Raw genomic sequence first — 62,858 nt, 5'->3', positions numbered from 1 at the left:
CCCTCTGCACCCTGCTCTCACCATTTTTCCTCAGGCAGGATGGCTATGCAGTAAAACCTGGGCATTTATAATCTATAATGAGGAACTGTAATCTGTAAATCAGCCTGCTTTATCACTTTTCAGCCCCTTTCTCTTCAACTGGGACCAATGGTCTGTTATTTTCTCCCATTTCTCTTCCCTCCCTACCTGAATAAATTGCTAGCCTAACTCACCCGATGTGCTCTTGAAGTTCATTTCTGCAGCATAGTCAAGAACCTAGACAAAATCCGGTAACACTAGGAATTGAGATAGTCCCTTGACATGGATCAACAATTTATTCTTTACAACAACCCTGAGAGACAGGAGCAATTATTTTATACTTATGGCTCAAATGATAAAATTGAGCCATGAAGATGGGAAGGTACATACAGGTAGGAAAAAGTGAAGGCAGGCATTGGACACATGCAGACAATTGCAGGAACTGCAATACAGCCTCCTACAAATGAAGAATTATGTTGAGCACAGAGCGTCAAATGTAATAAAGATATGCACTGGGGTTAAGGGGAGGAAGTCTCAGGGATGGTTTCAAAGGGGAGTAGGGTGGTTATTCAGATTTGAGGGCTGGGGGAGACCCAGAACTGTAAATTTAAAGGTCAGAGGTGACCACCAAAACACTAAAAGTGACAAAGATTTTTCTTCTCAATTTGGCATTCTCCCAGGGAAGAGTATAAAGATGTTAGGGACACTAGAAGCTGACCTAGAAAGAGGAGGCAGCTCACAAAATGCAGGAAGAGAAAGGAGAGGAAAAAGTAGTAAGAATTCTCAGGAGAAAAATCAGAGGGAGAGAATTTGCAGGGCCTATTGAATTTTGCAATTCAGTCTTCATCATTAATCATAAAAGCTATTGTGTTCTTTATGCCAGGCAAATGACATACATGATCTCATTTAATACTCATAACCACCCTTGAAGTATATATTATTATCTGCAGAACAGTTCTAGGGGTGGCTAAGGGCAAAATTCAAACTGCAATGGGTTGAAAAGTGACTGAGTGGGGAGCATGTAGCCTGCATTCAGGATAAATTTGGGGATAAGGGATTGAGTCTTTATTAAAGACTAGATTTGCATCAGTCACTTTAGGAGTTGTCTAATTGAATCCAAATAAAACTCTAAAAGGGATGTGGTGTTACTCACTTTCAAAGAAGAAATTGTAGCCCCAAGGTAAGCCCCACCACCCTGCAGAGCGACAGACAGCTGCAATAGACATTTATGGAGCACTTTCCTGGGCCAGACCAGGCACTGTGCTAAGTACCTTCCCACAAATGGTCACATTGAAATGCCAGTGTAAACACTAATTTCATTATTAGTGGAGTGGTGATTAAGGGCCTAGGTCCAGATGTCAAACAACACAAGTTTAGAGCTGAATTCTGCAACATCCTCTGTGTCCCTTTGCCTCAGTTTCCTCATCTGTAAAATGGGGTTTGATGTGAAAATGCTTTCAAGATAATATATGTGAAACATAAAGAACATGTGCCTAGGGCATGAGGTGTGGGATAAACGTAGGCTAGTAGTTTAATCTCTATTTCACAGCCAAGACAAAAAGAGAGTTGTAAAGGATCTCAGAGCTGGCATCCCAAGAGTCTGCTCTAGACTCAGGCATCTAAGGCTCAGAAGCCTGATGTTTTACCACACTGCATCATCTTGCAGGGAAACCTCTGGAGGTGCGATGAGGACACCAGAGAGAAAGAGATGTCTATGGTGTGTTTCCTTGATTGTGTTTAAGGTGGGGGCTTTTTTTTCCTCGGTGAAGATGACTAGGGGCAAGTGGAATTTGGGGGGGAGAGGGAAACTGATGGGGCAAGCTCTCAGAGAAACAGGAAGGAATGGAAACAGGTTACAGGTGCAGGAATCCACAGCCTGGGTCAAGAGAGGCCCCAGAAAAGGAAGAAAGGATGGGATTCACATTGTAATTTTGTAATAGGGAAGGAGGCAAGGAGCAAAGAAAGAAGACAGGAAGAAGCTCTTTCTTTCCTCTGCCCACTGCTAGCCAGGACACAGCCACTGTTCTTGAAGGAATTACAGAGAGAGAGAGAGAGAGAGAGAGAGAGAGAGAGAATCTCTCAGACCCTTTCTTTCTTCCATGACCCTTTCCCCTCCTCTTCCAACCACCCCATCCCCTACTTTCTCTTCTCTCCCTCCCCCTGCTTGTTCTCTGGTTACTTCCCCCTTCGCTTATCTCCCTGCCAAAGGCTGGTCTGAGCTGCCGGCGAGGAACCAGGCGGGAGCAAGATTGGTTGCTAACTGTACAGATCAGCCAAAGAACTAAGTCTCTCTCACACAGATGCGCGCGCGCGCATACACACGCACGCATACACACACGCATACTCTCAAAACTGACCGACTGCGCCGAGGCTCCTCCAATTTCTAGAAAAGGAGAGTCAGCGAGCGCCTCTCCGACCACTGAGCGCACCCGGCTCCGGAACTGCGCCCGACGCAGCACTAGACCGGATCCCCGGTGCTGCCGCTTTGGCCGGGAGTTCCCGAAAATAAAACTGGGCGGGAGGGTAAAGACAGATCCTGAAAACACCCGGGCCACACACGCCGAAACCTTCAGTTCTTCCTCAGCGTCCAAGTGGAGAGGACCCTGCAGCGCCCTGAGCGGGTGAGGTCGGCGCAGCTGCCAGGGAAGAGCCCACCTGCGGGTCCGCGCTCAGCCAGCGCCAAAAGTGGGGCTTGTCGCTGTCCTGCCCGGGACGTGTCCGGAGCTCTTGGCGCTCTCTCCCTAACTGATTCGGGGTTCAGCCTTTGGTTTTGCTGCCGGCCGGTCAGGCCTCCAGAGTGCCGTTCCCCCACCCACCCCCCGCGACGCCGGAGCGGGAGCGCGGCGTCGGGACCTCGCCATGGCCGCGGCGCGCAGGCTGCTCTACTTGTGGCTGGGCTGCTTCTGCGTGAGCCTGGCTGAGCGAGAGGGACTGAAGCAGCACCTCCCGCAGCTCGGCAAGGCTGCGCCAGGCGACCGCCAGGCAGGTGGCGACCCCGGCCCCGAGCTGCCGCCGCGCGACAAGGTGTCGGAACATATGCTGCAGCTCTATGACAGGTACAGCGGCGGAGGCAGGGCCGAGGTGGCGCGGACGCCGGACTCCGCCGAGCAGGGCTCCGAGCCCCCGCGCCCCCAGCCCCTGCGCGAAGGCAACACGGTTCGCAGCTTTCGGGCCAGAGCAGCAGGTGAGTGTGGAGCCGGCCCCTTCCCGCCCTCCCGCCCTCGCGTTCTCCTGGGACCCCTCACGGCTTCCCTGGCAGCGCTCTGCTCGTCGGTGCTTCCCGGAGACCTTTAAAGCCCCACCATCCGCAGCTGCCCTCTTGTGCCCTCCGTGCCCCTCTGTCACGCACGCATTTGCCAGCTGAGTCCCCGAGGAAGAAGTGAAGAGGAGAAGGGCACGGAGCAGTGGAGGGGGTCGGCTGGAGGACCTGTGTGGAGAAAGGGAAGGGGTCATATCTCGTTGCCAGTGGAGCCCCCTGCCCTGGGTGTTCTCCAGCACCCTTGTAGTACCTTATGCTGATGATTCCTAAATCGGTCAATGGAAATTCCCTTGGGACTGGGCTTTAGCCATGTTTATGAAGAAGGAGATGCCATTTTATGGCAACCTGGGGCCACGGAGAGAGAAGTCACACTTGAACTAGTAGTCATCACCTCACCTTTTAGGTAGTCCCTGCTCCAGATCTTACAGCACTCTTAACTCTTTAGCTCCCTCCGTGTTACTAAGTGTCCTTGACACTTTCTACTTGATAGCCCCTTGCTGGAAAACACACATACACAAACAAAGCCAGGTGCTTGGGTGTTTTAATGATCCAAAATCCATCTGGGCAAAGAGGGGTTGTATCCAGCCTGGGAAGAGTTGGAAGGGGGAGGGAGCAGTGGTGGAAATAAACACCTCTTGGAATCCATCGATGAAAATCTGCTCATCCCATTTTTCAACACTGATCATCACAGACTGAAATTCATGGCTTAACAAGGTTTCTTCTAGCCCCTGTGGTGAGGCATAAAACTTATGCCAGCAGCCTCCCTTCCCTATGCTAAGAGCTCCAAGGAAAATTTTCTGGATACTAACTCTGTATGCTTGAGGATACACCAGATTTTTTTGTTCTCTACATTCATGATAAAGGAAAATGTAACTGCAAAGCCTGTTTTCAGTGAAAGGTTGAAAAGTAGCCAGGAATCTTCAAGTAAGGAGGTCATCCCTTTTTGCTCTATCAATTCTGTCAGAACCACTAGAAAGAGATCTCCCAAAGCTTTGATATGTAGAACTCCTGGAAAAAAGAAAACTCAGGCATCCATCACGAAAAGCCCTGGTTTGACACTGTAAATGCACTCTAGAGCCCATAGGCACGATGACATTTACAATAAATGTGAGTTATGCTTTCTAATGCAGAAGTCTTTGACTAGAGTCTGAGCTGAACCAGATTTCATTTTCTACGTAAAACCTTGAGCACAATCTGTGAGGAACTGGCCTCGGCTAAGGAAACAGAAGGCTGCTATGGGTTATCCCCAACATCCCAGCTACTTGCTGAGGCTATCCTGATGGCTGACCACACCAGTAGATACTCTGCTTACCTTAGTGCAACTCTGAGGGCAGAGCGCAATGAAGGAGCACTGTGGAAGCAATGCAGGTTGGAAGGAAGTTGTACAGGCAAACCAGGTGGCAATAATAAAGATACTCAAATCACTCTTTCCTTAATATTCATTTTCTTGGTAATATTCCTAGGAAGTAACTGAGGCACCCAAGAAATGAACAGTATTTTTTTTGTATCAAGTTTTGTTTTTAGTTTGAATCACACAGTTTGGAGGTAGAATTTGGGCTTGTTTCATTCGTATACATTGTACAGTTTTTGGTTTGTGTTGGACTTAGGGGAACTATGAGTGGTTGAGTGATAAGAATTTGAATAACTTGGGTGACATATCCGCTTTGGGTTTGACTCACTCAGTGCATTATGATTTCAGAGAGTCCCTTTTCATCTACCCCATTGTCTTATACCATCACATGTTAAACTCTGATACTGAAGCCAGATGTCTTCTTGAAATGATGAATTGCAGTTTGAAACAGCTATACAAGGCTCTGTTCCTTGATAAGAGAAGTAATCCCTTTAGCATCCTACAGACTACCCTAATTGGCAAAGAGAAAAGCAAATAGTAAGATGTGCCCTCAAATTCCATTGTTTTATTTTCTGTATTTTTCAAAGACTTAATGACTTATTCATCAAACATAGATACTGGTTTTTATGGAAGCTCAAGTGTCATGTTACCACACTGGAGACTCCTGGAGAGGTGGTTCATGTTGGATCCCTTCCAAGAGTGTTTAGTTACTAACATACTAAAAAGATCTCATTATAAGGCAGTTCTCCCTCTAATAAGGCAGGACTCTAGGAAGGTGCTAAGGCTTTCATGTGTTTCTCTAGCTTCATCCATATCAGCGTTTCCATAACACCTTTCACCTTATGACATATGTTCAGATGTAGGTGAAGGATGCTGTCTGCATTAATGAATTAGACATGTTTTCTAGCCCAAGGTGTTTAGGTTTCACAACATATGGACTTCTCTTTGCCAAAGATGTTATAGATTTTAATGGAAAGTCAGGTGGTAGTGCTTTGTATCTGGGGTGGCTGCTGATCTGGCAGACTTTTGGAGTGCTTATTCAGGTTGAGTTATAGCCTTAGAGCCCTATTTGCTCCTTGGAACATACCTGATGAAAATTATTTATTGTTCTAAACCAAGAATATCTTTGGTTGAATTTTAGCTGCTGTGGTCTCCCTCTGATTACTTTCTACTTAAACCATTACTTGATGGTGGGTGGCATTCATCCTAAATACACTGTTTGCTAACCCCTCTTCCCCTCCCTCAACGCTACTCAGCCGGTGTGCCAAAACCGTAAGTTTGGAACACTTATGAGTTTTTTGTGTGTATGATCTGTAAGGGTTTATGTAAAGATAGGTTTTATCTTTCCCTTTGTAAGAGATAATTTATAAAGCTATTGATGAAACACAAAGAAGTTCAACTTTATGAAAATTCACCATCTTGGAGGAAGAATAGAGAAAGAAATAAGAAATCAGCTTTTATTTTAGCCTTGGTTAAATGAAATGTAGTGAAAGAAGAATATTTTACTTGACCTTTCTCCTGCCTTGTTCCCTCAAGGTAGATGGTATATGTTCATTACCTTCTCATCATTCCCATAATAACTTAATCTTATTTTTTCTTAGTAATACATTTAACTTCTTTAGGAACTTTGATTAAGGACATGTCTTCCTATAAGAAAACTATTGCTACTTTAATATAATTACAAAAGATTATAGTTCAGTGGATATTTGATGCCTTAAAAAAAAATAACAGATTTCATAAGCAAAAGAAAAAAAATTGAGGTAATCCGGATCTACAAGTGAGCATTTTCCTTCAGTAAGAATAGGGAGAGTCTTTCCTACCATGACTAAAGAAAGACTTTGCAAGTAAAGAATTATGATTTTGTATATATTTCTGAATTGCATGGTTAACATATAAGGCTTTGGGAAAAATAATATGTAATTAACGGCAAAATGATCACGCAATAGGAACCATTCCTGTAAAATACATGGAACACTGGGAAAACATTGTTTTTGATGGGTTTGATGGCAAGGGGGTATAATAAATTTATTAAAATATAGTTACCTTGAAATGCATGGTATCTAGAAACTATGCCTGAAATTTAAAGAGTACTTGGATTATCTGATGTTTTCATTTAAAGGACAATAGTGCATCTGGAGAGGGAGAGCTGGATGAGCAGCTGCTTTGAATTATACACTACTTTGAATATATGATAGCCCTTAATGAAGTTTTTACTGTAGTAGGCAAGACAGCTTTACAATCTCTGACATTTAAAATCCATAATGCTATGAATTCTTGATTATCCATGCTAATGGAAAGGAGAAAGAGAATGAATTAAATAAAAAAGTAATTTAAATTTATCTTTGTAGTAAAGCTAGACACACTCAGCGAGACCAAAGACCATGGGGGTCAATGAAAAAAATCCCCTAGACAGATAATTCATTCAGGAAATAATGCAAATATTTAAAAAAATAATATGTTTAAAAATAAGAGATTTACATCTAAGGAGTGGAACTTCATAAGCACTTGATTGACCAGGTTCTGATTTTCCTAAAAATTAAATAGGGGCATGAATGCCAAATTTGCTTTTAGGCATTTTAGCAATATAAAAATTTTATTTAGCAGATATTTTTGAGAAAGCAAGTCCAATCTCTTCCTTTTATGGAAGAAGAAATGGATATTATGACGTATTCACCAGACTATTTTTCAAAACTACTACTTTCATCTCAAAACTTTTACTTCTAATCACCTGATATAAATTTCTGTGAGAAAATTTCACCAAAAAAAAGGGTCTTTAAAAATGAAGACAGATGTTACATAAAATTGAGTTCCATGGTCAAATAAATTTGGAAATTCTGGACTAAAGAAATGACCACTTGTTGCTGTGTGACCTTTCAGGGAGTTTACATGTTTTATAAATTCCCTTAGGAAGAGAACCTAAGTCCCTGAAAGAGCATTTTAGAGAATGTGGGTTCATATCTACTTAAGGAAACTCAGGTTCAGGGCTTTCCTAATTTAGCAAGAAAGAAGATGATGCAAAATCCATAGTGAATGTTTGTGTGTCTTCACAATATGATGTTTTTGTGTCTTAGAACGTTGGAAGGAAGCCAGTGTTCCACCAATTTGAGAACTATACAATCTAGTTACTGACTAGGTGATTTTTTAAAAAAAGGTTATGAAAATGATTGGTGGTCTTGAATCTTAATACTAAATATACAGCTAAATATTTTCAAATTTCTCATTTTCCATTTAGGACTTACCTAAAAATGTTTATTTATATTGTTGCTTGTTGGAATTGGTTCCAGTTTGCATTGTTCCTGCTTTCATGTTTTAAACTTCTCTAAATGTACTCCTAGAGCCTCTCTGTCATTAAATTTTATTTTCTAAGTTTCTTTACCTGTTCTCCTCCATTGTTATCTTCTACAAAATTACTCTATTTTTCTGCCATAGTTATTATTTTTTAAGCTACCTTATTTGTGGAAAAGTTCATTAGAGATGATATACAATACTTTATTAATGTTTTCTCACCATTAATATTTTAATGAAAGACACATTTACTTATCTATCAAATCTCTTTACATAATCCCTATTTGTTGTATTTTCTAACTGTAATACAAACGTTATCTATCAAACCACCTAGATAGATAACCAAAGAACTTCTTCTCTAACTTTTGATGGTTTCCCATCTATTAAATTTGTATAAACTAGTAATTACTATGGTATCTTAACTTTATTTTTGGTGGTGGTAATGGTAAGAGGTTGACATCACAAAAAGCTTCAGTTTGAATTTTCCTATGCCATGTTTGAACTCAAAGTGAATTTTTATGATTGTGTTATAAACCCATGAAAATAGATTTTTATAATGGAAATATTGGTATAGCATAAATCAAGTGACACAAGTATACCAATTTACATAATAAATTGTGACAATGTAATGAAAGAACCCTCATTTCTGTATCTTTATTTTGAACCCATGGAATACTTTTAGCAGTCCAAAAAAACACTTCACTCAGTAATAGCTGTGTCCTAGCATATTGGTACATAAAGCAATTCCTGGTAACACACATCCTCAAGGATATTTTTAAAGGGATGTTGTCTCTTTATCTAAAACATCAGCACAGAGGGCATGAAGTCAATTGACCTCTGTATTTATTGTCTCCTTCCATGATCTACCTTCATTTAAGCTCCACCTGCTCCGGGCAACAATGATGCAATGCATGCCTCGATTGCCTTTGGGCATGCTCTGAGTAAAAGTGTTTGGGCAAACTGGTCCTAGTGTATTTACAGCTTCAATTAGTTCTTCTTTACCAAGTGAGCTTCTGTTAAACATTCTTTTTATAAAATGATTGCATCCAATAATTTTAGAAATTTGAAGCTCTTTGCCCAGACCTCTCATTTTATAGTTAAAGCAGCTGAGGCCCAAAATGCTCTTGTTTGCTTTTCCTTCAAAGAATCTTAATTTATTTGCATGAAATATATCTAATGATGGTTTGACTTGTAATTACTGAACTTATGTGTGGTTAAGATGAATGGTTTTCAGGTAGAGAATTTTGATTTTTCTATTACCTGAGGTTAGGACATCTAAATTCTAATCCGGGATGGACTGCTAATTTTAAAAATCACCCAATATTGCTATTCTCAGTTCCTTCATCTATCAGATGGGTTTAGTCCTACCTGCTGTTCCTGATTCACAGCAGGATAGCGTAATTCAAATAAGAAAATGAATGTGAAAATGCATTGAAAGTTTTGAAGCCCTATGTAAGTGAAGTAGTCTTAATATATTGTTAATATTTTCAGAGATTGTCTCTCTATAGCTTCCCACAAAGCCTGAAACATGTAAAATGTTGATAGCATGCACTTGTTTATAGCACAAAGGATATATCTGAGTGACAGTGCAAGCACTCCTAAGTGATAGTCCTCTAGGAATACAATCTGTGAGATCCCAAACCTACATTCAAGAAGTTACTATTTTTGTCCTGAACCTGGTGGCTGGAATAGGGTGAAAGTTTTTATAGTGATTTCCCAAATTTAGTTGCTCTCAAAGTCTAGCCCTTGTATTAATAGCATCAGCATCGGTATTACCTGGGAACTTGTGAGAAATGAAAATTATTTGCCCCACCTACTGACTCATACTGTGGGGGATGAGACCCAGAAATCTGTCTTTAACAAACCCTGTAGGTGATTCTGACACATGCTGAAGATGGAGAAACACTGCCAAAGGTTTGTGACCCTACAGTTTTGGGTATTCTATCTCATAACCAGTGTCTGAAGTCTACGATCGTTTAGCAAAGCTATGCCTGGTCTTATCGGGCCCTTGTAGTAGACCTTTCCATGAACAAATGATTGATTAACTTATATCATGGTATGTGTCTTTTGCTTTGGAAGGTATATTACCGTCTTTATGATGGTTTTTGCCCTGGGGAAGGCTTCAAAGTCAGCAGATCAAGATGTTTTACCCTTCCCTCACAGCTGCAAAAGTCTGAGTTACAATAGATTTGCTAAAAGGAAGATGACTGGAGCAGGGGCCTATAAAGCAAATCTCTGCGGAGCAGGGAGTGTTTCTGGTTCATCTTTGTATTACAAGATGCAAAGGGCCTGGCATAGTTCGCTACATAATAGATGCTCAGTAAATATTTCAGTTGAATTGAACTCAAGGATCAAGGTGCTATCATCAGAAGAGAGAGCAGAAAAGCTATTAGCCAGGCAAAGGGTCCTTTTAAAAATAAACTTGCCATGAAAGAATATCCCATTGGGCATTTTACCATTTGTATTTTGAATAACAATACTATTCTACTTTATATAGAACTGTTCTAATGATATTTTCTCTCCCCTAATGAAATGGAAGGAAACTACATATGGTATTTATACCTGAAAAGTGTTTTTGCTGACTTTGGGAACTTAAACATACTTGAAAGTTGTTTTTTATTTGTTTATTTGTTTTCACTTTGTTTGAATGTAGTAACTTTATGCAGCTGTTCTTTCAACAAATTTAACAAATTTTTTTAGGATGTAAATGTTCCAGACTGTGGGAGGTACTGGGAATACAAAGATTTGCAGGACATGGACCTGCCCTCTGAGGGCTCACAGTCCAGGAATGCCTCGGGTGGTGGCTGAGAGTAAATAAACAGAGCAATGAACATCTTGGTATTCTAGAAGATCATGCGCATACCATCTTTGGCCATGTGTTAGACTTTGGACATAGAGAATGGTTGTTTTGAGATCCTATAAAACTCAGTGATTTGACTGGGACTCTGCAAGAAAACCAGGATTCTATGCTTTTCGTTCTATTCAGAAACCATTCATCATGCATTGACCTGAAAGCTGAATGTGCCATAGAGAACCTGCAGTCTTGTCTCCATAATCTGCCGCAGTTCGTCAGCCAGTGACTACGGATGTCTGTGGCCCTGTGCTAGGCACCCTGGCATTCCTAGCAGCTGTCATTTGTTTGGCGAAAGAAGTGGGAAAAATTTGTTCTTAGCTACATATTTCCTGTATGATTAATATGTTTTCCCTGCTTCCTGGGGATTTAACTAATCATCAAGATTTCATTTAGTCTATTTGCTTTAAAATCAGACTTTACATAGAAAGCTTTCCATTGTATGCTCTAATTCCCTTTGCAAACGTTCTGTGTGGGCCAGCCCGAAGGTGCACTTGTACTTCCTGCCAGGTACCGCCTCGGCTACTCCTCGAGAGTAGCCTAGAGTAGCCTACCTGCCTCCCCAGTGTGGCTGGTCCTACGCTGGAGCCGCAGCTCCTGAGTCAGCCGTCTGGTTTCAGCAGCCGCAGGTGCTTGTTTGCTGATGAACACAGAAATAAATTATTTAACAATCAAACTCCTACATGAGCAGTGTAGGTAATAGAAGACCTGGGTTCTTCTCTAAAATCAGTTACTAACTACCTGAGGGATCCTATGGCCCTTCATTTCAACATTCTAAACCTGAGAAGTTGGGACTAAATGTAAAAGAAGCATTTATTGAATACTACTTCAGTGTCAAGTGCGACACTAGGGCTGAAGATTCTGATATAACGCAGGGCCTTCACTTTAAGGAGTTTATGGTCTTACAAAAGGAGCTAGAGTGTGGTGAAAATTGTAATAGAGGCAGGGTCCTATCCAAAGATGTGGGTGGGCAGGACAAACTTGCCTCGAGGCGTGGTGCCTCTGCTATACCTTTGAAAACAAATCTGAGTTATCAAGGAGAAAGAGGGTGGGTGAGGGCTTTCCAGGGAGAAGCAACAACAGGTGCAAAGTCCTAACAGGTGTATAAAAGGCAGTATAGTTTGTTCAGAAACTCACCTGACTTCTAAACCTCTTTTCAGTTCTCAGATAATATAACTCTGGAAAATTCAAAAAAAAAAGATGATAATGCCAATGGCAAACACTAACTAGAATGCAATGGATATTTTCTGGGCAAGAAAAATCCAAACTTGTGCTATTGCCAGCAAACAGTAAGAAAATAGCACCACCTATTGGTAGTTATGTTTTGGCATCTAAAATAGTTCTTGTGAAGAGTTGAAAATTAAGTATGTGTAGTTATGGGCAAGAGATCTGGGAGGTTATCCAATCCACGTTTCACACCCTTCCCTACCATAAAGGACTTCTCTTGTAACAGTCTTGAATTATGACCTTCTATCTTCCGTTTGCCCAGTCCCACCGATGGGTCTCGATAAGCAGGTAAGACAACAGATAGTTAGATAATCACCATTTTTATTGGCTTGGAATCTCCTTCCATTCAACTATCACCTTTAGACTTCCTTCTCATCTTTAACACTGGAAAGAAAACCCCTCCTCCCACTGCAGCAACTCAGGTATTTGAAAACAATTCTCATACCATTGCTAATCTTTTTTTTTCTTCCTCCAGACCATGTAGTCTGTATTTATACAACTCAGACTTTTAAGAGACAGTTCCCAGGCTCTTCAGCATCTATTTTATTCTCTTAGTTACTCTCTTTTGCCGTATCAGTAATATGCCTAAAATGAGGGCATTCAAAATTACGCATGAACTCGAAATATAATTGGATTGGTGCGGCATCTAGTTCATATATCATAGTACCTGAATACTATCTGCACCCTAAAAATGTATATATATATTTTTGATAACTGATAAAATGAACTACTTTTTTAAAGATTTTATTTACTTATTCCCATTCCCCCCTCGTTGTTTGTGCTTGCTTTCTGCTTTCTGTGTCCATTCACTGTGTGCTCTCTGTGTCTGCTTGTCTTCTCTTTAGGAGGCACTGGGAAGCAAACCTGGAACCTCTCATGTGGGAAAGAGGCTCTCAGTCACATGAGCCACCTCCTTTCCCTGCTTTGTTGTATCCCTCATTGTATTTCCTCTTTGTGTCTCCTTGTTGTGTCACTTTGTTGCATCAGCTCACCCTGCCAGCCCGTCATGCTCATCTTCTCCATGAGGCACCAGGTACTGAAGTCAGGACTCCCATATGGTAGGCAGGAGCTCAATCAGTTGAGCCACATCCACTTTCCTAAAATCCACTACTTTTTAATACTATTATTAAATCAGCTTTGTTCTTACTAATGAGAAAGTCTACCTATTATTAAAAAATCAGGTATCTGAGTCAATTATTCTAAATAGGTAAATATCTAAATATATAAAAGCACTCTTCATTCTTCTTTCATTCAACTGAATAGCTAAGCTTGAATATAGATATCTCTGTACATAGATAAATCTGTCCTACTACTGATGGGGAAGAGAGAGAAGCCTAACGCAAAACTCTCATTCCTAAGAATGGAAATATATTCATTTGGGAAATTAAATTAATATGAAATATTAAAAATTTTAATAGTGAGAGTAATCGAATAGATAGTATCCCATATTTCTACTTGGAGGGAGTCGTTTATCTCATTCTTTTTCATTATTTTGTACCCATTTGCTCACCTCCATGTAACTCTCTTATTACTGTTTTTGTCCATTGTAAATACTCACTAATATTTTTTGGGTTGCTTTGGGTGGGTGGGGGTACCGATTTGCACAGAAAAAAGAAGGTGGAAGGTCAGAGAAGGGAAACAAAAAAGTATGAGTTAGAGAGGTTAATGGAAGCTTTATGATGTGGCATAAGACTTTGAACTCATTAAGTTAAAGAACAGGGGAGTCTAAAATAGGCAGAGATAGTGTACCTCCCTGGCCTGGGTGGGAATGGAGAGAACAAATGTGTCAAGTCTTGGCATAATATAACACCTTTGGTTAGGTGCTAAATGTGAACTGGCCATCCTTTTTTGAACTTAGGAAGCTTAGATAAACAAGGACTTCATTTAGGATATTTTTATAAATGCCTGTTTAAAACATTGGGAATATTGCCTATGCAAGAACATCTTTCTATACAGCTTTGTATACTGCTAGGACGTGCCCTTCCCATCCTTTCCACAGCATTCCCCTTCCTACATCCTTAAAAGCTGGGTGCAAAGGCCACCTTTTCTCATTGCATCCCACTTTCGCCTACAGAGGCAAAGTTAATTGCTCCATGTTCTAATCCCCAAGAGCATAGTTCACACCTCTGCCAGCAAATATCATCATCCAAGAGCATAGTTCACACCTTTGCCAGCACATGTCATCATCATGATGTAACTACCTGTATATTGTTTATGAATCCCTTCCCCCTGCTGCAGTGTGAACAGCACTCCAACACAGCCCAAGCACCAGCCTCATAGGTGTTCGGTTCATATTTGTTAAAGTAAAGCATTTGTTCTGTTTCCTGTTCTTTATTAGTAGTGATGGATATATGTGTGTAAGATTTTGGTATAATTTAAATATGTAAATTTGTATACAAATAATTGAAGCTGTGTATATAATCTCTAGCACTGTATGTAGTCTAATACCATTGCTAAACTGCCCATTTAGCTCTATGTAGAGCAATTTATTGGTCTTGGACTTTTGATTGTAGATCAAAATGATTAGCTACAGTTGGAAGAAATATTAAAAAATAATCACCCAAATTATCATTATCTAATATGTCCTTCAAAAGGGAAAGAATGTTGCATACCAAGAAGGGAATCTTTTGTTCAATTTACTTCTTGGTTTGCATATTCATGTTTAGCAAAACCCTAACTCTTTGCCACATTGAAAAAGTGTTTTTTCTTTTTCCCTTTTGGACTAGATGACTATAAAACTGGTGGTTATTCTAGACCATCACTGTCCAATAGAAATCTATTGTGAGCCGCAAATGTGAGCCACATACATAATTTTAAAATTTTAGTAGCCACATCGAAAAATGTGAAAAGGGTGAACTTATTTTTTTGTAACATACTTAACCCAATATATTCAAAATACTTTCATTTCATATTAATGAGATATTTTAACACTGCCTTTTGTACTTAAGTCTTTGAAATCTGGTGTGTAGTTGACACAGCACATCTCAATTTGAGCACATATGGCTATTCGTTGTCGTTTTGGACACTGCATTCTAGTTAGCTAGCTTTTATTATGCATTACGTACTATGTATTTTACCTGCACTCTTCCATTAATCTTCACAGCAATTCTGCAGTTGGTACTGTTGGGATCATTTTGCAGATTAGATGAGACTAATAGAGGGTGAATTATTTACCTGAGGACAATTATCAGGCATGGTAGAGCTGGTGTTGGGCCACAGGGCCCTGACTTCAAAATAGTGCCCTGAATTTAAATGAGAGCCATCTGGACAGGCAGTATGGAAGGTTCTGAGACTTGTATGAGAAGATGTTGAAGATTAGACCCAGGGGTAGGGCTACTTAACAGCAGGTCATTAAGGTGTCTAGAAACATGTTTGAAAGTAAGAAATGTTTTGAAGCAAAATATGGGGAAAGAGCAGAATTGGTTTACCCATTAAGGTACTGCCACCCATATCCCTCATAGTTCATTTATTCCCTGTCAGTTTGTTTTCTTGGCAATCATTTGATTGCCACATACTTACAACAGAGTGACTTCTCTTTTTTGCATTTTACATTTCCATTTGTCTCATAAAGTTTGGGTAAAAGTATATACTAGGGTTAATGTTATGAATTTTAAGGCTAGAGTCCCCTAACAACCCTGATGCCATGGCTTTGATATAAAAGGTCTGCAAAATATTATCCAGTGTCATGGATTATACAACTGTGCACAAATGGCAGTTTCCTCCTTTTCCTTCACAAAATTTTAAAAATGAGCAAAATATGTTTCCCATTGCACTTCCTTGTGCTTAGGAACTCAATGAATTCATTTTATGTTTCCACATCTTTATAAAAATGTTTTGTTTTTACTGAAATATGTTTTTGATCAAGAACATAATTGTGTGATTGCATGTGTGTTTGTGAATCAAATACGTATGTGGAACAAGTGCATGAAGTAGGGTTTAGGCTCTGTGACCGATCCTAGCACTGGGAATGTTTGACTTCTAACCTCAGCCTTATCTCTAACTCGATACGGTGATCCTAAAAGAAGGAACCAACTTCTGCCCCTCTGCCCCCTTACTAATCAATCTCCTGTTTGCCTACTCTCTCCTGTTTCTGGATGTGAAGAATAGGATATGCAATTAACTAGTTGCGATTGTCTTTGTTGACCTATAGAGAAGAAATTGAGCTCTTTGATGCATGGGACATAATAAACTTCAGACAAGCTCCATAACTGCATGAATTATTAATGACACTTTGAACATGTGGCTCATTTTTTTTCAAGGGAACACAAAATTTTTAGGTATGTTGTCTCATTTACCCACACTCATCCTGTACCCTGAACTTTGTGAGGCAAGTAGAAGAAGGTTAAAATCCTTAAAATATAATAATGCCTGCACCAAAAAAAGAAGAATTTATATGTAAGAAGCATGGATAAACTGCTGGCCATTTAATTCTGATGACCTAAAAGATAGATATTACTTCCATTTTGCTAATGAGAACACTAGCTTGCCCAAAGCTACAAAGTTAATAAGTGGCTGAGCCAGGACTTGAATACTAAGCCCTATACTGGTGACCAGCAGGCTATACGCTACCTCAGGTAAGAAACTGTTACAGTACTTTGCCTGATTTATAGGAATAGGTCTTGATAGTCACAGAGTTCAAAGCCAACTCTTTTAACAGTTCCTCCACTAAGCTTACTACTGTGTTACACTTTTACACTTTACTCTTTTGTGGTGCTACAGTAAAGGAAAGAGCAAATTAGTGAAAATGGCTGATCCTTGCTTTGATCTTTTTCTGACTTTTAAAATTACTTGTGTTTACTCTTATTTCCTCCCTAGGAACCCTCCAAAGCAAGGGACTGCAAATTTTTAACCTCACTTCTCTAACCAAGTCGGAAAACATTTTATCTGCCACATTGTATTTCTTCGTTGGAGAACCGGTAAACATCAGCCTGAATTGCCCAACATCTCGAGGATGCTCACATCCCACTCAGAGGAAACACATTCAGATCGATCTCTCTGTGTGGGTGCTCACATCCAGTGGAAATCCAAGCCGACTCCTGGGTCATCTTTCAGTAAATGTAGTCAAACCTCATCAAGATATCGTGACCTGGATGTCTAAAGACATCACTCAACTCCTGAAGAAGGCCAAGGAAATTGAGGAGTTCCTCATCGGGTTTAACATTACCTCCAAAGGACACCAGCTGCCAAAGAGGATGTTACCCTTTCCCGAGCCATACATCTTGGTCTATGCCAATGATGCTGCCATTTCTGAACCAGAGAGTGTGGTATCAAGCTTAAAGGGACACTGGAATTTCCCACCTGGGGCTATGCCCAAACCGGACAGCCACATTAGGGCTGTCCTTTCTATCAAGCGGAGGAAGAAGCGTTCCACTGGGGTCCTGCTGCCCCTGCAGAACAATGAGCTTCCTGGGCCAGAATATCAGTATAAGGCAGATGGCGTCTGGGAGGAGAGAAAGCCTTACAAGACCCTTCAGACCCAGCCTGCTGAGAAGAGTAAGACCAAAAAGAAACAGAGAAAAGGACCTCCCCAGAAAAGCCAGACACTCCAGTTTGATGAACAGACCCTGAAGAAGGCTAGAAGAAAGCAATGGATCGAACCTCGGAATTGTGCCAGGCGGTACCTTAAAGTGGACTTTGCAGATATTGGCTGGAGTGAATGGATTATCTCCCCCAAGTCCTTTGATGCTTATTATTGTTCCGGAGCATGCCAGTTCCCCATGCCAAAGGTAGTCATTGTTCTTTGTCTTTTACTTACTTCCTATTTCCATAGGGCAGAAAGAAAGACACATTGACTAAAGTGTGTGGGGGCATATGTGTGTGAGTGTGCACTTAGGTGTGTGTTTTCCATCTACGCAATCCATTTGGACCTTTATCTACTGCATTCTAATGTGCCATAGGTAATATGGTCATGCTTGGGTTTTTTTTAATTTAACAGTTGTTAAAGTAATATGAAGTCAGTATTGGTATAAAGAAGGATATGAGAAAAAATTGTGGAAAATGTGTTTTTTGTATGGCTTCCAAACATGGTGCATATTCAGCTGTGTGGTCATGTATGAATCTCCACCTGCTACATTAGCAAGCCCTGGATGGTAGAAGGCTGGACTACAAGGAAATATTTGGGGCATTAGGGTGTGGCAGGGGCATCAAGGGAAGATCCAATTGGATTGATGCCCTGGTGTACAACGTTTTATGATCAATATTCCCTTGTGAGATGAGTTCTTCCCTCAGTGGTCAGGATCACAGTTGGGCCAAGTAACCTGACCTGATGAAATCTGCCAGATGCTCATCTAGTTCACATTCTTGCTAAACATCAAAAAAGGAAGACAAAACAGGATATGATAACACTATGAACTTCTTCCAAAATCCATTTCAACCTTGTCAGAGCTTACCTGTGTACTTCCAAGATCAATAGGGACTGTACCCTAACTTATCAATACTCAGTGTCCTGACAGATACATTTTAGAAGCTCCCATGACCCCTACCTCCAAGTTAAACATCAAGTCCAAGTGACTGTTCTCTTTGAATTTATAGTTATTAAAATATAGTGGTGCTCTCTGACCTTCAGTTGAACTTATAGCCGCACTTCCATTCTCAGCTTGTAACAGTTTGTATCTCTGTTATAAAATGAAAAGTGCCTCAAATGTGGAATTCAGGTGAAGAATAGAGGTTTTGTACAAAAAACTTGAAGTGAATCAATTTTTCCTGTTTTATGATAATGGATCTTTTGCCTCAAAGAATGGCCAACTTCTGTTTATAGGTCTTTAAAGTGGCATCTTCATGTTCCAGTTCTATGATCACTGGGATGCTACATATCACGCACACAAAGTAAAAGCTGACTTCACGAGACTGGGGGCCAGGAACTTGACTCAAGTCCCATTTTCTTGTTTGAGTGTCTCAGAGGGATGATCTTTCCACATTTTCTGAGGCATTGTCTTTACCAAAGATTTTTGCCTTTGCCAGCTCCATGTTTGTAAACCTAAATGCAAAATATTATATATATTTACAGTTATATAAAGAACCTTGTCTTACCTAAATATTTATATGCAACACTTGACTAATCAAACAAAACTTGCTCAAGTTAAGATAATATTTTGAAACACACACCCAACAAAGGTGCTAAATGTAACAGTGATAAATCTGTATTTTACAGCGTAGCTTGCCTTTGTGACATTGAGAGGCAGGAATGGATTCAAAATCTCTCTCCAAAACCAGGAGGAATTATTTTAAGTGGCTCTCTGAGTTTTCCAAATAATCCCTCTCACTCTCATAAATGCAGTTTCTTCCCGATAATGTGAGGAAGGAGTTCTTTTCTTGCCTTGACTCCAGCTTTCACGGTCCAGGGAGTCATGAAAATGTGGAGATATTTAGGCAGTTGGCTTTTCAACCCCTGATGGCAGAGAACTGATCTAGTCTCTACCTCTCCACGATTATTCCCATCTCCCCAAGTTGCCGTTCCCCAAAACTCTGCTTTTTCTATCTGCTTTTCTATCTGCTTTTACTGCTCACAAATCTTGCTGTTCCTTTCATAGCACTCACCATGGTTCTCACTAAACTAAAGAATAATAATTTAAAAACTGATGAGGAATAAGTTAAAAATGGCGAGGTAGTTTTAAGGAGAGGCATATGTTAGTGCAGCAAAATGTTTAGATGACATGCTCAGTCATGGCAGGGCTTCTGAAATCTCCTTGTGCTTACAAATGGTCTGGGGCTTGCTTTAATGCATAGGTTCTGATCCAGTGGGTCTGCATAGCTAACCAGCTCCTGGATGATGCTGATCCTACTCACCTACAAACCACACTCTGAGTTGCCACGCATCAAGAGTCAAGTCCTCTTGCCTTGAATCTTGATTCCACAACTTACCAGCTATGATACCTTTGGGAATTTAGTCAGACTCTCTACATGCTAGCTTTGTCATATTTAAAATGTGTATATAAATGAATAGCAAAAAATAACCGTATAAAATAGGAACAGTAGAACAAGTAATTGAGATAGGGCATCTCGCTCATAGTAGGTACTCAGAAGTGTCAATAATGCTACTGATATTATTACGGATGGCCTTTGTTGAGACTGAGTAGAAAATTAAATGTAGGTAGTAGAAGACAGATTGTATAGGGAAAGGGATCAAGAGAATAAAAGTTATAAGGCAAGAAAAAAATTTCCAAACGTACATAGGCCCTTTTCAAATATCATAAAGCCTAAAATAGTGTTCTGTCCAATGATTCAACAGCCAGTGAGTTCTTCCAGGAAGGTTTCTTTGGAGAGTTATAGAATCAAGAGTGCATCAGTTGCAGCAACTGAACTCATAACATTTGTCAAAACTTGGAATGGCATCAGAACTCTAGGGAGACATAACAGAGCTAAGTGTAGAGTTTTCTCTCTGAGCTTGGGATTTCCTTTTGCCAAGTCGAGAGTGGAAGCTTGGCTGTTACATGGAGTTCTCAATCTCTCTTCACCTTGTGGGGATCTGCTTAACCTTTAAAGCTTTCTAGTGGCTCCCCTTAAGCCTTCCAGGTTGTGTGTCTTTCAAGTGTTTCAGTAACTAAAAGGCTGGGAAACATGAAGCAATATGAAACTGCTGTACTTGGAGTAATTAATATGCATCATGATTATCAGTACAGTGTCCAGTATGGAAACAAGGGTTAAATAAAAATATACCCAGAGCAACAGAGGAAAACAAAGTTCTCTGACCAGATCAGTACAAACACATGTGGAATCATTGAGGTGCCAAAGAACTTTCAGACTTTAGATATACATTGTGCCTTGGAGAAAAGTTCTCCCAGGCCAGACTCCTCTGTTGGCCCGGCTTCCTTTTGGCCTCCTGAGCTGTGCACTATATGGTGGGGCTCTATGTCTGTAAAAGTCGACAACCTGTTCCATAATTCAGAACAGCTGTGTTCTGCCTTTCCCAAATTCCAGGCTTTGCCCTTTCCCTGATTTCAATTAGATGGTTTCTGGGCTATCACACCCATGTGGGCTGGGCTGGAAAAGTGTGGAGCAAAACCTCATGGCCCAGGTCAGGAATGAAGGCTCTGAGCTGATGACATATGCTCCCCTGCTAATGCATTTGTAATCAAATTCAACTCTAGGACATCTTACACAGCTTGGCAGGTAGGGACCTGACCATTGCAGATTCCATTCACAGACACAGCAGTTTGGATTTTTCTGATTTCTATCCTTATTGCCAATCTGTTTTCCAAGAGAGAGACCACTAGAATTCTGCCATGAAATAAAACAACAACAACAACAACACACACACAAAACATATTATCAAAGCCAAGTTCAATGCCTTTGCCTCCCCTCACCACCTTAGCAGAGATGGAAAACAGAGTTCAGATGAAAATGATTCAGCCATTGTTGCTGACAGAGATCCAAGAGAACCAAGGAGAATTAGAGGAACTGAGATCATTTTTTGCAAGGAAAGGTGCAAAAGCTAGAAATAGAAAGGACATAGAATTAGGCAGCAAAAAATCTAAACACTTCGAACCAAGGGTGCTGTTTAAAGCAGAAATGCACATTTATAATGTCAAAACAATGCATCTGTGATTAATTCTCTGCATTTTCCAATTACAATGTCTGCTCTTGAAGATGTACTCTTAAAAAAAAACCCTGAAACTTGATATACCACATTACCAAAGCAGAAAATGGCCTGAACTGATTCTGAAGTCATGTTTCATCTTTTAAAAGAGAGACTGGTGAGAGAAATAACATGGCTTTGCATTTGTGACTGGTATATTTGTTAAACTATGTAAAGATAGTCATAAAAAACAGAAGCTGAAGTCAAATAAATGAAACAGACATGGACTGGCAATATGCTTCCCACCAGCAAATTACTGCCTGGATCTTTTGTGCATGACATAATCATCCCTGGTAATGGCGCTCTATCAGAAGATTACATAGAGAGGGGGAAAAAAAAAAAAAAGAAAACTCCCTGGAGAACAGAGAAGTTCCTGATAAGATACAGGAGCCCAGAATCAAGGGCTTATGCCTGAATTCCAGCAAGCCCACCAGAGACAGCTCATAATTTCTGAATCTATCATTTGCGAGCTGGAGCTTGAAAAAAAAAAAAAGAAAGACAGGAATTTTCCTAGGAAAAAAACACCCACGAATATTTTCCATATCTATGCGAGATTATTTGCCCAGAACCTCTTATTTTTGTTGATGAGAATTTTTTCTACAGAACTAGGTAAAATGGAGGCTATGTTATTTCTTATAAGTATTTCATCCATCCAACAATTACTTATTCAATGCTTTGAATATACACTGTTCCAGGCACTGGAGGACAGCTATGCAGTATGTATCATTTTTTACTTCATCTAATTAAATATATCCATGTTGTATGAAATTTAAATATTATAGGAGTCATTAAAACATTAACAATAACATCTAAAAATATATTTTTAGGCTTTATGATAAGTTGTTGGGATGATTGAGTCTTAAGAGTAACTTTCAATCACTAAAGAAAAGTGGATAGATACAAATATTTTCCTTAGAAATTACTTATAATGATTAAATAACAAACGGGCTGTTGAACTCCTATTGCACAATACCAATTGCAGTTTGTCAGTTTCCCTTTATTGGTGATGCAGGAAACAGATAATCTGCAAATTATAACAGCAAGGACTTCTTTTCCTTAAGGGGAAAACAGCCCTCTTTGCAAAGTTAATTAATTGAACATCAATTATTCTTTTTAACCTGTACTTAAATCTCTCAGGAGAAGGTAAAAAAAGTCATTAAGACTGATTTTTAATGATGTGTACCTACTCCGAGTGAAGTTAAACACTGGATAATTTTTTCATTAAAATTGAAAGATATAATAAGACAAATCAGATTTGTCCTTTACATGCCCGAAATAATCCTATGCTTTTTAGAGTACACCAGTTTTCTATATTATTTTCTTTTCCCTTGGCCTGTATGTGCCCTTAACTTTAACCTTTTAACTTGCTCCAGTTTCCCCATGATAAGAATTTTAGGAGTAAAAAATTAAAAAGCGAATTCAGTGGTACAGGGGTGCCTCTGGGCCACGAGAGTCTTGGCCTAAAATCTGGACATCCAAAAGGCAGAGTTTGGCTCTAAATCCCACTCCTGAATTGACATGTGATCTCAGGCAACTTACCAAATGTCTATTTCAAAATGTGTTTAAAATAAAATAAAACTGGTTTCACCTGCCTGAAAGAGATTTTGGCAAGAGAACTAATGTTGAAATGTGTGGCATCTGTCATGAAGAAGTTATTTTTATCACTCTGGCAACTCCTAAATGCTTGCAAAAGTGACTGTCCCTCCGACTCTTTTAGGGAGAGCAGAGCTGTATTGGGCTCTCTAAAAAAAAACCGCATGTTTCCCATAATGTTAATGGTCCACTTGGCATTTTCTCAGGGAAGAGATTTTAACCAACCTGCTTTGATCAGGCTTCTGACATCCATGGGATAACCTTGGGTTCTCTAGATTATTCCCTGGAGATACGGTCCACTCAACACTTAACGGTACCAAGTGTAAGTCTCAACCCATGGAGCAACAGTGACCCCACGTGGCCATAGGTGGGGTGTTCTTAGCCCCGGTTTAGGGTTGCAAGGAGAGTGTTAAATTTACTTAATGGAGTAATCACCTCCAGTTCACCCTCTTGGCTACTATTAAATTAAATACATCGATGCTCTTTCTCACTTGCTTGTTTCTTTAACAGCTATAAATATCACTAATGCAAAGCTGCATTAGTGTATCTCAGTTAACCAGGGTACTTGTTTGGGTGCTTTATGTTTACCTTAAAGGTAAACAAATCATTCTTGTTTTAATCTTGTTGTTAAGAACATCATAGAATGTGTTATTTCACTGTTTGGACCTGAATAACATTAGATTTTTGTAATTAAATGGTTCTTGTTTAGAGAACTATGTTCAAATCCTCACCCTACTACTTACTAGTTGTTTGGCTCTAGACATGTCATTTAAGCTTTTTGAGTCTGTTTCCTTATCTATAAAATATAAGAAATGTAATTTTGCCAGAAGGATTAGAGATACTACATATAAGAGGTCTGGCATGTAGCGAGCACTTAATAAATGATAACCATTTACATGGTGGTGTTGGTATAGGAGATTGGGCTGAATGCATGATGATTCCAGGGCTTTATGGAATTTTTAGAATGAATTCATAGCTAAGCATTTTACATTGATGTGGGATGAAGAGTAAAAAAGCCATCCCACCTAATACATGTTTCTCTCCTGTTTCTTTTTCTAGTCTTTGAAGCCATCAAATCATGCTACCATCCAGAGTATAGTGAGAGCTGTGGGAGTCATTCCTGGGATCCCTGAGCCTTGCTGCGTACCAGAAAAGATGTCCTCACTCAGTATCTTATTCTTTGATGAAAATAAGAATGTGGTGCTTAAAGTATATCCTAACATGACAGTGGAGTCTTGTGCTTGCAGATAACCTGGCAAAGAACTCAGTTGAATGCTTAATTCAATCATTAGTTTATTTTTATGGACTTTTGTTTGTTTGCACTGCCAATGCATTTTGTTCCAAAAAAAATTTTTTATAGTCAAAAGAGAATGAGCAATAGACTGAAGATTTCCACCAAGGAGAACTGGACTGTAATTGTTTCTGAATGTGATTAAAAGCAAGGTTTTAGTAAAATACATACATATTTCTTTTTTTAATCACAAAAGAAAATTTATCACTCAAACTGATTTTGGAACTGTTAGAGAATACACTGATTTATTTTTGTAATGGGCTTTGGAAATAGATTGGACAAACAGCAATAGCTTATCATGTATCTCTACTCATTTAATGACTAAATGGGATAGAGAATAATTTCATATTCTGAAATAGGCTTATTGCCTTAATTCCTGAGCAATTTAGCAATTGCTAAATAATCCAGTGAACTTTGATGTTTAAGCTTAAACATGTTTGAGTGTCCTGTTTACCTGTGTTTCCCCCCCACATGTCATTGTGTGAATGGTTTTGTAGAGAGTGTGTGCTGTGTGCTCTGTGTAGGTATGTCCATGTGCCCTCTGTAGGAAAGTTTGCTTAACATGGTTTTATAGTTCAGCCCACACAAGGCCCTTTGGCTTTTTTTGTATTCTGGCAAGTACCATTCATTTATAAGAACTTTACCAAAAATGACATAGTGATTCCAGAGCATACGCAGAGAGTTACCATTTGACCCAGCAATTTAATTGGAAAGCAGTCATTTTCATTTCATTACCTCTCAGAGGAAAGAACCAGTAACAAATTTTCAAAAACCCAGATGTAATTCCTCTCTTACACCTTTTTTTGTTTTTCACAATTGCTTTCATTTGTTCTTCTACATTGAATCCAAAAATCCTTCCTGAGGTCATTAAATTTTCCATTCTATCGATATGCTTTTACTTCCTGTGAAGTTATCAGTAGATGTCGAGGCTCAAAACTGCTGGAATTTTGGAGATTTCTTTAAATGACCAATTTAAAATGCATAATCACATATTGAATATTCTTCTTCAACCACATCCTAGTCTTTTTCACATGCATGAGTGCTTTTGGCTTGGTCACAAACGCTACAGTTCAGAAAACTCACTAGAAAAGGGAGTCAAACATAGAGACCCATCTTTGTTTTTGTCCATTTTTATTTGTCATAAATACTTCCTTTGAAACTTTTGTCCTTGAAAATTGTTTCAAAAGCCTTTTACTCATTAATATACTCTCATGTGATGGAAAATTTTCAAACCACGGATTGCTGTTGAAGTTATGTATCTGTGATGAATCCTAAACTTAGGTCAGTCCCACCTGATGTTAGAAACAGCTAAGCCAGTCAAATGCTGTGGCGTAGCGGAAGACTTATGGTTTTGTCCTATCTATGGTGGTTCAGACATTTAATGAATATTTATTGAGCATCGATTTTGTTTAAAAGGCACTGTATTAATTGTGCATCTGGAGTGCCTTACTGGTAAAATGAGGGGATTGACTAGTTGAGCTGTAAGGTCCCTTCTGGCACTGAAATTTGGGTTTATAATACAAGCTGTTTCATACACATCTTCCTTGAAGAAAGGATAGTGATAGATCTAAAAACATGTATCTCTTTTCATAAACCAAAATGTAGCATATCCTACACTTCAGCGTTTGGTAATTGACTATAACGTTCACTGTAGTTAAATGGTAGTTCTGCATTCCTGTTTCCAGGTGATTACAGTGAAAAGAAGCTCTTTCACAGTTGGAATACTCAAAGGTTGGTGTGGATGTGTGTTAACTCTGCAAATGAGGCAAACCAGTTCTAAATAACGAATTACATTCTGGTGCTTGAGTTTCTATGGACACTTATGTTGCTTTCTTTTTTATTTTTTCTTTCATTTTTCCTGGTATGCATCAACATGAAATTGGTGATTAAACTCCTTTTAAGATCCTGGTCATACTGTCTTTCATTAAGGCAAACTTCTGGTAGATTTAATGAAATCCTCAATCTACTTTTTTCTAGGGATGCATCAAACAAAACCCCCAGTTACTTTGAGCATCAGTCCTCAGCCTCTCTTATATCCAGATGTCTTTTTGTTACCTTTCTTAATTTGAATCAGTGCCCACTTACTACAAATTAAATCCTACAATGTCAAAAAAAAAACCCAAAACACTCTAATAAAAATTTTCCAAGTAACAAATTAAGATTCCATTTTAAATAGCAGTTAATATGACAAAATTATAGCATAATGAAAGAGCTGGATAGTCTCTGAGCAGTTGAAAAGGATTCTGATCTGTACTTATTTTGGAGTGACCTTATAACAGTCATTTCTTCACTACATTGAGTGTATATTATGGTATAAATGGAAAAAAGCTTTATTCCTAAAGAAGAAAGCAAGCTTACTTTTCAGTAGTGAGGGTTTTAGTAAATGGGTTAATATTTTAATCTGATAAAAATTTATTTGAAATAGCTGGAAAATTGAGTGCTTATTTTACAAGTTGTTAGGTACTACATAACTTCTAGAGGGACTTTGAGTTTTTGTATAACTCCTAGATAAATTTTTTTAAAAAATCTGATATTAAACTGGCATTAATGAGGGGAAAACCTATGTTTATAAATGCCATTTCCCACATCATGCATATCTTTCTTTCCCTCCAAGGCTTCCCCCCACCCCCACCCTTCCACCACCGCCTATTGTGACACAACAACAAACACAGTCATCATTTTATAAAGGGATTTTTTTTCAAAACCTGTTCTCTTGAAATCAGATTCAGGGGCTGCCATGGTCAATACAGTATTTTAAATGTGCTTTCTTTTAACTGGTGTAAATAACATATAATTCTTAGGGTTTGGGGTCATAGAATTTAAACTGGAAGATTAGATTCCCCAGATCTCAGGACTACAATATGCCAGATAAATCTTTACATTCATCTAGCTATATATTAATTGGTAATCATTTATTCAATAAGATTTTTTATCTTAATATTTCCAAATAAAGCTCTTGTTGCCCATTTAATATTTTCATAAGCAATCATATATATATGTAATACTATTATCAGTCTGATTTATAAAACTTTATTCAGTTTAGTCTTTCGGATTTCACTTTTTTCTGTTCTAACAAATAACTATCTGGACATTGACTACTTATTGAATCAAAGTTGGCTTAGAGAAAAGCTATGAACATCTGCTGTATAAGATTAAATATGAGATTAAATAAAAAACCTTGGATAGTTCTGACTTTACTGAATTGCTTTCCCTCCCATGAATTGTATTTTGATGTAGCTTATCAGTGATTAAATGATCTCCTTTTTCTAAAAGCCAAGACTTTCCTTTAGCTTTCCATAATTTTCTATGAATGTTTCAGTTGAGAATTTAATGCTTGTATAGTCAATGACAATTTAAATATATATATATATATTATATATGTATATGGAAAAACTTTGAAAGATGCTTTTAATTTATTTAATGACTGTTGCCTTCCTGTTATGGTAGTACTTTTCAACCTTAGATGGTGAGAAAAACTTTTTTACTATAGTTATTAAATGCAAAATGAAACCAGATTCTTTAGTCAAATCCACTAAAAGGGCATACTACAGTGAAACTGTGAAGGACACTTCACTACTGATGTATAAGCTTTGCTGGACTTGTATCATTTTCTTACAATAATAGAAAACTTTTCTTATACAATATGAAAATAAAAAAATTGCTTAATTAAACATTTTCCCCATTCTTTTCTACTTATCATTGGGAAACACAGCATTTTCAAGACTTTTGAAAGTTATGCTGCAATTGAAAAGAAGTTATAATGCTTGGGCACACAGTTGAACATTTTCAAATGGTTTCACAAATGCAGCCTTGGAATCTATTATCAAAATCATATGATTAATGCTGTGGAACAATACTGAAATACATGCATAAGAGGAAAAGTGAGTGTTTTCTTATGTCTTCCAAACTTGAGAAAATTTCAGCCTGAATTGTTTCTTTCTTTTTTGTTTTTTTAACCACAGACTTTACATTTCCTGCCCGGAGATATTTTTTTCTGGATGCCTGACTTACTATTTTGACAATAACTTTATTTCATCAGTCATTGTTACAATGTCCTTTCCATTTTAGAATAAGAATCTAAATTTATTTAATATGATCACTGAGATGTGTTTGGCTACTTTTGTTTAGCCTATGGCTTTTTTAAAAGAAAGAAGTAATCTGAATTTAAGAAATAAAATGCACTTTCGTATTGTTTCCACTCTTTTAATCTAACATTGTTAGACTTAATCAGACTGTGATGTTGAATTAAAAACCACGGAATTTTTTAGCTACAAATCACTTCAGAAATCATCTTGAACAAGTTCCTTAACCTCTCAGTGCTTCATTTATCTCAGCTGTGAACTGCTAAGGGGAAATAATGGCCTTTCCTACATCTCATTAAGATCAAAGAGTACAAAAGAGCAAGGGCATAGGTGCCTGTAACCTTAAATTTTAACATGGCTCTGCTGAGAAATGTGACCCAGTGGGTGACCAGCCGATTTTCCTCCTCTGGCCAGTCACAGCATTCCTCCTCCTCTGAAGGGGAAGAGCCCTGAAAGGAGGAGAAAAAAACTATGACGTGTCTTCCACTACTGTCCCTCTTAGGAAGTGGGGCAGAAGTTGAATTCCATGTAAGGCAAGGTAAGGAGAGGGGTTGTCGCCTATCACTTCTTAAAAACTTTTTGTTGTCCCATTGTAACCACATCAAATATACAATTCAGTAGTATGAATTACTTTTAAAAGATATTGTGCTACCATCACCAATATCTATTACTCTTCCTCTTTTTTCTCATCTCAAACAGAAACTCTTACTCTTTAAACTATAACTCTTTCTTTCCACTGCCCTCCACCCTCACCCCTTGGAACTTAATAACTATTGTCTGTCACTATGAAGTATGCTGCTTCTAGGTGTTTCATATAAACAAGGTAATGCAAATTTGTCTTTTTGTGTCTTGCGTATTTCATTTAAACATGATGTCTTATAGGTTGATCCATGCTGTGGCATGCATCAGAACTTCATTCCTTTTTAAGTTAAAATGAACATTTATTGTGACCCTAAAAGGAGCAAACAATGTTTCAGGTAATTGTTTGGATTTGTAAGAATTCCCCTGTCTTGTTTACTATGTGTGTTCTGTCTAGGCCCAGAGAGAATGTTAGAAGAAAATCCATCTTTGGTCTGCTTCAAGTTCATTGGTGCACTTGTCTGGAGATTTGAGCTACAACTTGTCTGGGGAGAGAAGTCTGTTCTGTGAGACAAGTGGAGGCTGCTGATCATTAACAAGGTCAGAATGTGAAGCACTAATTTTGTTTTTCCACAGTTAGTGTTGTCAGTTTTAGTTGTTAGTGGCAACTTAGTTTTCATGTGTTCCTCATTTCCTTCTGGGGTGTTGAAATACTGCCCTGAGAGCAATAAGAAATCTAGTCCTAGAAAGAGTTAAATCAGAGAAGAACAGATGTTCTCCTCTCCCACGTTTCCTTCATCCCAGCCCATGCCCAATCACTCAAACACACACACACACACCCATGCCTGGCTCCACCAGAACACCACAGAAGAGGGGAGGGAGGTGTGGTTATGTTCCAACCCCTTGACTCCAAGTACTAGCCAACTGCATTTTCAGACTCAGAACATGGGCAAACTGCCCTCAGGTTACAATCAAAACCAACCGCCACCTCCTGGGGGTTCAGACCAGATGTGAAGGCAGCACTCCAGAGGTGAGGCAATCATGTGCAAGAATCATGTGACAGAACTGCCCCCAGAATGGACTGACTTAAGAGAAACATTTTGGTGTTTATAGGACTTCTGCCCTGCTTTCTGGAGATTTTCCATCACTATAAACACTGACATACACATGTGTACATGCATGGATATTTTTTAATGGGTCCAGCATATGTAATTTCATTAAATCATCATATTTATTAGAAATGGGAGAAGCTAATGACACACTCTCAACGTTTTGCAGTTGAAAAAGCCACACAGACAAATGCTATGTGTAAGCTGGAGACCATACTCTGGTGTCGATAATGTGAATAGTTACATTTGGAGCTTTTATTAATCTACAGATGATTTTATAAAGCAGGGGTAGGTGACCTGCCTGGCAAGGGAGCATATAACAAGAGATAACTGGATCCTTTGGAGTTTTGCTTTCTACTTCCTTTGATTTTGATTTGAATCTCAAATTCTGTCGCTTCCAAGGGACAGCAACACCATACACATAGAGGTTTCAGGTTTGATAGGGTTGGGCTGAGAGAACAGTTGCCTCTAACATCATCAGTAGTTCCCCTTTCTTCTTGCAGGCTGTTTTGGGGGTTGTCTTTATTTTCTATTGAGATCTACAATACACCAATAAGATGAGATATTTCTGTCTTGTAGCAGGCAAACTCCTCTACTAATTATTAGACTTTTAGGAAAATGGCCCCATGCTTTAAGAACAAGGAAGTAATGAACCTAAAGATATGTGATTTAAATAAAATGTTATAGTTTAAAAAAAATTAAAACTTGACTTCATTATTATTCTTTCGCAGATCTCTTTACAGCCTTCTGGAATAAAATCTGAGTTTGAGAGAAGGTTCAATATCCTATACAGTAGTTATCAGACATGTATAGACAATGGTCTACAAATCTGATGTAGGATGCAAATAAAAAATTAGTGGAAAAAAATGGAATGGCTGAATCTATTCACTGTATTTGGCTTATTGAAAGGATTTGTAAAAGATTTTTAAATTTATGGTAAAATGACAGAGCCAAGTCTTAGACTTTTATCATTGATGAAAAACCATTATTTTGATTGTAAAGCTTCTTATTTAAAAAGAAAATAAAAATGTCTGTTTTGAACGGCATTATTATGGCCACCATTAGAGGTAAGAAGTTGTGTCTAGTATTGTAGCAGTTTGGCATTTTTTATGAATTCTAAAAATAGATACTGGATGATGTCTGTGAACTGGTCTGGGTATATTAGATTGTATTGGATTCAGATGTTTCACTTTTTCTTGATTAAATAATGATTAAGGTTTTAATTGGTCCACATCAGTAGGACATGGTAGGCGGGGACTTACAGTGAAAAAGACAAGGCACAGGAATTAGTTGGAGTTTTGAGCTGGAGCCTAGGAAGTAAGCACACGGAAGAGCAGAGCAGCTGAACCTGGAGAGAAACAAGCCCACGGAAGAAAGGAACCTGGGAAGCCTGAACTCTTGGCAGACGTTGGCAGCCATCTTGCCCAACACATGGCAACAGACTTTGATGAGGGAAGTAACTTACGCTTTATGTCCTGGTAACTGTAAGCTTCTACCCCAAATAAATACCCTTTATAAAAGCCAACCGATTTCTGTTATTGTGCATCAGCACCCCTTTGTCTGACTATTACAGTAATTCATTCATTAATCACAATAAACAGCAGTGGCTGAAAATAGAGGAACCTCCTCATTTAAGAGGCTCTTCTGTAGTTTGAATGACAGGCAGCGTTAGTTTAAGTATTGGTTGAGGGTTTAAAATTCTAATATCTTACAATGCTAAACACTCAGAAATATTCTCTCTGAGGATAAAAGAGTTGAAGGACTTAAATCTAAGGCTGAGCTAATTCAGGAGCCATAAACCATATGTGGCTATTTAAATTTTAATTAATTAAAATTGAATAAAACAAAAACTCATTTCTTCAATCCAACTAACCATAAACTTCAAGGGCTCAATAGCCACGTGCAGCTAATGGTTATTTTATTGCATAGTGCAAATATGAAGCAGTTCTATCATGACAGAAAGCTCTCTTGGATAGCAGTGCTCATTTAAATGGATAAACAGGAAGTAGTATTACTTTGTTCAGAAAATTTTTGCCTGTTTTATATCCTTCATCTGAACAAGGTATACTATCAAATAGGGAGATCCTTGACTCACATGTAGGCTCAGAAAAAGGAATAGACAAAAGACTCAGCATCCTCATGGTTGATTAAAATTTTTGAAGAAACTATTATGAAATGTAATTTATAACCCATACTTCTCAGAGATTATATGTTAACCAGTCTCTGACCTATAAGTTGGCTCAGGTCACTTCTACTGGCTCTGGATCTAATTTTTCCTCAGCTACTATTTATCACACAGATGTTAGTTACCATTCAAACACAGCTGTACTACTCATTTGACATTAAATGCTTTAGAGTGGTTCGCAACATGTCTTTCCTTTGACTCTAAACAACTTATTATGATAAAATTAAATTTGCCTTCCATTATCCCTAATTCAGTGATTCAGATCCACTTTGTCAGAAACTTGTTTCGTACCTTTTCTGAACATTTAGAATATTTGCAAAAAAAGATAATAAAAATACAAGGTAGACAGTATTTTATGCTGTTTTTCATCATTTCAATTCCTTTCTCTTGACAATGACTCTGTTAAATAATTCTTCAAAAAAATGATTTGACAAATCAAATACATTAGTTATGACCATGTAAAATGTTAAAAAGTACAGTATTATTAATATATAGTCAAACCTGATTAAAATAATATATTTTAGCTTATAAAAAGTGCAATGTTCCCCAAATTTCTCATTAGCCCACCTTCATTTGAGAAAGGTATATTGCTATCAAAATAAGTAATACACATTTTTTAAAATTATGTCTGAAAAGTAGTGATTTTAAGGCTAAAATAGAATACTGTGGGTATAAACAAGAAAAAAGCATTCAGTTTTAGACTTTCCAACTGCTTCTCTGTGTAATGTTGGGTGTTTGCCCAGACAAGCCACAGTTTTAGAGGGGAAATCTTCAGTCTGTATAGTCCAGAGAATACACTTGCTTTCTGTTTTCTGAAGTACTTGCATCCCTCTAAAGGCCAACCTACCTTCCTTCCTTCCTTTTTTTCTTCCTTTCTTCTTTCCTTTCTTTCTTTTTTTAATTTCCAGGAGAGAAAGTCTCTTTCAATTAACTGGAGGTATTAATATTTCTGGTACTTAGATGGGACTCATAGATCATATTGTGGAATATATCTTAGATTTGTTTTTCAAATTGTGTATGATTTTTTGTGCTAGGATTTTTTTCTCAGTATCCCATCTACAGAGATGAATGGATAAGCGAAAATGAGTACTGAATTGTTCATTCTTGTTTACAACACAGTTTTTAATGAAAATGTAATAACTGAGAAGCAATGATAAGTAATCAAGAAGATAATGTAATTATATACACTGTTTTGGCTGAGAGGTGTTTATAAGTTTTGTTTGTGAAACCAGTATATAAGTAAATGAGAGACTTCTGAAGACATGAGAGAAGAGTTCTAAGCCATCTCTTTGAAATTCTTCCATGACTCAGAATGAGTTGTTTTGATTCTTTGTCACAGAATCTCTTATTGAATGCTGGAAGAGCTCTCCTTACTTCCATTATCTCTTTCTCTGTGTGGCGTGTTGACAGAAAGACATGCCTCTGTGTATGCTCATACATACACGTAACAGTTACAGAAAGTTTTTCTCCAAATATTCTTCCCAACTCAACAAGTCTACATTAAACTCCCTTTAGACTCTTTGATGCACCTGCATTTTGATTTTCTGTCTAGAAAAGACAGAGTGGAAACTTTTGGAATCTATGAAACTCTTCTTAACTCTGCCGGATAAATGAGTTACACATGGCTTTTAGTGTGCATGAGAACACCCAAATAATACAGTGAGGATTAAATGCAATATGTAATAATTCATAGAAACTTACCTACATTCCATAGTTTATCCAGCATTGTGAATCTTGTGGTTGTGAAAATACTTTGTGCATCATAAAATACTTACAATGTTTAATTATTTTTGGTTGCTATGCATTGCATCTATCGATTCACCTCAAGTCCCAATAATCTGAACCTAACAAGTCTTACTGGTTTCCTAATTGTGAGTAATAATGTTAATGATACTTTCATTGGAGAGGTGTTATGTAGAGAATGGAAGCAAACATCATTAAATTCTAAAACCTAAAATTAACTTTAGATGTGAATAATAATATTGGTAACCGTCTTTCATAGATTGAGCAATGGGAAACATTGATTTCTTCTTATAACATGTAGTTTAATCTTATAGCAGTCCTTTGTAAGAGTTAGTATTGTATCCATTTAAAAATGAGTTGCCCAAGACTAGGAGAAGCTAAGTAACTTCTCCAAGATCTATCAATTGATATAAATTAGATAAAGGAGAGAATTGTGAGAAGATAGCAGAATAGAAAGCTCCAGGAATCTGTCCCTATAACAAAACAACTATTGAATTGGCAGGAACTGTTTGAATCAACTATTTTGAAACTCTGGAATCTAGTGAAATACTGTGTACCTTCCAGAGAGGAGCAGGAGGAAGAGACTTGTAAATTGAGATAAATGTCAGTGAGTTTTACTCTCCCTGCAACAGCTACCATCACCCTTCCCCCAACCTCATGGCAGGTAGCAGTAGGGACTAACCGTTGGTCTCCTGGAGTAGCTTGCTGGTGCTGATTCAAGAAAATGAAGTTTTAAAAGCCATGGAAGGAGTTCCTTGTGTCCTTGCTGGCTCTTCCCCCACTCTACACTATGAAGTAGAGCCAGCTCTTGTTCCAGAGAGAGCAAAGTGACCCACGTGTACCTACTGGGATACATGAATGTCAGTGCCAATGCATAAGGTGGAAGTCCGAGGGACTGACTAATTGGGCAATTTGTCTCAGACTTGCCCTACCAGATTTTTTCTTGAGGGCAGAGAAATTGCTGGCAGACAGCTGGGATAGAATGAAATGCAATTAGGTCAAAGTGGCAAAGGACAGAGGACTAACTGCATTAAGTCACATGAGAAAGCAGCCAGGAGGGGGTGAAAGTCTATTTCATTGAACTCCTATAAGCTGTAAATAGGGGAATTACAATGGCCACCCACAAATACAAACCCAGGAAGAGAAGCAGACTCTGTAGCTCCACCCAGGCTCAGACAAGACAGTGAAGACCCTGCACTTCATATTGGCCTTGGGTTGATCCTCTTGAGAAGAGGGTTAAATTCTGAAAGAGACCACCAGCCAAAGCAGAGCCTATTAGCAAATACTATGAGAAGTGTCAATTTGGCTTGGTATCCCACTGTTTGGTCAAGCAACCACTGGCATGATTGTTACTGTGCAGATATTTAATGAACTTAAATCAACATTAATTTGATTGCATCTATGGCTGATTATATCTACAGTCAACTGAAAAGGTTGCCTTCAACAATGAGTGAAGACTCATCCAATCAGTTGAAGGACATAAAGGGAGAACTGATGATTTCAGTAGCCAGAAGGATGAATTTCCATCTCTACCTCAGCCAGCAGGCTTCTCCTGGCAAGTCATCTAAAACTTTGAGCTGAGTTCTTCTAACTTGCAGCCTGCCCTAAGAATTCAGATTTGCCCATCCTCACAGTCATGTGAGCCAATTTCTACAATAAATTTCATAAATATATATATCCCCTGTCAGTTCTGTTTCTCTGAAGAAACCTAATACTGGTGCTCTGCTTTCATTTGTTTGTTTTGATTAGCTCTTGGCATTCAAGAAAATCTCTGTAATATCATCAGCTGGATATAAACTTAAGAAATAGACAGCTCAGTGACTAAGTCCCAAATGTACCATGTGCAATGAAAGATTTCATCTTTTTGATAACCCATCCAAAGAACAACATAATTCAGAATCCATCAATGATGAGGACAAGACTTTGGATGTACCAGACAAAGACTTTAGTAAAATGGCCCTCAGTATGCTCAAGTAGGTACAAGAAAAGATGGAAAAGGGATTAAAGGATTTGAGGAAAACAATGAATGAACAATATGATAATAACTTTGAGATTCTCAATAGGAACAACAACAACAACAAAAATATCACAGTTGAAGAATACAGTTACTGAAATGAAGAATTCCCCAGGCATTTTCAACAGCAGACTGAAGGTAGCAGATGAAAGAATCAGTGATTTCTAAAAAGACAATTTAGATGATTCATACTAAGGACCAGAAAGAAATAAGAATACAAAAGAGCAAAAAGCACCTAAGAGACCTGTGAGATACCATCAAGCATACCAATATACGCATTATGGAAGTCTTAGAAGGAGAATAAAAGAAAGGGGAAGAAATAATGTTCAAAGAAATAATGACAGAAAACTTCCCAAATTTAATGACAGACATAACTATGCACATTGAAGAAGCCCAGCAAAACCCAAACAGGATAAACACAAAGAGAACCATGCCCAGACATTCAGTAATCAAAATGTGTAATGCCAAGGACAAATAGAGAGTCTGGAATCTGGAAGAGAAGAGCAATGAATTATATTCAAGTTTTTCTCAATAAGATTAAGTGCTGATTTCTCATCAGAAACCAAGATAGCAAGAAGGAAGTGAGTTGAAGTACTGAGAGTGCTCAGAAAACAATTTTCACCCAAGAATTTTTCATCCAGAAAGATATTCTTTCAAAGATGAGGGTGAGATTAAAGTAAAAAAAAGTTGAGAGATTTTGTTACCACTAGACCTGGTCTATGAGCAATGCTAAAGGGAGATCTGAAGATTATTCTATACAGGAGTTCAAAGAAGCATAAAAAAATAAAGACTCCTCTAAACCAGATGTGTAATAATAAGTGTCAGTACCATTGTATTGAATTTTTTATATGTAACTCCATTTCTGACTTCTTACGGGTTCTAAAATGCAAATGCCTAGAAAGTGAAGATAAATATATAGTTTTGGATGTAAAATATATAAATATATAATTTGTAACAAGTACACAAAAGTGTGGGGTCACATGACTATAAGAACAGTATATATGTATGCTATTGAAGTTAAATTGGTAGAAAATCAGATATGATTGTTATAGATTTAGGATGCTAAATTTAAGCCCATGGTAATCACAAAGAAAATACCTGAAAAAAATATATCTAGAAAAAAATGAGAAATAACTCAATATGGTACAAAACACACCCAAAAGTAAATATGAAAGTAGGCATTGATGAATTAATTAAGGGACAAGCAAGGTACTATATATGACTTACAAAGGTTAAATAGCAAAATGGCAGAAGAAAGCCCTGCATTATCAGCAGTTAATTTTAATGTAATTGGGTTGGACTCTCCAGTCAAAAAGCAGAGATTGGTAGAATGGAAAAAAATGCATGATCCAACTATGAGCTCTTTACAAGAGACTCACCTTAAATTCAAATACATAAGTAGATTAAAATTGAAAGATGGGAAAATATATACCATTCAAGTACTAACCAAAAGAGAGCTGGGGTAACTATACCAATATCAGATAAAATAGACTATATGTGAAAAACTGTTATGAGGGACAAAGAAGGTCATTTACACAAGAAGACATAGCAATTACAAATGTATATGCACCTAAAACAAACCCTCAAAATATGTAAAGCAAATATTGTCAGACTTGAAGGAAGAAAGAAACTATATATATATATATGGATCATATATGTATATATCACTTTCAATAATGGATACAACATCTGGACAGATGACCAATAAGGAAACAGAATACTTGAGTGATTCTCTAAATCAACTAGACTTAACAGGCATATGTAGAACATGTCACCCAACAGCAGCAAAATACACATTCTTCTTAAGTGTATCATTCCTCAGCATAGACCACTGAGGAAGAAATGGAAGAGAATGCCTTGCCACTGTACATACAGGGCAACACCCATTGTGATGTTAGGCAAAACATCAAAAAAAAGTTTTTATGATATTTTTCATTTTTTTAATATCCCAATTTATTTTTTACTTATTTTAGTTTTTCTAAATTACTACATATTCTATTTACAATCTTTGAGCCTATCATTACTATTTCATTTTCCTATTAATTGAATTTGGCAATATATTAGACTTCATTTTTGAAGAAGTTTTGGATCACAGAAGGGTTCAACTATGGCAGGGAAGGAGCACTGATGTGGTATCATTGATGGGGGATGCATGGATGGGAGGGAGTTCTCCAGGGCATGCACATAGAGTATAAAGATATGCTTGGATGTTCATTGGGTATTGACAGAGAGGGTAGAGTTTCACATGTCAACTGAGGGAGTGCTGAGTTCCCACTCCAGGAAACTGTGTTGCACTCCCCAATGGAGCAGCAACAATCCCCGAAGTACAAGGGCAAAAACAAGTGAAGAAGAATGGTCCAGTGATGGGCCCTTGATACTGATAACTATGCTTATGAGCCTGTGTGCTTGAAATTTCAACTAGGTCTAGAGCTGCAGGACCTCCTGAGAGCCTCCATGTTGCTCAAATGTGGCCAGTCTCTAAGCCAAACTCAGCGTGTAAATGTAATACCTTCCCTCAGCATGGGACATGACTGCTGTGTATTAGCCTCCCTGGCACCAAAGGTGCCAAAGGTGCAGCTGGTGATGCAACTAGAAAAAAGACCTTGAGTAAAAGGGGGAAATGATAAAGACAAAAGAGTTTATATGGCTAAGAGACTTCAAAATGAGTTGGGGTTGCACTTATGCACATATCAGCAGGATCTCAGAGACAGCCAGAGTAGATACAATGTCAGGTAGTGGTGCTTCAGTGGGCTACAGAGACACCAGGTCCTACAGTCAGAGCAGATGGCTCTGGAGTTCAGTGCTTTGCCAATGGTCCCTACTTTGGAATTTGTGCTCTGAATGTGATGGTGTTGGACTCAGACTTCTCTACACATGCCTATTCTGTCACTTTTACTGAACCTGTGGTTGGTGCTGGGGTTGGTATATGCTTAGGAGACTTGAATTTCTGGACTGTCTATGTGCCAGCTGGGCCCTGAGCCTCAGCAAACTTGTAACACCTACTCTCTGATTCATTGGACTTACCCAGGTCTGCTAACAAGGAGGTAAGGATGATCAACAACCACACCAGGGAACCAAGAGGCTGCAAGCAGGGGAATTCCATCCATCAGCCATGTGGGATCTAAGTCCCCTTTCAATTTAGAGGTGGAATGGACATCACCATCCCAGGGTCCTCAGGATGGAGGAATAAAATATGGATAGAGTGGACTTACTGGTATTCTACTATAGAATTATTGTGACTCTAGCAATGGAAGAAATTATATCATTGATGTGGAGACAAAGGCCACAGGAGTTGCTGAGGGCAGGGAGATGGAAAAAGAGGTATGATATTGGGGCATTTTCTGGACTTGGAGTTGTCCTGAATGATATTACAGAGACAGATGCAGGACATTATATACCCTGCCATAACCCACTGAATGGACTGGGAGAGAATATAAACTACAGCATAAACTATAATCCATGCTGTGTAGCAATGCTCCAAAATGTACTCATCAAATGCAAACAATGCACCACACTAATAAAAAAAGTTGTCAGTGTGCAAGGAGTGGGGGATGTGGGGAGTGGGGTATATGGGAATCTCTTATATTTTTTAATGTAATAATTTGTGTGATCTATGTATCTTCTAAAAAAGATTTTAAAAAATGAAAAAAAGGACATTACAGACCCCAAAGAAATAAAAATTGTCATAGGAAGGTATTTTGAAGACCTATATATAGCCAATAAATGAGATAATCAAGATGAAATGGACAAATTCCTAGAAACATGCAAACTACCTACACTGACACAAAATGAAATAAAAGATCTTAACAAACTAATAACTAGTAAAGATTTGAATCACAAATTCAAAAACAACAAAAAAACACAGCAATTACTGACAAAGAAAAGCCCAGGACAAGATGGCTTCACATGGAATTGAACTAAACATTTCAAGAAGAATTAACAATAATCCTGTTCAAACTCTTCCAAATAACTGAAGAGGAGGAAACACTCCTCCTCCTATGAGGCCAAAATCATGCTCATTCCAAAGCCAGAGAAAGATACCAGAAGAGAAGGAAACCTTACACCAATATTCTTTATGAATATAAATGCAAAACTTCTTAACAAAAGACCAGAAAACGAAATCCAACAGCATAATAAAAGAATTCTACACCATGATCAAGTGGCATTTACCCCAGGTATGCAAGAGCATTTCAACATAAGAAAATCAATGAATATAATACACCCTATTAACAGAACAAAGGGAAAAAGACTCATGATCATATCAATTGATGCAGAAAAGGCATTTGACAAATTCCAACACCCCTTGATAAAAACATTTAGAAAGGCAGGGATAGAAGGAAACATCCTCAATATGATAAAGTGTATATGTGAAAAACCCTCAGCTAACATTATATTAATTTTGAAAATTGAAACTTTATCTCTAAGATCAGGAACATGGAAAGGAAGCCCAATATCATCACTGTTATCCAACATTGTACTGGAAGTTCTAGCTAGACCAATTAGGCGAAAGAAAAAAATAAAAGGAATCTGAAGAAGGTCAACTTTCTTTTTTTTTTTTTTAAGATTTATTTATTTCTCTCCCCTTCCCCCCCTCCCTGGTTGTCTGTTCTCTGTGTATGTTCACTGCGTCTTCTTTGTCCGCTTCTGTTGTTGTCAGCGGCATGGGAATCTGTGTTTCTTTTTGCTGTGTCATCTTGTTGTGTCATTTCTCTGTGTGGGCGGTGCCATTCCTAGGCAGGCTGCACTTTCTTTGGTACTGGGTGGCTCTCCTTATGGGGTGCACTCCTTGTGCATGGGGCTCCCCTACACGGGGGACACCCCTGCGTGGCATGGCACTCCTTGCGTACATCAGCACTGCGCATGGGCCAGCTCCACACGGGTCAAGGAGCCCCGGGGTTTGAACCGTGGACCTCCCATGTGGTAGACGGATGCCCTAACCACTGGGCAAAGTCCGCCACTGGTAAACTTTCTTATTTGCAGATGACATGGTCCCATTTACAGAAAATCCTGAAAAATCTACAACAAAGCTAGTAAGCAAATACACAAATTCAGCAAAGTGATGGGATACAAGAGCAACATGCAAAAATCAGTGGAGTTCCTATACACAAGTAGAAAACAATCTGAAGAGGAAATCATGAAAAAAAAATCCTTAAATCATAACTAATAGTGTAAAATATTTAGCAACAAATCTAAACAAGTATGTGAAGGGCTTATGCACAAAAAACTGCAAAGCATTGCTAAAGAAATCAAAGAAGACCTAAATAAATGGAAGGACATTCCATGTTCATGGATTGGAAAGCTAAATATTTCCAAGAAGTCATTTCTACCCAAAATGATTTACAGATTCAACAAAATCCCAATCAAAATTCCAACACCTTTCTTTGTAGAAATGGGAAATGCAAGCATCAAATTTGTGTAGAAGGGTAAGGGACCTTGAGCAACTGAACCCATCCTGAAAAGGAACAAAGTTGAAGGACTCATGCTTTCCAATCAGAAAACTTATTACAAAGCCACAGGAATCAAAACAGCATGGCACTGACACAAGTACATTGGACATATAGACCAATGGAATTGAATGGTCTGTTCATCTCTCACATTTAAAACTAACTGATTTTTAAAATCAAGGTGCAAAGTACTCAACTGAGAAAGAATAGTCTCTTCAACAAATGGTGCTGTGAAAACTAGATATCCACTTGCAAAAGTATACGAAGGTGGGCCCCTTGCCTCTCACCATACACAAAAATCAACTCAAAATGCATCAAAGACCTAAAATATAAGAAAGAGAACTATAAACTTCCTAGAAGAAAACATAGGGAGGCATTTTCAACACCTTGTATATATGTTAATTAAAAGATAAATAAAACAGTTAACCCTAATGTAAACCATGGACCATAGTAATAATGTAATTATAAGAATGTTCTTTCCTTAAGTGTAACAAGTGCATCATACTAATGCAAGGAGTTAATAATAAGATGGTGTAGCAGTTTGAAATTACTTATGAATTCCAAAAAAGAGAGATTATGTTTGTAAACTGGCCTGTTCCCTTGGGTGTAATACCCTTTGAGTGCATTAGACTCAGCTGACGTGTCTTGATTAAATTACCTCCTAAGATTATGACTTTGTGTCCCTGCCCCACTGGTGGGCAGATAGAAATGGATACTTACTCAAGAACACATGCAAGAAAAGGGCTCCATAGATGCCAGAAGAGAGAACTTTGTCAGTTTTGATCCTGGAGCCCCAGGGAGAGACAAGCCATTTCTGTGATAGTGAGCAGCTGAGCAAAGAAACGAGCTTTATGCCAGACTGATAGAGGAAGCCCTGAGAGACAAGCCCTATGCCAACCTACAGCTGAGATCAGAAGAAGCTGGGCCCACAGAGCCTTAAGAGGAAGAAGGAAGGAGAGGCCAGGCGGAGATCCCCTGCCATCTTGCTTCAACACGTGGCAACTGACTTGGGTAAGAAAGCAGCCTTGAGTCGGACTCCTTAGGTCTTGAACTGTCAGCTTTTACCCAAAATAAATATCCTTTATAAAAGGCAACAGATTTCTGGTGCTTTACATCAGCACCTCTTTAGCTGACTAATACAAGTGGTATATAGGAATTCTATTTTATGCTTGATTTTTCTGTCAACCTACAAATTTTCTAACAAAAATGTAGATGGTTTCCACTTGAACTCTGATCATCCGAATCCAAAGATAATGGCACAGACACTATGATTTACAGCCTCACTATGGTAATAGTGCTTACGACTTATGATGACTGGCAGACATGAAACCACACTTCGAGGTATTATTGGTATTTCCTCTTTAGAGTTATTGAAAATAAGGCTTAGTGAATTTTCTAAATTTATATGGCCAGTTAAAATGCTCTTCCCATATCTTACTTTTTTATTCATTTCCTAATTAGTTCATTATTACCCTTTTCATATATTCATCCAACAAATATTTACTGAGTTCAGTGCTGGATATTCTCTAAGTCCTGGTAATACAAGCATGAACAAGATAATCATGGTACTTTCTCTGAAATGGCTTACAGTGTGGTGGAGCCAACAGGTATTTCAGCAGGCAAAACGGAGGACAGTCACGCAGGTAAGTCATGGTAGGGTGGGTGCTAGGGAAGCTAAGTGGCTGTCCTCTCCCCCTCAGAGAGTCCTAGTATACTGAATGGAGAGCAGTGGCAGGCAACCTCTTTTTTAAAAAAAAATTATTCTAACAACATATATACAACTTAAAATCCCCTTTTAGCCACATTCAAATATGTAATTCAATGCCCTTCATTATGTTCACAATGTTGTGCAACCAACAACCTCTATAACTGACCCAAGAGGAAGTAGAGACGATTGCTGTTGCCTCAGGCTGACCATCAGAGTGCAATTTTCCCACTGCTAGAAAGCTGGGCTGACTGCCAGAGAACCACCCGGAAAGTGCAGGGGATATTTCCTGGCATATGAAACTAATAGTTCCAGAGCATCTGGTCATGAAGTCAATAAACATTTATTGAGCATATACAATATGCTAGGCACTAGGGATGTAAAGTCACATAACACACCATGGGGACAATGACATGCAAGCAAATAATAGTAATGTGACAGAAATGCACCATAGGGATGTGCTCCGGGCTTCATCAGAGTCTCCCATCCCACCTCCTCTAAGGAATTCTTCACGATTCAGTACTGATAATAAAACACCAACAATGTGAATGTCGTGTTCTTCAAAAAATTAAATTAAGAAACATAACCGGAATAACCTTACAACCCTGTGTGCCTGGGACAATTACAAATTACATTGCCTCGGCATAACTAAACCATCCCCTTTCACCCTCAAAGTGATCTCATTTGTTTGATAAATTACATGGTCATCCAATTTATGGCTAATGGAAGTAAAAACCTGATTTGCTTTACTACACAAAAAATAGCTTAGTTTTCATTTCTGGAGCACTCTGTCCCGAGTATAGTGCTAGACACTATCCTTAGGCCCTCACCCTTCACAAGAATTATATGCAATGGAATTATTCCCCACTCCACAGATGAGGAATTCAAAATTTTAGAGATTTAAGTTACTTGCCCAAGGATCACATGGATACTAAATAGTAAAGCCAGGATTCAAGCACAAGCAGATGAAGATAAGTTTGACAACAATATTCAGAACTAGATTCAGAGAAGCTGAGGATAACATTGCACTTGCTCAGGTGCGGGGTTGTCAGGACTTGAACTGCAAGTACAGTGGCGGGAAGTCTGTGGGCATCACTGAGCCCATCAAAGGATTGTATTCCTCAGTCACTCCCCAGTTCCCCTCGACCAGGCTCAACTGTCACTGACAATTGCTTCAGCTCTGACCACATCACAAGCACCATCCCCAAAGGGGAGTGACTTCCTGCAAAGGGAGATGTGTCCAGCATGCAGCTCTCCAAAGGCCTGTCTTCTTGAGAGATGGCCTTTGTGTCTTTTTGTTTCCTTTTCACCTTCTTCCATATGGAGCCTATAGTGCCTAAGGGAAATGAGAAGAGAGAAATTTTCACCAGTGAAATGGAGCGTTTTGGTCTGTGAAAAGATGAGTCTCCTCTCTTAGTCCTTTTATTTACCTCTGCAGTACTATAAAATTGAAGCAGGAAGTTTTATTTTCACATAGGAAGTATTGTGGAAGACATAGTCAAAGATTTTAATGGGTTGTTCAGGCTTTATTCCCACCCTTGATGGAAATTGCTTAATTGGTTTGTCTGATAATGAAAGTAATTTATCATAATTATAGAAAATACAGCAACAGAGGATAGTAAAAAAAGAAAGTGAAAATTGCTTATAATTCCACAACTGAGAAGTAGCACTAGCAATGTTTTAATTTATATCCTTCTGGATATTTTTCCATGCTAATTCATGTAGTACACAATTTACTATTTTAATAAAATGGTGTCATACTGTACATATTCTTTTGTAAGCTATTTTCTCCTTAATATATTATACATATTTATGTTATAAATGTAGTTCTACATAAATTTTTATTACAGTATAATTATATTATAATTATTATATATAATTATGTTATAATTATTATATAATATATTATATTATATATATTACAGTATAATTATAAGTATAATTATTTTAGGTTATACCACAATGATTTAACCACTCCCAAACAGCCAAATATTTAGGATTTTGTTTTGGTTTTGCTATTTTACTCAGTGCTACAAAGAATATTACATGTGCATTTCTGTGTAGTTGTTCAGTCCAGTTGTGTCTTTTAGATATATTCCTAAACACTGATTTTTTTACATTTTGATTTGTATCACTAGGCTTTTCTCCAGATAGACTACCAATATCTACTCCCACCATCAGTGAATATAAGCCCATTTCCTCCATGGCCCATCCAAAGTTCGAGATTATCAATCCTTTTAAACTTCACTGCTCTTACCAGGAAATTTTAATTTATTATTAACAATTAAATTTAATTAATTAAATAAATAGCAATTAAAATTAATTTAATTAATTTAAAAGTTGATTTAATTTATCTAATTGCTAGTAAACTTCAGTACATTGTTTTACATATTCTTAGATATCTGTAGGTCTTTTCTTTTTTTTTTTTAAAGATTTATTTTTATTTATTTCTCTTCCCTTCCCCTCTCCCCCCCTCCCCCGTTGTCTGCTCCCTGTGTCCATTTGCTGTGTGCTCTTCTGTGTCCACTTGTATTCCTGTCAGTGGCACTGGGAATCTTTGTCTCTTATTGTTGTGTCATCTTGCTGCATCAGCTCTCCGTGTATGCGGCACTACTCCTGGGCAGGCTGCACTTTTTTCGCTCTGGGGGCTCTCCTTACGGGGCACACTCTTTGCGCGTGAGGCTCTCCTACATGGGGGACACCCCTGCATTGCACAGCACTCCTTGTGCACATCAGCACTGCACATGGGCCAGCTTGACATGGGTCAAGGAGGCCCCGGGGTTTGAACTGCAGACCTCCCATGTGGTAGATGGCCGCCCTATCTGTTGGGCCAAATTTGTTTCCCAGGACTTTTCTTTTTATAGTAAGTATTTATTGAATTCTTCTCCAAGCACCATTGTCCTCTGGGAGACTTCTGCCCTGTCTTTGAAGGCATTGTTTTCCAAAAGGAAGTAATCTCTACTTCTTTTTTGAGAGTGGCTTGTTTATATCCTTTGTCTATTTACCACCTGGGAGTTTGTATTGTGTTTCATTTTAAAGAATTCTTTATACATTAATGATATGAATATGATGATTTTATCTAATGTTCATTTGCAATCATTTTCTCTAGGTGGTCATTTGTCTTTTAAGGTTATTGAGTGTGGAGTTTTTATTTATATGTGTATATATACACCCACATACTCACCAAATAGATTTAGACATAGATATAGCTGTGAATACACACTGATACAAATACAGACAGACACGGACACAGATCAATATTCTAAAATACCTTCTGATTCCTACCACCTCCAGCTAATTTTCTAACCCTCAGACACTATATGTAACTCCTGTGTTACTTTCTCATATAGAATTTAGCACTTTCTAGAATGTTTTTGAGGTATTCAGTTTTTAATTTTATCTCTCCTCTTGAACTTTAAACTCCTTGAGCCCCACAAAGCACCCAATATCACATCTGGCAGATATTAAAAAAAATGAGTGGAGGAAAGCTTTGTTTCTCAACCTCTCCTCTTAGGTATGAGGAAACCAAGTCCCTGAGAAGTTGAATCCCAAGACCTGGCCATTGTCACACAGCAGAGATAATTCTACTGTGCCTCACCTAATACTCTTTCCTCTATCCTCCCTTGTTTCAAATAACAGCAGAAGGTACTGCACAACAACCATCAGGGTAGCTCTGGCTTAAATTAAGCAAAAGATGTGCACAGCACGCAAGGTCTCCCCTATAGTAGGCTCCTGCCTGGCATAAGGGAGGTATCGTAGTCCCTGAGAGAAAGCAGCTTCCAGGGACATGTTCCATGGAAGGGCTCAGAGAATCTGTTTTTTTTTTGTTTGTCTATTTTAATCACCCCCAGATCCTCTAACAATAACAGCAGCCAAGATGATCCCAAATCTCAAGAACAGTACCAAGCTGGTTGCTTTGGATTAGTGTTTACCTAAGCAGTTAGGTCCCAGTGTGTTGTTACGACCACTAGAGGGAGTCCAGTTATTAGCCTGGAGAGATTACACTGCACATTGCTGCACATCCTCACTCTGTGTGCCAGCCACACTCAGATTAACCAGAATGTGACACTGCCACCAGGTAGAAACGGTTTTTGGGTGACCCCTCCTTCCAAAGGGTCCAATTCCTTTACCCTATACTCTTCATTATTTTTCAAGACATTGAGTGTTCTGTGCATCCTTATCCTCAATCAGATATTTTTGTCCCCAAAGCATCCTGAGCTTTTAGATTTGCCTGATAAGGCACATTGCTACACAGAAACAGGAAAAACCAAGAACTAGTTTTACTTTTTAATTTAATCAAAAGGGTCCAGAATGAAATTCTTCTTTGACCTCATGTTCAATTAAAACTTTTTTCAGTAAATTAGATTCAGGCATACCTTTTAACACATTATTATTCAGTCAGACGTGGAAAATTTAACAATTACCATCTTTGCATAAGCTTTGGATACTTCTTAAATTTGCACAGTTTGTAATAGTCACCTGCATTTCTCTGACCCATCAAATATAAATACAGGTGAGGCATGGCTGAAAATAAGACAAATTAAAAATGAAAGAGCAATTATTGCCTTGATCTGTCCCACTTTTAAAAATTCAAGACCATTCCTCTTCACCTCTACAGAAATGAATTCCACCAGCTTCACTAAGTGATTCACCATAGGTCAAATTCATCCAGTCTTTATTTAGACATAGAAATCAAATCACCTTATAGATTTATACTAATAGGTTTAAACATTGTCCCCCTTTAAACAGCTCAAAATTCTTAACAAATGTTACAGGGTTCCCCTACAATAACTTTCACCTCAATTAGCTTAAGATTGATTAGGACATTTAAAAGACAGTCTTGGGAAAATAACTGATCACATAACCAATTATAGTAGGTCCCATGAAAATGTTCTACAAGACAGAGGTAGCTGTCATGTAAAAACAAACATCACCTGATATATTGTTTTTTCTTTTTTTTCTTCTCTTCCTCTCCGCTTTCCCTGCCCTGCTGTCTTTGCTGTCTATGTCCATTCACTATGTGATCTTCTGTATCTATTTCTCTTTTTTTTGTCTTCTCTTCTAGTTTTTCTCCTCTAGGATTCACCAGGATTCGATCCTGGGGACCTCTGATGTGGAGAGAGGTTCTCTGGCACCTGCGCCACCTCAGTTCCTGGTCTCTGCTGCACTTTACCTCGACTCTCCCCTTCATCTCTCCTTTTTGCATCATCATCTTGCTGTGTGACTCACTTGTGCGGGCACTTGGTTCAGCATGCGGGCACTTGGCTCACCACACGGACACTCGGCTCACCATGAGGGCACTCACGTGGGCACTCGGCTCACCACCTGGGTTCTCAGCTCACCATTGGGCTCTCGGCTCACCACACGGGCACTGGCTCACCGCGCAGTCGCACTTTCTCTTCTTTGTCAGCAGGAGGCCCCAGGGATCAAACTCAGGTCCTCCTATGTGGTAGGTGGAGGCCCTATCACCTGAGCCACATATGCTTCCCACCTGGTATATTTTTGATACTTCTTTTTAAGTATAATGTTGCTCACAGTTGTAGGTTTTCTTTTGACAGAAAAATAATCTGAACCACCTTTATTTTCTCCTCTTTATCTCTAATCCCCTGATAAACACTACAATTCTCTGGCTAAAATATATGTGGACAAATCAGGTCTTGATGCTTGAAGTGAAGATCAGCAGATCAAATCACAGATAATGTTAATGGTCACATATAAAAATTGCAGGATAAAATCTCCTGAATTTGCTGTAAATTGTAGCATTTCTGAATAATTTGTCTACATCCCATTGTATGCATACAAATGGAATTTTCCACATCTGTGTATAACTTGGTTTAATACTTGCTGATTTGAACATTTGAGGGTCTGTTAGGCTCTGATAAGAAAAGTAAAATCTTAGAAAGTATTTGATCAGTTTTTTTGTGAGAAAACAAAATCTCATTTTGAAGTTTTAAAAAAGAAAAAAACAAAATAAATGCAAATTTAATTCACTATATGGATATTATAGTGGTAGAGTAGTTTACTGGATTAATGTATTGGATTAGGGAATCAGAAGATGGAGGCTCTAACTGTGGTTTAACTAACACTGGATGTTATTTACCTTTTCTGGGTTCATTTACCTCCTCTGTAATTCATCTATTCATTCATGCATTTGTTCCAGAATATTTGTTAAGTGCCTATAATATACCAAGCATAGTTCTAGAAAGTAGGAAAAAAGCATCCTGCCATCAAGATTATGTTGTACTGGAAGGAGATAGAAAATAAAACAAGTAAGTAAAATACATACAATGTATGTTGTAGTAACTGATGAGGGAAGTGGACTTAGGCCAGTGGTTAGGGCGTCCATTTACCACATGGGAGGTCCGTGGTTCAAACTCCGGGCCTCCTTGACCCATATGCACAGTGCTGATGTGCCCAAGGAGTGCTGTGCCACGCAGGGGTGTCCCCCGCGTAGGGGAGTCCCACGCGCAAGGAGTGCACCCCATAAGGAGAGACGCCCAGCGCGAAAGAAAATGCAGCCTGCCCAGGAATGGCGCCGTCCACACAGAGAAATGACACAACAAGATGATGCAACAACAACAAAAAAAACAGATTCCTGTGCCGCTGACAACAACACAAGAGGACAAAGAAGAACACGCAGCAAATAGACACAGAGAATAGACAACCGGGGCAGGGTGGGGGAGGGGAAATAAATAAGTAAATAAATCTTTAAAAAAAAAAAAGAAGTGATGAATGCTAGGGAATAAAGGGAAGCGGGATAAAGAGTACCAGGGATCTTGCAATTCTGAATAAGAGCATCAAAGAAAACCACACTGAGAAAGTGACATTCGAATCAAAAATCATGGGGAAGAGGTAGGTATAAAAGCAAAGAATCTGAGGTGGAAATATATTTGCTATGTTTGAAGAAGAACAAGGAGAGTCATTGTGATAGGGGTGTAATGAGTGAGTGAGGGAAATAGAATATGAATTCAGGAAGATAACAGAGATGGAGGTGAGGTGGGCTAGTAGTAATGAATGAATGATTTCAGCTTTTTTCTCAAAGTGAGATGAGAAGTCATCTTAGGGTATTGTAAAAAGAACTTATACATCTGGCTTATATTTAACAGGATCTCTTGGGCTACTTACTGAGAACAGATGAAAAGGTGGAGAGGTATGCTGTGAGACCAGCTAGGTGACTATTTCAATACTCCAGGTGAAAGATAAAATTGCCTGCAGCTAGGGGGTAGCAGCACAGGCCCTATCTACATCTCAAATCAAATATAATAATTCAACTGAGAATAATTTAAAAGTTGTAAATTGCTTCATAAATATTAGATCATAATATTGTTGTTCTTAAAGTGTTTGGTTAATCTTTGAATATACAATTCCAGATCGACTTTAGAAGCAATTTATGTCAAGTTCATTTTAAAAATACTTAGCTTCTTTTATAAAGAGATTTTTCAGGAGTGGGCCTTAATTTTTTTCCTTTCTTAATGGACTGTCAGTATGAATATATATTCTTCCAGTAATATATTTATTTTATAAACAGCATTAATATATTTCCATATAGTCCGGGCTTCAACACTAATTCTTTACAGTAAATGAATCTTGTAATATAAATTTGGATTTAATTGCAGATATCTTATAATGACTTTATATCCATTTCTTTATATTATACGAATTGATCTTTTTCAAAACTTTTTTATTTTGAAATGACTTCTAACTTACATGAAAATTGTGGAAATAATACAAAACAAATACATAGAACTCCATAATAACCCTCACCCAGACGCCCAATTTCACCAACTATTAGCATTTGCTCATTTGTTATATCACTTTATCATCTACATAATTTATCATCTGTCTATCATTTATCTATCATTTACTACCTATCTGTTTATCTATTTTCTAAAGCTTTGAAAGTAGGGTGCATACATCATACTCCTCTAACACTTATTTAAAAATCTTAAACACAGCTATCATGTTGGAAAAAAACTAACACTAATAAAAAGCATACAGTCTGTATTCCAGTTTTTTCAACTGACCCTATAATATCTTTTTAGGCATTTTTTCCTCCATTATCAGTCTCAGTCTGAGATCATGTATTAATTTAATTATCTTTTCTCTTTAGTCTCTCTCTCTTTTTTAAACTATGTTGACATATAAACAACATAAAATGGTGGTTCATATAAATAGAATCATATGAATCTAGGCTTTTGTGTCTGGCTTATTTCACTCAATGTGATGTCTTTAATATTCTTTCATGTAGTAGCATATATTTGAACTTTATTCTTTTTTTAACAGCTGAATAATATTCCATTGTATGTATATACCACGTTTTGTTTACCCATTCATCTGTTGATGGACTCTTGGGTTCGTTCAACCTTTCAGCTATTGTGAATAATGCTTCTATGAACATCAGTGTACCAATATCTGTTTGTGTACCTGCTTTCAATTCTTTTACATTATATACCTAGAAGTGGGATAACTGCATAATAGGATAATTTTATGTTTTATTTTTTGAGGAGCTACCAAAATGTATAGCACAGTAGTTGCACTATTTTACATTACCATCAACAATTATGGTGGTTCCAATTTCTCCATATCCTTTACTGGCACTTGTTATTTTTTCCTTTTTTTTTTTTTTTTTTTTTTAACTAATAGGCATTCTACTGGGTGTGAAATGCTAACTCATTGTGCGTTTTTTTGTTTGTTTTTTGGGGGGGAGGGTTCTTTTAATGCTTGTTGTTTTTTTCATTTTTATTCTTTTTTAAAAAGATACATAGATCACACAAATTGTTGCATTAAAAAATATAAGAGGTTCCCATATACCCCACTCCCCACACCCCCCACTCCTCCCCCATCAACAACTTCTTTCATTAATGCGGTACATTCATTGCATTTCATGAGTACTTTTTGGAACATTGCTACACAGCATGGATTATAGTTTATGATGTAGTTTATACACTCTCCCAGTCCATTCAGTGGATTATGGCAGGGTATATAATGCCCTGCATCTGTCTCTGCAATATCATTCAGGACAACACCAAGTCCCAGAAATGCCCCAATATCACACCTCTTTTTCCCTCTCCCTGCCTTCAGCAACTCTTGTGGCCACTGTCTCCACATCAATGATATAATTTCTTCCATTGCTAGAATCACTATAATTCTATAGCAGAATACCAGTTATCCCAATGGCAAATAACGTTAAGGATCTTTTCATATGCTATTTGCCATTGTACATCTTTAGAGAGATGCGTATTCAAGACCTTGGCCCATTTTTAATCACATTGCCCTTTTTTTTTTTTCTCAAGTTGCCTTTGGCTGTTGAGTTATAGGAGTTGTTTTTATGCCAAGGATACTACATAATTATTAAATTTATGGTTACCAAATATTTCCTCCCATTTTCTAGATGTGTTTTCACTTTCTTGATAATATCCTTTGAGAAATGAAAATTAAAAAAAAAAATTTTATAAAGTCTGATTTATTTTTCTTTCATTGCTCATGCTTCTGGTATGAAGTCTAAGAATCTATTGCCATACACAATAGTGTATACATATTCCCTATGGTTTTTCTATGAGTTTTATAGTTTTAGCACTTATATTTAGGTCTTTGATCCATTTTGAGTTAATCCATATATAGTATGAGGTAGGGATTCACTTTAAATTTTTTTGCATGTGGATATCCAGTGTTCCTAGCAACATTTGTTGAAAAGATTATTTTTCCCCATTCAGTAGTGTTGGTGCTTACATTAGTCAGCCAAAGGGATGCTGATGCAAAATACCAGAAACTGATTGGTTTTTATAAAGGGTATTTATTTGGGGTAGAAGCTTACAGATACCAGGCCATAAAGCATAATTTATTTCCGTGACCAAAGTCTATTTGCACATGTTGGAGTAAGATGGCTGCTGACGTCTGTAAGGGTTCAAGCTTCTTGAATTCCTCTGGGCTCAGCTCCTGTTTTCTCCACAAGGTCAGCTGTAGTCTATGAGGCTCTCTAGGCTTTGCCTCTCTCCACAAGGTCAGTTGTAGACTGTCAGGCAAATGGCTCTGTCTCTTTCCCTCGTGCTCCAGCTTATGATTTCAGGATCAAACTCCAACATTAAGAACCTTAACTCTGTCCTTTGCGATGCCTTTTATCTGTGAGTCCCCATCCATCAAGGGGTGGGGACTCAATGCCCTAATGACATTGCCCAATCAAAGCGCTAATCATAACTCAATCAGGCCCAGGTACAGATCAAATATAAACATAATCCAATATCTATTTTTGGAATTCATAACCTTATAAAACTGCTACAGTGACCCTGTCAAAAATCAGCTGGCGAAAGATGTATGGGTTTATTTCTGAACTTTCAGTTCTATTTCACTGGTCTCCATGTCCCTCCTTATGCCAGCACCACACTGTTTTGATTACTGTAGATTTGAAATAGACTTTGAAATCAGGGGGTGGGAGTCCGACAACTTTGTTCTTCCTTTTCAGGAACAAAAAATTCAGGGTCCTTGCCTTTCCTCATGAATTTGATGATTGGCTTTTCCATTTCTCCAAAGAAGGGTGTTAGAATGTTGCCTGGAAGTGCATTAAATCTGCATAGCACTTTGGTAGAATTTATATCTTAGCAATATTAAATCTTCAAATTAATGAACACAGGATATCTTTCCATGTACTTACATCTTCTTTAATTGCCTTCAGTAATGATTTGTAGTTTTTCATGAACAAGTCCTTTATATCCTAGGTTAAATTTATTCCTAGATAATCGATTATTTTAGTTGTTACATTAAATGATATTTTCTTGATTTCCATTTTAGATTTTTCACTGCTTTTGTGAAAGATACACCACTGATTTCTGGGTATAAGATCAAATTCACTTGGCTGAATTCATTTAATAGCTCTAGTGGCTTACTTGTAGATTCATCAGGATTTTCTAAATAAAGGATCATGTTGCCTACAAATAGGAAAAGATTTTCTTCTTCCTTTCCAAATTCAGATATCTTTTATTTATTTTTCTTGTCTAATAGCTCTGGCTAGAAACCCCAGGATGTTGAATAACAGTGGAGAGTGGGCATCCTTGGTTTGTACTTGATCTTAGGGGGAAAGCTTTCATCATTGAGTATAATGTTAGCTGTGGGTTTTTCATATATATCCTTCATTCTATTAATATGATATATTACACTGATTTATATTCTTATGTTGAACAACCCTTGCATTCCTGGGATCAGTCACTCCTGGTCATGGTTTTTAATGTTTTTCATTTGTTGCTGGATTCAGTTTACTAGTATTTTGTTGAGAATTTTTGCCTTTATATCCATAAGCTATATTGGTATGCGATTATCTTTTTTGTGCTATCTTTATTTGGTTTTGGTATTAGGGTGATGCTGGCTTCATAGAATGATTTAGGAAGTGTTCCCTCTTGCTTTTGAAAGAGTTTGAGAAAGATGTTACTTCTTTGGGCGTTACATTAATTTAACCAGTGAAGCTGTCTAGTCATTGAATTTATGTTGGGAAGTTTTTATTATTAATTCAATCTTTTTACTTGTTATTGGTCTGTCAATAATAGAGGTGTATATAGGTATAAAGGTTTCATTTTTTTGAAGCAATGAAAATGTTATAAAATTGACTGCAGTTATGAATGCACAATTCTGTGATTATACTGAGAGCTATTCATTGTACACTTTGGATGGTGTGGGAATAAAACTACTTTAAAAATAATATTTAGGGAAGCAGACGTGGCTCAACTGATAGAGTATCCACCTACCATATGGGAGGTCCAGTGTTCAAATCCAGGGCCTCCTGGCCCATGTGGTGAGCTGGCCCATGTGTGGCACTGCTGTGTGCAAGGAGTGCCATGCCACACAGGGGTGTCTCCTGTGTAGGGGAGCCCCACACACAAGGAGTGCACCCTGCATTGAGCCGTGCCACATGAAAAAAGCACAACCCACCTGGGAGTGGCACCGCCCACACGGAGAGCTGACGCAGCAAGATGACACAACAAAAAGAAACAGATTCCCTGTGCCGCTGAGAATGCAAGCAGACATAGAGGAACGCACAGTAAATGGACACAAAGAGCAGACAATTGCAGGGGGAGAGAAATAAATAATAAAAACAAATCTTAAAATAATAATATTCAGTTCTTTTAGTATAATTTAATAAGTCCAAGAGAGAAAAAACATGTTCCATTGAGTAATATTTGACGATGTCCCATAGGTTGTTTTGATTTTTGTTTTTACAAAGAAAAGAGGATCAAAATTAAATTATCGAGGGAAGACTTTCTGTCAGAACAAAAATAAAAATAAAAAATAAAATAAAACTACTTGAAAAAGTAGAAAAAAATAATCATGGGTCCTGACCTCTTGAGATTACAGGATCATGATTTGGGGGCCTGCAGTGCCAGAATAACTGGAGTGGCAACATTTCAAGGTAGCAGTGTTGAGACTTTGAAGGCATCTTAAGCTTTAAAGAAAATGGGAAGGGAAGATCAACCCTCCCAGCCCAGTAATGCCTTGACCTGTGAGTGCAGTCTGGACTAAGAAATCATTTTCAGATTGACAATATGAAGAGAGTAAGGACAAGACATCAGGGGTTCATAATACCCAGTATATTTTTGGATGAGTTTGGGCAGAAACAGATTTTCTTTTAACAGCTATATTAAAACTCCTACTGTCAACTACTAAGAATGAGCCATTTTTCACGGTGCTTATAAGATTGCATTTGGAAGTTAAAACTGCCTACATGGTGCTTGAAATAGGGCTTAGTTGTGGGTGGGCCATACAGAATCCCATCAGTTTTGAAATATACTGCTTATGTTCTTGTTAATTTCTACCTTGGAATTTATACTTTGAAGTCTTCCATAAACCTAAGGGCCATTTAAAAAATTAGAATTGTCTAGGAAATAGTTGTTTAAAGGCTTTCCTATTATTGGTTCTAGTTCTATTGCATTGTTTTGCTTGGTTGTTTTTTCCAATCTACTTCTGAATAATTTAAGTACATCTTTGATGAATCTAAAGACTCTTTATTCAAAATTTAACTTAAAAAACAATTTTATTTTGGACTAAGTGCTTTTAAGTGGAATAAATTCAGACAAAATGGTTTTCACCCATTAATTTTGCTCTTGGTTTGTATACCAATATAAATGGTAACTAATGAAAATCTGGGCTAGAGGCAAGAAGAATAGTCATCACCAGTTAAAATAACACAAACAAGAGATAGTGTTAGCCTGAATAGAGCTATGCAGATAGAATATGCAGGGCAAGGAATAGTTGATGAGTTAAATTTTGAACTGAGTTTGTGGTAATTAGAAAATTCAGGTGAATATGTCCAGAGGCCTATTGACCAGGAGTTCAGCAAGAAAGTATGAGCTGGAGGTATGGAATTTGGAGTTACAATTATACAGGTAATATTAAAAATAAAGTAGGTGAAGTTATTTGTAAAGAGTGATAGAGGAGTGATGGTCCAAATGAATTGAGAATAACAGGTGGGTAAGATTTTATTTGATAGAGCAACTGGAAGAATGGAGAAGGAAAATACCAAGGTCCTAAATAGAGTATTGAAAGTGTTGAAAACTTTGCTGAGTTTGGAGTCTGAATTTGTGGTGGCAATAATTTGCACAATTGTGTGCTGAGGTGTATGATTAGAGCTCACAATTGTATTGTTAAAAGGCTAGGCTTCTACTATGTTGATACAGAAGAAATTTAAGGTGATAAATATATTAAATGGCAAGATAATAACCTTAAGTGAAGGATCATTAAGTTGTAGAAGACAGTGAAATCAAGGAGGCCTGGTAGATTGGTGATGTATAGGGGTTAATGAATAGAAATAGTAAGACTATAGGAATGACAACTAAGAGGTCGGTCTGTTCCCTAAGCTCCAGATTTAAAAATCAATGACACAACACTCCATTTGTATTTCACAGCAAGTATCCTAACCATAACATAGCTATAACTGAAGTCTCAATTTTTGTCTCTAAAACCTGCCTCTCTTGCTGTTCTTATGTTAGTGAACTGTACCTGATGCATCTGTTGGTCCAGGTCAGAAATCTGAGTGATTCTTGGATTTTTCCTTATCTCTTCTCTACATCCAATCAATCTTCAAGTTCAGATTATATTACTAAATACTTGTGAAATTTTTCTATTTAAACTTCATTTTCATAATCACCTGTTGCCTGGCTTACCACAACAGCCATAGATTACGGAGAGGAAAATCTAAAGCACTCTTCTTTGTGAACGTCTACCTCTTAACACCCTCCTCTTCAATGAACTTGTGCTGAATTTGTAGTTGACCCATATAGACCATGGAGGTTGAGTTTGGTAGCTCTTTGCTTTCTACAAAGAAAGCCAGGAAGGAGGATTTGGGACTGAAAGATGAGCGATTGTGATTTAGACATATTTAACAAGTACAAAATAATGTAGAATTAGAATAGAATTTAAAATATGAATACCACAAGTTTGATTAAAGAGAAGTAGTGGAGGTATGTTTTAAAGAAGGTGGTAAAAAATGGAAAGATTAATAAAATCTGGCAAGAAGAAAAGGAAGGTGTGAGTTTGGTAATATGATCCAATATTTAGTAATTATGCTAGAACTTACTCTTCTAAATAAGTACTGCCATCCATGCCCAAAGTAATTTCCTTAAGAGGTTATACTCTTATTTTTTTTAAATTTGGCATTCCCCCAGCTTGTAAGAAAGTACATTTATCTCTTCATAGTAGTACATTATTTTGAACCAAAATGGTATTGCATATCATTCCTTCCAGTCTATATTCGCAGACTTGGTGTGTATGGGTTTCTGATATGTTTCCATATATCCTTAAGTTATCCTTCCCATTGTTACAGAGAAATTGGAGTAAATGATGAATTGGTATATTACATGGTTCTGTGAGTGACTTCTTTGAGTAGCCAACACTTCTGAATATATAACTACTGTCATTAAAAACAGTCTTGCTTATTTAATTATTTTCACACAATGATTGCAAGCCATAGAAGCAAAAATAAGTATGTGAAGAATAGAAGATAAAATTTCATGATACAATCATGCTGGGAGAATCAGAATTAAGCTTGAGTTTGGAAAAGTACAGAAAGGCTAACCAAGGAGGGCCATAAAAGCTGGACTAGAGTCTGGATTTGATCTATTCCATAGAAGGAAGGTCATGTTAGACTTCTGTAGAGGAAGGGCATGATGTGGTTGCATGGAAGAGCTGGCATCCCCAACAGTTTTGCTCCAACAAAAATTAAAAGGGAGCAGGAATTGAACTTCACATAAGAAGAGATAAAAAGCTAAGTTTAAAAAACACTCCCACCCTTTTCATACTCCACTACCTATGCCCATTGCAATAGTAAGTACACATAATGTACATACTTTGACCAACACCCTGGTACTGTATATACTTGAGAATAATTTTCACAACTGCTATTTTTGTTTAAATTTGAAAAATACTTCCATCATAAATTGTTAGAGTGATGTTACCCATTCTGACCATCAATAATTAATATAATGCACATAGTAAGTCCTTTAAACTATTGTTTGAATAAAAATTAATGTTTGTGAGTTTTTTCCTCCATCCAGGGTTGAGTTTCCTCATTTGGCAAATAGTAGAAACAGTAATTAATAAAGCTGAGTGTGGCAATTGGAGTCTCTTGTGGACACCAGAAAATCCTGCTCTTGGAGCTGGTGCATGCCTGGGCTTATAAACCTGTTGTACAAGGAATATTGCTGCAATCAGTTCAGCGACAGCTTGGCTCAAAGGGAAGGCAACACAGAACTTTACAAAATAAAGGGACAGAGAGAGACACAAGAGAGGAGATAAAGTGGAACCAGGGAACTCACAGCTTCTGGAACTAGAGCCTCGACCCTAGTTTCCACCTCGTATTTATTGGAAACTACCAAGCAGCTGTTTGCAATTAGAACTGCAACGTCATCTATAATAGGAAACAACTGCAACATCTAACAACAGCAATATCTACAATAGAACAGGTGTAACATTTACAATAAGGAGCAGGTAAGCCAGTTTCCCACAATATTTCCCCCTTTTGTTTTTGCAAAGTCTACACAAATGATGTTTCACTGATTAACAAAGCTTCCCACAAGATATTTTCACTTTTAGGTTTGAACAATACTCATTAAATTTTTCCTCAATACATTCAACAAGGTACTTTTATGTATCACTTACAGTTCATCAAATCATCAAATCACTTAAGTATACAATATGCTTCATTATTAAAGTTCTGATTAGTATTCAAGCATTTTACATATAATCCTAACTACCATATATTATACAAAAACAAACAATAAGACTTCCAATTAGTAGACATTTAATGAATAGACTTTCATTTCTCACGGGCTTAAAATTCCCAACCAACAAGACTACATAGGCCTGTACTCGATATTAGTGCTGGCCACATCCAATTCACAGGCTAAGTCATTAAAACTCCATTAACATGAGAAAATATTGTATTTATCAATTACAGCAGAGAATATAGTTTTGTCTTACCCAAACATTTAAGAATTTGATTGAGTAGCAGGGACTTTACAGCTTGCCCCAATTGTTTGCCTTTCCAGGCCCTTAAAATACCATTGTCTCTGATGTTTCTTAGTAGGATCACTGCCACAGGTTTCTTTTGTGCATCCAGATTCATTGCCATCTGGTCAGGGCAGAAAGCCTTGAAGAACTGCAAAAGACCATTGCTGACCTTCTCACACAGTTTTTACACTTTTTGTATTCATTCAGATTTGTTTTACTTTTACAAAACACACTAGCTCACTGAATGCTACCACAATACTTTCACAACTTGCTATATGCATACTAGTTCTGTCCTGTATATCTCCATATTAACCATTTTATTTTAGGACAAAATGCACGTATAACATTTCAGTTAGCAGTCCCAGAACTTTTTACATTTTTCAATATTTGCTTAACTTTACATCTTTCATTTTATCCTCCCTTTCTCTCTCTTTTTTCTTTTTTCCTTCCTTTTTCTCTTTTTTCCCCTTCCTTCTTTTTCTTTTTCTTTTTTTCTTTTTTCTCTATCTTTTTTCCTTTTCCTTTTTCTTTTTCCTTCCTTTTTCTCTCTTTTCCTTTTTCCCTCTTTTCCTTTTTCTCTTTCTCTTTCTGTTTCTCTTTTCTCTTTTTCTTTCTTTTTTCTTTTCTTTTTCCTTTCTCTTTTCTCCTTTTTTCACACACACTGAAACAATTACGACACACACAGACATTGAACAAACACAAAAGCATTTCCCTATATATTAATCTGGAATTTCTTCATTGCTTCCTTTTATAAGTCAACATTTCTATTCAGTTTTCCTTCTTTCAATTTCCTTCTTAATCTCTTTCTGTCCCTAAGTCATACTTGCTTTATGATGCCATGCTTGAACAAGTTCTGTAGTTTAGATACTTTGATGTAAAACCATTCTAGTCTTCAGAATGATACACAGCTGAGCAGTTTCCAGCATCAGTCTCTCCATCTGCATGACCAGAGATTCTGGGTTCCACAGGAAATTTTGTCATCTCTTGGCATTCATGGTATGGCTTTATCTCACGAGCTAGTACCCGCACAGGACATTCTCTGTCTCCTGGGGAAATACAAGTAAACCCTCGAGGACTTCGAAGGCCTTCCAAAGCACTCAGAGCTCTGCGCCATCACAACCACTTTAGTTTCACTTGAGGCGATCCTTCTTCCCCTCAGGCCCCACGTTGGGCACCAGTTGCTGCAATCAGCTCAGCAATGGGCTGGCTCAAAGGGAAGACAATGCAGAACTTTACAAAATAAAGGGACAGAGAGAGAGGCACAAGAGAGGAGTTAAAGATGGGACCAGAGGATTCACAGCCTCTGGAACTGAGAGCCTCAACCCTAGTTTCCACCTAGTATTTATTGGAAACTACCAAGCAACTGTTTGCTATTAGAACTGCAACATCATCTATAATAGGCAACAACTGCAACATCTAACAACTGCAACATCAGCAATAGAAGAGGTGTAACATTTACAATAAGGAAGAGGTAAGCCAATTTCCCACTACAGAATGTTTTAATTAGATTCAGTTAGGGGGGGCCTTCCTTTTGATTAGATCACTTCAGTATGGGTGGGGGAGGTGGTTGATCCTCTTACTGGAGTCCTCTATAAATGGAAGAATAAAAAGCTGCAGAGACAGAAGAAGCTGTAGAGACAGAAGCCTCCAGAAGTTGATGAACCTCGGGGAGAGAAAAGCCACAGACAGAGCAGCCAGAAGTTCAAAGCAATGATGCCCAGAGGAAAAGGCAGAGACCTAGGCCTGCAGATCCTGCCTTTGTACCCTGACATGGGAGAGGAATCCAGGGCCACACAACAGTCAGTCCTTGGTGAGAAAAGCTACCCAATGAAGCCTTGATTTGGACATTTTCACAGCCTCAGAAATGTGAGCGTTTAATCTAATCAATTCCCTATATAAAAGCCAACCCATTTCTGGTATATTACTCCCAGTAGTTTTTAGCAAACCAAACCACTGAAGAATAAATTCCAAGTGAGATAACACATATAGAGTATTTAGCATACTGGCTGTCACACAAGTGCTTAACATGTTATTTCTTTTCATTTTTTACCTTGTGCAGTTTTAATTACCAATATCTCTCAATCCTGCTCTAAAAATAACTGTGACTAGTCTGCAAGCTGTTGTTAGAGGAGAAAGTATATCTTAAAATAATTTTACATATGTACACTGTGGGGATCCCCTCCCTCAGGGAAACTCAGCCTGCAGTATGCAGCCGCCTGCATGCCCCAGGACATGAGTTAAAATGTAACAAACCACGGAAGCGGACTTGGCCCAGTGGTTAGGGCATCCGTCTATCACATGGGAGGTCCGTGGTTCAAACCCCGGGCCTCCTTGACCCGTGTGGAGCTGGCCCATGCGCAGTGCTGATGCACACAAGGAGTGCCGTGCCATGCAGGGGTGTCCCCCACTTAGGGGAGCCCCACGTGCAAGGAGTGTACCCTGTAAGGAGAGCCGCCCAGCGGGAAAGAAAGTGTGGCCTGCCTAAGAATGGTGCTGCCCACACGGAGAGCTGACACAACAAGATGACGCAACAAAAAGAAACAGATTCCCGTGCCGCTGACAACAACAGAAGTGGAAAAGACACAGCAAATAGACAAAAAGAACAGACAACCAGGGCGCGGGGTGGGGGAGAAGGGGAGAGAAATAAATAAAGAAATAAATCTTTAAAAAAAAATGTAACAAACTTCCTCACAGGGAAAAAATGTACAGATGGTATCAGAGACTGTAATGTTCTCCAGACTATACAATTCCTTCCTACAATAATATCACCAGACCCAATTTATGTAACTCTGTTATGAAATGTCTTTGCTGTGAGACCCTATATATTGCCCCTCATTTTCCCACCTCTTTGCAGAGTGCTATTTTTATTCTCTGGACCCTGCCACCAGAGAGAATTTCTCCTGTCCCTCAGTCCCAATAAATAAAGTTTATGTCTGACTCCACTGCCAGGTGGGTAATTTGGTCTTGCAGCTGCCCCAACCCGTGCCCTCCATGAGCTAGGTTGTAACATACACAAATGCATATGTTTACATATGTTTACTCACTAAGAACCTTGAAAGC

The 62,858-nt window shown here is 38.1% G+C and overlaps 1 protein-coding gene across 1 annotated transcript; it reads left to right on the top strand.

Moving 5' to 3' along the window:
* Positions 1–2,240: 2,240 nt before the first annotated feature.
* Positions 2,241–28,120, top strand: BMP3 (bone morphogenetic protein 3). Its single transcript, XM_004470824.3, has 3 exons — positions 2,241–3,202; positions 16,807–17,717; positions 24,218–28,120. The coding sequence occupies exons 1-3, from the start codon at positions 2,878–2,880 to the stop codon at positions 24,407–24,409; spliced, it is 1,428 nt and encodes a 475-aa protein (XP_004470881.2). The 5' UTR covers positions 2,241–2,877; the 3' UTR covers positions 24,410–28,120.
* The last annotated feature ends 34,738 nt before the right edge of the window (positions 28,121–62,858 follow it).

Source organism: Dasypus novemcinctus, chromosome 1, assembly GCF_030445035.2.
Source record: "Dasypus novemcinctus isolate mDasNov1 chromosome 1, mDasNov1.1.hap2, whole genome shotgun sequence".
NCBI classification, from domain to species: domain Eukaryota; kingdom Metazoa; phylum Chordata; class Mammalia; order Cingulata; family Dasypodidae; genus Dasypus; species Dasypus novemcinctus.
Note: the sequence above shows the minus strand (reverse complement) of the source record. Positions and strands in the feature narration are given on the sequence as shown.

Excerpts from the sequence above, each read along its gene's own strand:
- BMP3 (XM_004470824.3), top strand. The coding sequence starts at position 2,878 with ATGGCCGCGGCGCGCAGGCTGCTCTACTTGTGGCTGGGCTGCTTCTGC. Across the intron at positions 3,203-16,806 it reads CTTTCGGGCCAGAGCAGCAG|GAACCCTCCAAAGCAAGGGA; the intron begins GTGAGTGTGGAG and ends TTTCCTCCCTAG. Across the intron at positions 17,718-24,217 it reads GCCAGTTCCCCATGCCAAAG|TCTTTGAAGCCATCAAATCA; the intron begins GTAGTCATTGTT and ends TTCTTTTTCTAG.